This window comes from Coregonus lavaretus (genome assembly GCF_964263955.1).
Source record: "Coregonus lavaretus genome assembly, contig: HAP1_SCAFFOLD_1609, whole genome shotgun sequence".
Lineage (NCBI taxonomy): Eukaryota > Metazoa > Chordata > Actinopteri > Salmoniformes > Salmonidae > Coregonus > Coregonus lavaretus.
This window is the reverse complement of record NW_028163371.1, coordinates 16,565-88,653: the sequence shown is the minus strand read 5'-3', so window position 1 is coordinate 88,653 and position 72,089 is coordinate 16,565. Positions and strand designations below refer to the sequence as shown.

The window sequence follows — 72,089 nt, the reverse complement described above, 5'->3', positions numbered from 1 at the left end:
CTCCCATCTCCACAGAGGAACTCTGGAGCACTGTCAGAGTGACCATTGGGTTCTTGGTCACCTCCCTGACCAAGGCCCTCCTCCCCCGACTGCTCATATTGGCCAGGCGGCCAGCTCTAGGAAGAGTCTTGGTGGTTCCAAACTTCTTCCGTTTAAGAATGATGGAGTCCATCATTCCTTCGACCTCATGGCCTGTCAATTGTGGGACCTTATATAGACAGGTGTGTGCCATTCCAAATCATGTCCAATCAATCAGAAATCACATTGTAGGATTTTTAATGAATTTATTTGCAAATTATGGTGGAAAATAAGTATTTGGTCAATAGCAAAAGTTTCTCAATACTTTGTTATATACCCTTTGTTGGCAATGACACAGGTCAAACGTTTTCTGTAAGTCTTCACAAGGTTTTCACACACTGTTGCTGGTATTTTGGCCCATTCCTCCATGCAGATCTCCTCTAGAGCGGTGATGTTTTGGGGCTGTTGCTGGGCAACACAGACTTTCAACTCCCTCCAAAGATTTTCTATGGGGTTGAGATCTGGAGACTGGCTAGGCCACTCCAGGACCTTGAAATGCTTCTTACGAAGCCACTCCTTCGTTGCCCGGGCGGTGTGTTTGGGATCATTGTCATGCTGAAAGACCCAGCCACGTTTCATCTTCAATGCCCTTGCTGATGGAAGGAGGTTTTCACTCAAAATCTCACGATACATGGCCCCATTCATTCTTTCCTTTACACGGATCAGTCGTCCTGGTCCCTTTGCAGAAAAACAGCCCCAGAGCATGATGTTTCCACCCCCATGCTTCACAGTAGGTATGGTGTTCTTTGGATGCAACTCAGCATTCTTTGTCCTCCAAACACGACGAGTTGAGTTTTTACCAAAAAGTTCTATTTTGGTTTCATCTGACCATATGACATTCTCCCAATCCTCTTCTGGATCATCCAAATGGAGCCAAGTGGAGCCCCAGATCGAGGGAGATTATCAGTGGTCTTGTATGTCTTCCATTTCCTAATAATTGCTCCCACAGTTGATTTCTTCAAACCAAGCTGCTTACCTATTGCAGATTCAGTCTTCCCAGCCTGGTGCAGGTCTACAATTTTGTTTCTGGTGTCCTTTGACAGCTCTTTGGTCTTGGCCATAGTGGAGTTTGGAGTGTGGCTGTTTGAGGTTGTGGACAGGTGTCTTTTATACTGATAACAAGTTCAAACAGGTGCCATTAATACAGGTAACGAGTGGAGGACAGAGGAGCCTCTTAAATAAGAAGTTACAGGTCTGTGAGAGCCAGAAATCTTGCTTGTTTGTAGGTGACCAAATACTTATTTTCCACCATAATTTGAAAATAAATTCATTAAAAATCCTACAATGTGATTTTCTGGAGAAAAAAAAATCTCTATTTGTCTGTCATAGTTGACGTGTACTGTAGTGTCGAGTCAATGTTGCTAATTATGCTGTTAAACAAAGGAGTCCGCTTATACTGAACTTTGATCATAAGTTTTATTCATATCACAAGATTTCAGCATAAGTTTACAGATGTCTAGAGCATCCGGAGAGCAGTGTCCGAAAAGAATATGTCTGCTGCTCTAATGTTCTTTGTTCAAACCCAGTACTTATAATCTTTCCCAAAATATGGGGGGTTCCCCATATTGTCCAATCCCCTGTCTACAACACACAGACTCTGTCTGTTCTATGGGGTGTCACCCTAAAACGGCTCCCTCTGAAACTGAATAAACATCCTCTCAGGTTCCACTTAAAAACATTAGCAAAGTCATAATTCTTAATACACTACAGTACCTATGATGAAAATTACAGGCCTCTCTCATCTTTTTAAGTGGGAGAACTTGCACAATTGGTGGCTGACTAAATACTTTTTTCCCCCCACTGTACATGATGTTTTCACCTCAGTGATATCCAGGTCTCCTGCACCACCATCCGCACCACCAACCTCACCCACCTCTTCATCCACCCCAGGGACCTCCAATTACCCTGGACCGTCATCTGTCTCCCCGTCATCATCCACATCACCATCAATCCCAATGGAGTTTGTAGTGATCATGGTGTCTGTGTGTCTAACTGTGTTGGTGTTAACTGTCATCCTGTTCACAGTCTACAGATGGAAATGTAACAAGGTGCAAGGTATGTTTCAGACACACACGCACACACGCCCACACACACACAAAACATTACAAGTGTGTACTCTATTTAAGATGTTGTGTGTTCCACAGGGCTGGTCTCCTCCAGCAGACAGACCTCTAGCAGAACAAACACCCACCCAGGAAACAGTGAGGAGGTGAGGGGTTAAAGGTTAGGACGGGGTGGTTGGTCATCGGGGTGTCTGCTGAGCTAACAGATTAACAGATTTAACCTAACCATTCAGATCATCACCTGTAACAATTCATCAAATGTATTTATACAACATGAATACAGAATAAAGCACGTTCATATTTCCCCAAATAAGGACTATGGACATAACACCACTGTCTGATGGTACCGATTATGGCCTAATGTTGTTGCAACTTTTCAGGGGAACCAGGACTATGAGAATGACCCTGCTACAGACACCATGGTTCATATCAAAAACGATGATGCTGTCTACCAAACCCTGAACCCCAACACTGCAAACAAGATTCAATTTACCAAAGCCTGAACCCCAACACTGCAACAACCCAAGATTCAACTTACCAAACCATGAACCAGAAGACTGCAAACCAAGATTCAATTTACCAAAACCTAGAACTGCAAACAAAGATTGGATTTAGGGACTAATTTGCGGCTTTTGAAGTGGAAGTGTTTCTATTGCCTCCCATAGGCATACTTTGTTTTCCCCTGCGCCCGTGAACACCCCAGCCAAACAAGACAAAGTCTGCCTATGTTGCCACCTGCTGTAATATAGGCTTCAATGTTGGTACTTTTTACCATCCAATATCACCGGTGAACATGTATATGAAAACTCAGAAAAATGACATTGCCACGAGCAGCACCACAGATATTGCGATGGGCAACATGCAAGACTTCGCTCTCACACAGGTACATGCGCATGTGCACAGGTTCGCTTCATCCTGTCACAGTGTGGTAGGTCTGTGACCAAAACATCAGAGAAGTCTACCCTCGCATTTCAACGTTCTTAGTTGTTGCGGAAAATGACCCACTATGCTGTTTACTTTATGCATCTACTTCATATCGCTGAGTCTACTTAAGATACTCACTTACTAGATGCTAGCAAGTACACTGTAAAAAGAATCCTGTTGTTTTTACGGAAACGTACTGCAACCAAACACATTACTTTAAAAAAGTACAGTATGTTATTGTAAATTCCAAAGAAACTCAGGTTTAACAGTACATTACAAACCAAAGTTTCTGTTGCATTTACAATAATATACTGTACTTTTTTTTTACAGTAACTTAAAGGTAACTGGCCTATTTTTTTTACAGTGTAGTTTGAAGTCTTTTCTCCCAACTGTGATATCAGACAATCTAATGAATTCATTAATAATCGACTTATGGACCAGAATGGGAGACTTCTGGACCAGACTGGGAGACTTCTGGACTAGACTGGGAGATTTCTGGACCAGACTGGGAGACTTCTGGACCAGACTGGGAGACTTCTGGACTAGACTGGGAGACTTCTGGACCAGACTGGGAGACTTCTGGACTAGACTGGGAGACTTCTGGATTAGACTGGGAGACTTCTTTTGGTTATTCACTTCTCTATCATGTAACTTTATTTTACATTAGTATAACATATATAAGAAATAAATATGTATATAAATATTCTGTATATAATGTGGTGTGCCCAACATGTAAGTGACATTGACATTATGAAATACTGTATTTCTGGCCTATGTTGAAAGTTTGACTTTTTTGTAAAATATAAAAAATCTTCATGTTGACATAAATGTTGTTCTGATATCAAGTTGAAAATAAATGTGGAACAACCGGCTATTTCTTAGGATGTTTGTATTTCTTGATACAACATAGACAGTACTTTAGTGCTGAAATAGAAGTGGACATTTTACTTGACCCGCCCATTCTTCCCTCTCAGAATCTTCTATGGTGTTCTCTTGTGGTTTTAAACTGAACAGACAGTTTGAAAATGTTTCATAACGCGACCACAGACTTGCAGCATGAGATCCGTTCAGAAAACACGCAGGACACGTGGGCTATTTCAAGGAAATGGTTAGTGTGTCTCAACCTATATAATTGAACACCCAGTTACTGAATTGGTCATCATCACCATCTGCATCATCTTCATCACTTTCAAAGAAGACAAACAGAAGACAAATAAAAACAACTATTTACATTTTAATATTTTATACTGAAGTTATACTGTCTCTGACTGAGACTTCCACTGGTATTACTGGGATAAGAGTTATACTGTCTCTGGCTGACACCTCTACTAGTATTACTGGGAGAAGATATATACTGTCTCTTTCTGACTGAGACTTATACTAGTATTACTGGGAGAAGAGTTATACTGTCTCTGGTATTACTGGGAGAAGAGTTATACTGTCTCTGACTGAGACTTCTAGTGATAATCACCCAGTTGATTATTATTATTATTATTATTATTATTATTATTATTATTATTATTGTTACCCTGTACTATTATATTGTGTTTTTTGGTGTAATATAAATCTGTTTATGTTGACCAAATTCAACACTCTCTCATGGTCGTCACTAGTTAATAAACATTGTATAAAATATATTGACTTTTTCTAAATTTTGTTACGTTAGCCTTCTTCTAAAATGAAAAAAAATAAAATAATAATATTCCTCATCAATCTACACATAATACCCCATAATGACAAAGCAAGAACAGGTTTTTAGATATTTTTGCTAATGTATTAAAATAAAATAAAAACAGAAATACCTTATTTACATAAGAATTCAGACCCTTTGCTATGAGACTCGAAATTAAGCTCAGGTTCATCCTGTTTCCATTGACCATCCTTGAGAAGTTTCTACAACTTGATTAGAGTCCACCTGTTGTAAAATCAATTGATTGGTCCCACAGTTGACCGTGCATGTCAGAGCAAAAACCAAGCTTGTCCGTAGAGATCCGAGACAGGATTGTGTCGGGGCACAGCTCAGGGGAAGGGTACCAAAACATTTCGGCAGCATTGAAGGTCCCCAAGAACACAGTGGCCTCCATCATTCTTAAATGGAAGAAGTTTGGAACCACCAAGACTCTTCCCAGAGCTGGCCGCCCGGCCAAACTGAGCAATCGGGGGAGAAGGGCCTTGGTCAGGGATGTGACCAAGAACCCAATGGTCACTCTGACAGCGCTCCAGAGTTCCTCTGTGGAGACGGGAGACCCTTCGGGAAGAACAACCATTCCTCCACCAATCAGGCCTTTATGGTAGAGTGGCCAGACGGAAGCCACTCCCCAGTACTTTCAGTGTTCTCCACAGAGAGAGAGAGAGAGAGAGAGAGAGAGAGAGAGAGAGAGAGAGAGAGAGAGAGAGAGAGAGAGAGAGAGAGAGAGAGAGAGAGAGAAGAAGGGGGAGAAAGTGGGAGAAAGAGAGAGAGAGAGAGTTGGGGTAGAGCAGCATGGAGAAAGTCTTCATCACCATGGTTACCCTTCTGTTAGGTGAGTTCACTCAGTTGTATTACAGTTTTATGACATACTGTAGGTACTTTAGTGTGTGTTTTATGTATTCATACAAATAGTGTGTAACAGTACATTTAGAAAGATGAAGTGTTGGGGTGACAGGTTTTAATATGAACTGGACTATTTCTCATGTTTTCATGTGACAGCTCTGTGTCCAGTTGAGTCAGAGGGTTTGGCAATGACTGGACTTGAAGGAGGACAGGTGGAAATCAAATGCTCACATAGATTCACACAGAAAAACATAAAAGACTTCTGCAAGGACACCTGCACTGGTTCAGATATTCTGGTTCAAACTGAGGACAGCAATAACTATATTGAGAGAGAGAGATACAGTATAGATGACAGAGGAGATGGAGACTTCACCGTTATCATCAAGATCCTGAAGACTCTGGGACCTATGGTGTGGTGGTAAGTTAACACTCAATCACATGTTCTCAAATCTCTCACTCATAGTTTAATTCATGTTTTAACGTATTTAAAACCTCATCTCTGACAACCAGACCCCATGTCCTCTTCACACCACCAGCATTCACATCTAGAGAGACTGAGGGAAACTACCACTCTACAGGTTAATACTCAACCATCCACCTACCTCTGAACTTATCACACACTCTCTCTCTCTCTCTCTCTCTCTCTCTCTCTCTCTCTCTCTCTCTCTCTCTCTCTCTCTCTCTCTCTCTCTCTCTCTCTCTCTCTCTCTCTCTCTCTCTCTCTCTCTCTCTCTCTACCAATGCTGATTGGTTAAAACCTCATTCCAGCCGGTGTCTATTCCACAAGTTACCACCGGCTAAAGCTATGATGTTGAAATGCCTATTTACTCTGTTCCATCTGACTGCACAGTCCACTGTCTCATCAACCCAGCCAGGCAATTTATAAACTTGATCTCCACTATAAAAGCATCTAGAGATTATCTCACATTTCTTTTAAACTAACATTTTGTTTTCAACAGCAGAGATTTGTATAAACATTGCTGTCTGTCTCTCCGACATTTGCAACATTGTTTCAACATTCAAATTCGATCTCCAGCTGTCCTATAGTAATTAACGTTTAGGGACAAGACAGACAGGCACTGAGCATTTCTCAGCCAGTCGAAATCATGAATCAGCTGGCATAATTTTTATGGATATATACAAAGAAATGTAAATTGAAAAAAGAGCAGCTAGTTTGCAGTGTTTCCAGCTTCGGTACGAAGTGAATGTGTTAGCTATTTTGTTGGCTACCATTCTATGCCATGCGAAATAGTGCCTCATTAGCACATTGTTATGGATGTATCCAAATAAATGTCACCCCCTTTGCTATGAAGCCCCTAAATAAGATCTGATGCAACCAATTACCTTCAGAAGTCACATAATTAGTTAAATAAAGTACATCTCTGTGCAATCTAAGTGTCACATGATCTGTCACATGATCTCAGTATATATAGATCTGTTCTGAAAGGTCCAGAGTCTGCAACACCACTAAGCAAGTGGCACCACCAAGCAAGCGGCACCATGAAGACTAAGGAGTTCTCCAAACAAGTCAGGGACAAACTTGTGGAGAAGTACAGATCAGGGTTGGGTTATAAAAAAATATCAGAAACTTTGAACATCCCACGAAGCACCATTAAATACATGATTAAAAAATGAATGAATATGGCACCACAACAAACCTACCAAGAGAGGGCCACCCACCAAAACTCACGGACCAGGCAAGGAAGGCATTAATCAGATAGGCAACAAAGAGACCAAAGATAACCCTGAAGGAGCTGCAAAGCTCCACAGCGGAGATTGGAGTATCTGTCCATAGGACCACTTTAAGCCGTACACTCCACAGAGCTGGGTTTTACAGAAGGGTGGCCAGAAAAAAGCCATTGCTTAATGAAAAAAATAAGTAAACACGTTTGGTGTTCGCCAAAAGCCATGTGGGAGACTCCCCAAACATATGAAAGAAGGTACTCTGGTCAGATGAGACTAAAATTGAGCTTTTTGGTCATCAAGGTAAACGCAATTGTCTGGCGCAAACCCAACACCTCTCATCACCCTGAGAACACCATCCCCACAGTGAAGCATGGTGGTGGCAGCATCATGCTGTGGGGATGTTTCCCATCAGCAGCGACTGGGAAACTGGTCAGGCGCCTGGATGGCTCTAAATACAGGGAAATTCTTGAGGGAAACCTGTTTCAGTCTTCCAGAGATTTGAGACTGGGACGCAGGTTCACCTTCCAGCAGGACAATGACCCTAAGCATACTGCTAAAGCAACACTTGAGTGATTTAAGGGGAAACATTTAAATGTCTTGGAATGGCCTAGTCAAAGCCCAGGCCTCAATCCAATTGAGAATCTGTGGTATGACTTAAAGATTGCTGTACACCAGCGGAACCCATCCAATTTGAAGGAGCTGGAGCAGTTTTGCCTTGAAGAATGGGCAAAAATCCCAGTGGCTAGATGTGCCAAGCTTATAAAGACATACCCCAAGAAACTTGCAGCTGTAATTGCTGCAACTACAAAGTATTGACTTGGGGGAGGGGGAGGGGGAGGGGGGGGGGGGGGGTAGCGTGGGGTGAATAGTTATGCATGTGAAGTTTTGTGTTTTTTTGTCTTATTTCTTGTTTGTTTCACCCAAAAACATATTTTGCATCTTCAAAGTGGTAGGCATGTTGTGTAAATCAAATGATACAAACCCCCCAAAAATCAGTTTTAATTCAAGGTTGTAAGGCATAGGAAAAATGCCAAGGGGAGTGAATACTTTTGCATGCCACTGTACACGCACGCAGGCAACAGACACACACACTGCCACCATTGTTTATGATACACTGCATGACCTAAAGTATGTGGACACTGCAAGTATGTGGACACCTGCTCGTTGAACATCTCATTCCAAAATCATGGGCATTAATATGGAGTTGTTCCCCCATTTGCTGCTATAACAGCATCCACTCTTTTTGGAAGGCTTGCCACTAGATTTTGGAACATTTCTGCAGAGACTTGCTTCCATTCAGCCACAAGAGCACTGATGCTAGGTAATTAGGCTTGGCTCTCAGTCGGCGTTCCAATTAATCCCAAAGGTGTTCAATGGGGTTGAGGTCAGGGCTCTGTAAAGGCCAGTCAAGTTCTTCCACACCGATCTCGACAAACCATTTCTGTATGGACCTCACTTTGTACTCGGGGGCATTGTCATGCTGAAACAGGAAAGGGCCTTCCCCAAAATGTTGCCACAAAGTTGGAAGCACAGAATCGTCTAGAATGTCATTGTATGATGTTGGGGTAGCGTTTCCACTTCACAATAACAGCACTTACAGTTGACCGGGGCAGCTCTAGCAGGACAGGAATTTGACAAACTGACTTGTTGGAAAGGTGGCATCCTATGACGGTGCCACGTTGAAAGTCACGGAGTTCTTCAGTAGGGTCATTCGAATGGCAATGTTTGTCTATGGAGATTGCATGGAGTAAGAGAGGGTAACATCAATACAACAACCCAAGACTCCACCTACCAGAACCTCAACATAACAACCCAAGACCCCACCTACCAAACCCTCAACACAACAACCCAAGACTCCACCTACCAAACCCTCAACACAACAACCCAAGACTCCACCTACCAAAACCTCATCCACAAAACAACAGTCCCAAACTAATGCTGCATTCATAACACGTGGGAAACTCTCAAAATACTTATAGTCAACTGGGAGCAACGAATTGTAAGCATTCACATGCTGTGAACTAATTTAGAACGCTGATTGGCTAATACCAAACTAAATGCCTCAACCATGAAATAAAAGTACAGCTATCATGCTTGTAAACAAATTATAGTGTTCAACAACCCTATTAATATATTGTTTTAATATACATATTGTTTTGTTGTTGTATTTAACTGCTGAAAATGCTGTTGTCAAGGTAATTTCCTTAGTGTGTGACGTCGGTGGTCAGTATGTGGGTGAAGTCAGAGCTCAGGGACGATAGACAAGTTTCCCACTAGTAATTACCAGTTGGAGGGACGTTCAAGTGGAATGTTCTCAGTCGTATGCTAGTATTTACACATTTATGAGATGTTATGAACACAGCATCTGCTTATGACAAAATGTGAGTCAGTAAAGTCTCTGTAATATTTGAATCATTTTTGTACCTATGAAAATACATTTTGGGATGTCAGCCACCAGGGGGAGACTCGTTGAGGCCTGGTAACAGATGGAGTATACATCATGAGGAGGTGGCTCCATCTGCTGGACATGCCAGGTATTGGGGCTGATTGGGAGCTGGTGAGTAATTAAGGGCGGATTGCTCACCAGCTGTGCCCACAAAGCTGCCAGAAGGGCAGCACATGGGGGAGGACTGGGGGAAGTAAGGTAACTTCCGTGTAGTTGGAGACGGTATCCTGGAGAGGGTCTCATCAATCAATTCAATCAATTTTATTTTATATAGCCCTTCTTACATCAGCTAATATCTCGAAGTGCTGTACAGAAACCCAGCCTAAAACCCCAAACAGCTAGTAATGCAGGTGTAGAAGCACGGTGGCTAGGAAAAACTCCCTAGAAAGGCAAAACCTAGGAAGAAACCTAGAGAGGAACCAGGCTATGAGGGGTGGCCAGTCCTCTTCTGGCTGTGCCGGGTGGAGATTATAACAGAACCATGCCAAGATGTTCAAAAATGTTCATAAGTGACAAGCATGGTCAAATAATAATCAGGAATAAATCTCAGTTGGCTTTTCATAGCCGATCATTAAGAGTTGAAAACAGCAGGTCTGGGACAGGTAGGGGTTCCATAACCGCAGGCAGAACAGTTGAAACTGGAATAGCAGCAAGGCCAGGCGGACTGGGGACAGCAAGGAGTCACCACGGCCGGTAGTCCCGACGTATGGTCCTAGGGCTCAGGTCTCTCAGTTGGCTTTTCATAGCCGATCATTAAGAGTTGAAAACAGCAGGTCTGGGACAGGTAGGGGTTTCGTAGCCGCAGGCAGAACAGTTGAAACTGGAATAGCAGCAAGGCCAGGCGGACTGGGGACAGCAATGTGTCATCATGCCCGGTAGTCCTGACGTATGGTCCTAGGGCTCAGGTTCTCAGAGAGAAAGAGAGAACGAGAGAATTAGAGAGAGCATACTTAAATTCACACAGGACACTGGATAAGACAGGAGAAGTACTCCAGGTATAACCAACTAACCCCAGCCCCCCGACACATAAACTACTGCAGCATAAATACTGGAGGCTGAGACAGGAGCGGTCCGGAGACACTGTGGCCCCATCCGAAGAAACCCCCGGACAGGGCCAAACAGGAAGGATATAACCCCACCCACTCCGCCAAAGCACAGCCCCCGCACCACTAGAGGGATATCCCCAACCACCAACTTACAATCCTGAGACAAGGCCGAGTATAGCCCACAGAGGTCTCCACCACAGCACAAACCAGGGGGGGGGCGCCAACCCAGACAGGAAGATCACGTCAGTAACTCAACCCACTCAAGTGACGCACCCCTCCCAGGGACGGCATGAAAGAGCACCAGCAAGCCAGTGACTCAGCCCCTGCAACAGGGTTAGAGGCAGAGAACCCCAGTGGAGAGGGGAACCGGCCTGGCAGAGACAGCAAGGGCTGTTCGTTGCTCCAGCCTTTCCGTTCACCTTCACACTCCTGGGCCAGACTACACTCAATCATATGACCTACTGAAGAGATAAGTCTTCAGTAAAGACTTAAAGGTTGAGACCGAGTCTGCGTCTCTCACATGGGTAGGCAGACTGTTCCATAAAAATGGAGATCTATAGGAGAAAGCCCTGCCTCCCGCTGTTTGCTTAGAAATTCTAGGGACAATTAGGAGGCCTGCGTCTTGTGACCGTAGCGTACGTATTGGTATGTACGGCAGGACCAACTCGGAAAGATAGGTAGGAGCAAGCCCATGTAACGCTTTATAGGTTAACAGTAAAACCTTGAAATCAGCCCTTGCCTTAACAGGAAGCCAGTGTAGGGAAGCTAGCACTGGAGTAATATGATCTAATTTCTTGGTTCTAGTCAGGATTCTAGCAGCCGTATTTAGCACTAACTGAAGTTTATTTAGTGCTTTATCCGGGTAGCCGGAAAATAGAGCATTGCAGTAGTCTAACCTAGAAGTAACAAATGCATGGATTAATTTTTCTGCATCATTTTTGGACAGAAAATTTCTGATTTTTGCAATGTTACGTAGATGGAAAAAAGCTGTCCTTGAAACAGTCTTGATATGTTCGTCAAAAGAGAGATCAGGGTCAAGAGTAACGCCTAGGTCCTTCACAGTTTTATTTGAGACGACTTTACAACCATCAAGATTAATTGTCAGATTTAACAGAAGATCTCTTTGTTTCTTGGGACCTAGAACAAGCATCTCTGTTTTGTCCGAGTTTAAAAGTAAAAAGTTTTCAGCCATCCACTTCCTTATGTCTGAAACACAGGCTTCTAGCGAGGGCAATTTTGGGGCTTCACCATGCTTCATTGAAATGTACAGCTGTGTGTCATCCGCATAGCAGTGAAAGTTAACATTATGTTTTCGAATAACATCCCCAAGAGGTAAAATATATAGTGAAAACAATAGTGGTCCTAAAACGGAACCTTGAGGAACACCGAAATGTACAGTTGATTTGTCGGAGGACAGACCATTCACAGAGACAAACTGATATCTTTCCGACAGGTAGGATCTAAACCAGGCCAGAACTTGTCCGTGTAGACCAATTTGGGTTTCCAGTCTCTCCAAAAGAATGTGGTGATCGATGGTGTCAAAGGCAGCACTAAGGTCTAGTAGCACGAGGACAGATGCAGAGCCTCGGTCTGACGCCATTAAAAGGTCATTTACCACCTTCACAAGTGCAGTCTCAGTGCTATGATGGGGTCTAAAACCAGACTGAAGCATTTCGTATACATTGTTTGTCTTCAGAAAGGCAGTGAGTTGCTGCGCAACAGCTTTTTCTAAAATTTTTGAGAGGAATGGAAGATTCGATATAGGCCGATAGTTTTTTATATTTTCCGGGTCAAGGTTTGGCTTTTTCAAGAGAGGCTTTATCACTGCCACTTTTAGTGAGTTTGGTACACATCCGGTGGATAGAGAGCTGTTTATTATGTTCAACATAGGAGGGCCAAGCACAGGAAGCAGCTCCTTCAGCAGTTTAGTAGGAATAGGATCCAGTATGCAGCTTGAAGGTTTAGAGGCCATGATTATTTTCATCATTGTGTCAAGAGATATAGTACTAAAACACTTAAGTGTCTCTCCCGATCCCAGGCCCTCGCAGAGCTGTGCAGATCCAGGACAGCTAAGCCCTGGAGGAATACGCAGATTCAAAGAGGAGTCCGTAATTTGCTTTCTAATGGTCATGATCTTTTCCTCAAAGAAGTTCATGAATGTATCACTGCTGAAGTGAAAGCCATCCTCTCTTGGGGAATGCTGCTTTTTAGTTAGCTTTGCAACAGTATCAAAAAGAAATTTTGGATTGTTCTTATTTTCCTCGATTAAGTTGGAAAAGTAGGATGATCGAGCAGCAGTGAGGGCTCTTCGGTACTGCACGGTACTGTCTTTCCAAGCTAGTCGGAAGACTTCCAGTTTGGTGTGGCGCCATTTCCGTTCCAATTTCCTGGAAGCTTGCTTCAAAGCTCGGGTATTTTCTGTATACCAGGGAGCTAGTTTCTTATGACAAATGTTTTTCGTTTTTAGGGGTGCAACTGCATCTAGGGTATTGTGCAAGGTTAAATTGAGTTCCTCAGTTAAGTGGTTAACTGATTTTTGTCCTCTGACGTCCTTGGGTAGGCAGAAGGAGTCTGGAAGGGCATCAATGAATTTTTGTGTTGTCTGAGAATTTATAGCACGACTTTTGATGCTCCTTGGTTGGGGTCTGAGCAGATTATTTGTTGCGATTGCAAACGTAATAAAATGGTGGTCCGATAGTCCAGGATTTTGTGGAAAAACATTAAGATCTACAACATTTATTCCATGGGACAAAACTAGGTCCAGAGTATGACTGTGGCAGTGAGTAGGTCCTAGATCTGAATGAATGAAATAATCTTTTTAAATACTTTTTTCTTTACATAGTTGAATACGCTGACAACAAAATCACACAAAAATGATCAATGGAAATCAAATGTATCAACCCATGGAGGTCTGGATTTGGAGTCACCCTCAAAATTAAAGTGGAAAACCACACTTCAGGCTGATCCAACTTTGATGTAATGTCCATAAAACAAGTCAAAATGAGGCTCAGTAGTGTGTGTGGCCTCCACGTGCCTGTATGACCTCCCTACAACGCCTGGGCATGCTCCTGATGAGGTGGCGGATGGTCTCCTGAGTGATCTCCTCCCAGACCTGGACTGAAGCATCTGCCGACTCCTGGACAGTCTGTGGTGCAACGTGGCGTTGGTGGATGGAGCGAGACATGATGTCCCAGATGTGCTCAATTAGATTCAGGTCTGGGGAACGGGCGGGCAAGTCCATAGCATCAATGCCTTCCTCTTGCAGGAACTGCTGACACACTCCAGCCACATGAGGTCTAGCATTGTATTGCATTAGGAGGAACCCAGGGCCAACCGCACCAGCATATGGTCTCACAAGGGGTCTGAGGATCTCATCTCGGTACCTAATGGCAGTCAGGCTACCTCTGGCGAGCACATGGAGGGCTGTGCGGCCCCCCAAAGACTCTGGCAGTGCTCCTCCTGCTCCTCCTTGCACAAAGGCGGAGGTAGTGGTCCTGCTGCTGGGTTGTTGCCCTCCTACGGCCTCCTCCACGTCTCCTGATGTACTGGCCTGTCTCCTGGTAGCACCTCCATGCTCTGGACACTACACTGACAGACAAAGCAAACCTTCTTGCCACAGCTCGCATTGATGTGCCATCCTGGATGAGCTGCACTACCTGAGCCACTTGTGTGGGTTGTAGACTCCGTCTCATGCTATCACTAGAGTGAAAGCACCGCTAGCATTCAAAAGTGACCAAAACATCAGCCAGGAAGCATAGGAACTGAGAAGTGGTCTGTGGTCACCACCTGCAAAACCAGTCCTTTATTGGGGGTGTCTTGCTAATTGCCTATAATTTCCACCTGTTGTCTATTCCATTTACACAACAGCATGTGAAATTTATTGTCAATCAGTGTTGCTTCCTAAGTGGACAGTTTGATTTCACAGAAGTGTGATTGACTTGGAGTTACATTGTGTTGTTTAAGTGTTCCCTTTATTTTTTTGAGAAGTGATGCAGACAATTACATTGATGGAAGTTACAATCTATCTGCAATATTAAAGTTGATAATAATAACTCTATCGGAGAATTTGACTTATACATTGTTAACGTGTGTGTGAGTGTGTGTACGTCTGTATACGTGTGTGAGTGTACGTATGTGTTTACGTTTGTTTACGTGCCCGTGTTGTGTCTGTACGTATGTGTGTACGTGTGTTTGTGTAAGTGTGTGTGTGTGTGCATGCGTGTGTGTGTCTGTGCGTGAATGTACGTGTGTGTGTACGTGTGTGTGTGTAAGTGTGTGTGTGCATGCGTGTGTGTGTCTGTGGGTGAGTGTACGAATATGTGTACGTGTGTGTGTGTGTAAGTGTGTGTGTGTGCATGCGTGTGTTTGTGTGCTTGTGTGCACATCTGTGTCTTTCTTCACCTAATGATTCTCCTCACTGTCTAACATGTTGATGATGAGGAGGATGGTGAGGATGAAGAAAATACAACTTCTACCCAGAATGCAGTGGACCCTCAGCCCGTGTCCAACGCTGACCCAGAATGCATTGCTCATGACCCCTCCCTCTACCAATCAGCCTATCAGGCGCTGGACCACAAAGCATTGGATGTCTACCAGAGCCTTAACAATGTCACAGACTCTGAATAGACTCTGTAACACTAATTGAAGTCTAATATGTAATTAAGTTCTAATATGTAATTATATGCTCTGTAGTCTGAAGAGAAGAGGTCGTCTGATTGTCTGGTTGTGACACAGTGTTCTTGTTACCAGAGCTGGGGACCGATTACATTTTATTTAATTCCATTTCAATACAATCAATGAATCACAATTCAATTTATCATTGATGACCATCATTTTCCATGTTGACTTTTCAATCCATGAATGGAATTTCACTTCACTTCCTGAATTGACTGAGTTGAAACATATAGTTTATTAGAATAACTGTAAGCTCGTCCCCAGGATCAATAGAGAGAGAAAGAACCGGCTGGTGGTCAAGATTAGAGTATGTATTAATCAGTACTGATAACATTCTGTAGGGGGCGATGTGGAGGTCATTCTATTGGTTTACTGAGATCTCAGTTGCTTGTCTGTTATGTGATGACATCTGTCATTTAGGGGGAGTTGGGTTGTAGAGGAGGGATGTTTCTTCTGTTCAGAAACTCACCTGTTGAGTTGATCATTTAGAAAAGTAATACAAGAGATTTATGTATATTTTAACTAATTTATATTGTCATCATCTCAACAATGTGTTCCTCCTCTGCTGAAACAAACATGGTAACTTTAGAACAGAGAAGTTGACAGTTTTAACACTTAGTCACCACAGCTAGCTGAGTTGTCTTGTGGTTTAGAAGTCTAACCTTCAGCCGGTTTGAACCAGTTTCACTCTGCAGCACATATAGACCTGCAGACACTGAGGTCACTACAGAGAAATCATCAGGATATGTAGACTAATGCCCTCCCCCTCCCAACACCACCATCACTACCTCAATCTCTCTGACATGCTTTGGCAATGTAAACATATGTTTCCCATGCCAATAAAGCCCTTTGAATGTAATTTAATTGAGAGAGGGAGAGAGAGAGAGAGCGAGAGAGAGAGAGAAAGAGAGAGAGAGAGAGCGAGCGAGCACGAGAGAGAGAGCGAGAGAGAGAGAGAGAGAGAGCGAGAGAGAGAGAGAGAGAGAGAGAGAGAGCGAGAGAGGAGGAGAGGAGTGGGGTGTCAGAGGAGGTGTCAGAGGAGGGAGGAGCTTCAATTAAGGAAGACAGATCATTTCAGAAACACCCTGCTGTCAAACGAATAGCTGACAGACAAGCTGTTGTGGACCTGTGCTAGCTGGTAGTATAGTAAAGTTACTTGAACAGTGTAGTGACTGAGGAGTAACTGTCCAGAATGAAGATACTCCATGTTGTCTCCTGCTGTCTTCTCTCAGGTGAGTCTGTTACCTGGGTTTGTGCAGGGTTAAAGTCAGATTTATGTAGTGTTAAAGTTAGATTTGTGGAGGGTTAAAGTAAGATTTGTGCAGTGTTAGAGTAAGATTTGTGCAGGGTTAAAGTACAATTTTAGCAGGGTTAAAGTAAGATTTGAGCAGGGTTTAAGTAAAATGTGAGCAGGGTTAAAGTAAGATTTGAGCAGAGTTCAAGTAAGATTTGAGCAGGGTTAAAGTACACTGCTCAAAAAAATAAAGGGAACACTTAAACAACACAATGTAACTCCAAGTCAATCACACTTCTGTGAAATCAAACTGTCCACTTAGGAAGCAACACTGATTGACAATACATTTCACATGCTGTTGTGCAAATGGAATAGACAACAGGTGGAAATTATAGGCAATTAGCAAGACACCCCCAATAAAGGACTGGTTTTGCAGGTGGTGACCACAGACCACTTCTCAGTTCCTATGCTTCCTGGCTGATGTTTTGGTCACTTTTGAATGCTGGCGGTGCTTTCACTCTAGTGGTAGCATGAGACGGAGTCTACAACCCACACAAGTGGCTCAGGTAGTGCAGCTCATCCAGGATGGCACATCAATGCGAGCTGTGGCAAGAAGGTTTGCTGTGTCTGTCAGCATAGTGTCTAGAGCATGGAGGCGCTACCAGGACACAGGCCAGTACATCAGGAGACGTGAAGGAGGCCGAAGGAGGGCAACAACCCAGCAGCAGGACCACTACCTCCGCCTTTGTGCAAGGAGGAGCAGGAGGAGCACTGCCAGAGCCCTGCAAAATGACCTCCAGCAGGCCACAAATGTGCATGTGTCTGCTCAAACGGTCAGAAACAGACTCCATGAGGGTGGTATGAGGGCCCGACGTCCACAGGTGGGGGTTGTGCTTACAGCCCAACACCGTGCAGGATGTTTGGCATTTGCCAGAGAACACCAAGATTGGCAAATTCGCCACTGGCGCCCTGTGCTCTTCACAGATGAAAGCAGGTTCACACTGAGCACATGTGACAGAGTCTGGAGACGCTGTGGAGAACGTTCTGCTGCCTGCAACATCCTCCAGCATGACCGGTTTGGCGGTGGGTCAGTCATGGTGTGGGGTGGCATTTCTTTGGGGGGCCGCACAGCCCTCCATGTGCTCGCCAGAGGTAGCCTGACTGCCATTAGGTACTGAGATGAGATCCTCAGACCCCTTGTGAGTTCGGTTGGCCCTGGGTTCCTCCTAATGCAAGACAATGCTAGACCTCATGTGGCTGGAGTGTGTCAGCAGTTCCTGCAAGAGGAAGGCATTGATGCTATGGACTGGCCCGCCCGTTCCCCAGACCTGAATCCAATTGAGCACATCTGGGACATCATGTCTCGCTCCATCCACCAACGCCACGTTGCACCACAGACTGTCCAGGAGTTGGCGGATGCTTTAGTCCAGGTCTGGGAGGAGATCCCTCAGGAGACCATCCGCCACCTCATCAGGAGCATGCCCAGGCGTTGTAGGGAGGTCATACAGGCACGTGGAGGCCACACACACTACTGAGCCTCATTTTGACTTGTTTTAAGGACATTACATCAATGTTGGATCAGCCTGTAGTGTGGTTTTCCACTTTAATTTTGAGGGTGACTCCAAATCCAGACCTCCATGGGTTGATACATTTGATTTCCATTGATCATTTTTGTGTGATTTTGTTGTCAGCACATTCGACTATGTAAAGAAAATTTATATTTATATATATTTAATAAGATTATTTCATTCATTCAGATCTAGGATGTGTTGTTTAAGTGTTCCCTTTATTTTTTTGAGCAGTGTATATTCCCAGGTCATCAGTTGTGACTGTACTGTGTGTTTCTGTTTGACAGCTCTGTGTGTTGTGGAGTCAGCTGTCAAAAATGTGAAGGAGGTGGTGGGAGGACATGTCAAAATCAAATGCTCTCACACATGGGCAGGTGACAATGACAAATATTTCTGCAAAAGAAAATGTAACCAGGGAGATTTACTTGTTCAAACTAAGGGCAGCAAACATTATAATGAGAAAGAGAGATACACCATAGAAGACTTAAGAAATGGAGTCTTCTATGTGACCATCAAGAACCTGATGAAGACAGACTCTCGGACCTACTGGTGTGGAGTGGTGAGATTTGGCCGAGACTCATTCCAAGAGGTGCATCTCATAGTTACAGATGGTAAGTTTACACAATCACATTAGCCTTTTCAAATTCCCAGTTTATTGCTTGTTTATAGGCTTCATGTCATATTTCCAGTGAGAGAAAAGCAAAATGGTGACTGTATTTGCGGATACCTGTTCTTTGTCTTTCAACACAGCTACTACAGCTGTCACCCCCAGACCCCATGTCTCCACAACCCTCCCAAACCTCTCTGCAAAATCCTCTAACATCTCCACAACCGTCCCAAACCTCTCCACAACCCTCCCAAACCTCTCCACAACCCTCCCAAACCTCTCTGCAACATCCTTTCTGCCATCTGAAGACATCGGTGGTCACTCTTCATCAAGAACAGGTATGATGAATCTCTCATCTCAGACATTAAAACTAATATGTTGTGATATAAAATGATGTAACGCTGGAGGAAATCACTCCTCTCTCTCTCCTCTCTCTCACCCCCCCCCCCCTCTCTCTCTCTCCCCCTCGCTCTAGATTCTCCTCCATTGGACTCTCCCGGTGCAGGACAGAGTCAGAGTGCTGGTATGTTTCATGTCTACTGACTTCAGTGGTGGCAGAAGTCTCAGAAGTGAGAACTGATGCGTATAATCAGATTTAGCTAACAGCTAATTTACATCTGTCCCAGGGAAGATTTGAGGCCATGTAGATGTGAATCTCTGAGGCCCACAGGAAGTGATGCAACATTTGAGGTTTTGTGGAGAGCTGCTGCTGACACCATGGCCTCTGTTGCTATGGTTACTATGATCACTGTCTTACTCAGACTTTTCCTTTATCACACCTTTATAATCTATCTACTCTGTATGTCTGTCTGTGTTGTTGTCTGTCTGTCGATCTGTCTGTATGTCTGGCTGTCTGTCTCTTTCTCTCTCTCTCTCTCTCTCCCCCTCTCTCTCTCTCTCTCTTTGTCTGTGTTTTTGTCTGTCTGACTGTGTTTTGTCTGTCTGCCTGTCTGCCTGTCTGTCTGCCTGTCTGCCTGTCTACCTGTCTGTCTGTCACCTGACAGACTCTGCCAACCAACTGACCGACCAAACAACTGACCAATCTTCCAACCTACCTTACTTTACTTTACTGACTGACCTATCCACCAGTCTACCGACCAACCCACCAGATGACCCTGGTAACGATCCATCAGTATGATATCTATATCCTGTAAAGCATAGGGTTGAGTTATTCTGGTCATTTCTGGAAAACCTGAAAGATTGGGGAAATTTACTGAAACGTTTAACCCTGATAAAGTATCTCCTCCTGTCTGTGGTCAGGTCTGATGGTATCTATGATATATACAGTACTCTGTAAAGTCTCTCCTCCTGTCTGTGGTCAGGTCTGATGGTATCTATGATATATAGAGTACTCTGTAAAGTCTCTCCTCCTGTCTGTGGTCAGGTCTGATGGTGTGGACCAGTGTTGGTCTGGTAGTCATTGTGACAGTGTTAGGACTGGTCCTGCTCCTGTTCTCCAGACAGAGGAGAGGAACCAGGAGAACACCACCACCACCAGTCTCCTCCAACACACAACCTGACCCTACTGGAGAGGTGAGAGATACAAGGGTGTGTGTGTGTGTGTGTGTGTGTGTGTGTGTGTGTGTGTGTGTGTGTGTGTGTGTTTGTCCATAACAACTTGTAATGCAGAGGTGATAGACAGGGAGGTTGACTGTGTGTGATGGTAAACTAAACATCTTATGGTTGACTGTGTGAGTCTATAGCGTCCTCTAGTGGGATTGTGGTGTAACCTGCTAACATTCCATGAAGAAAAACAGTGGCAAGCAACACTGGTTGATGGTTGAGGGCCCTCCACTTCTTTTCATATCTGACCATGTAGTTGTTGTCATTGGTTCTCTATGCAGGTTGACTGTGTGTATGAGGAGATCAGAGAGGCAGACAGACAGACAGACACAATCCCTGTGGTCATCTCTTCAGTCTACTCTGCTGTCAACTCACCTACCAACTCTACAACCTACCCTGCTGGAAAAGACTCTACAACCTACCCTGCTGGCCAAGTCTCTACAAACCCATACTTGATTCCACACTGTGACATCTATGCTAACGCTAGCTTCCCCAAAGATTATATAAATCCAAGCTATTCTACTGCAGATCGCCCAGCTTCTCTCATCTACTCCAATGTGGATCTACCCAAAGATTCTAGAGTCTCTTCAAGCCCTCCAACAGCCAGTGGAACCCAGGATGATTCCATCTATTCTACAGCCCAGCTACCCAAAGATACTGTAGAATCTACAAGATACCCTGCTGTACACCTCTCTAAAGACACTCCAGAAGACGCCATCTACTCTACAGCCCAGCTACCCAAAATAATGTAGGACTATATAATCTATACAAGGGATGCGTCTATAATGACACTCTATTACCTATCCCCCATATGGCCCTGGTCAAAGGCAGTGCTCTATAGAGAACAAGGTGCCATTTGGGATGAAGGGAAGCTCCCTGTAGAGAGATGAAGGGTTGTCACCACATCTTGGAATGACATGGAAAAAGCCAATCCCTTTCATGTTTCATATTTTCCTTGACATATTGTATTCAAACAGCTCATGTGGTTTTACTGTATATAATGTATGTAAAATATGAACATCTGAGTTTAAAATCAATTTTATCTCCAGATTTTGTGAAAGTCAACCAACATTTTTGTAAATATTTGTGTAAATATGAACTATGTGTTTAGTCATATCATTTTGGCTTCATTTTGGCTGTTATAATAATGAAGACAGTAATACCATAATAGTCAGTTGTACCTTTGAGATTTACATACAGTGAGGGAAAAAAGTATTTGATCTCCTGCTGATTTTGTACGTTTGCCCACTGACAAAGACATGATCAGTCTATAAGTTTAATGGTAGGTTTATTTGAACAGTGAGAGACAGAATAACAACAAAAAAATCCAGAAAAACGGATGTAAAAAATGTTATAAATTGATTTGCATTTTAATGAGGGAAATAAGTATTTGACCCCTCTGCAAAACATGACTTAGTACTTGGTGGCAAAACCCTTGTTGGCAATCACAGAGGTCAGACGTTTCTTGTAGTTGGCCACCAGGTTTGCACACATCTCAGGAGGGATTTTGTTCCACTCCTCTTTGCAGATCTTCTCCAAGTCATTAAGGATTCGAGGCTGACGTTTGGCAACTCGAACTTTCAGCTCCCTCCACAGATTTTCTATGGGATTAAGGTCAGGAGACTGGCTAGGCCACTCCAGGACCTTAATGTGCTTCTTCTTGAGCCACTCCTTTGTTGCCTTGGCCGTGTGTTTTGGGTCATTGTCATGCTGGAATACCCATCCACGACCCATTTTCAATGCCCTGGCTGAGGGAAGGAGGTTCTCACCCAAGATTTGACGGTACATGGCCCCGTCCATCGTCCCTTTGATGCGGTGAAGTTGTCCTGTCCCCTTAGCAGAAAAACACCCCCAAAGCATAATGTTTCCACCTCCATGTTTGACGGTGGGGATGGTGTTCTTGGGGTCATAGGCAGCATTCCTCCTCCTCCAAACACGGTGAGTTGAGTTGATGCCAAAGACCTTGATTTTGGTCTCATCTGACCACAACACTTTCACCCAGTTCTCCTCTGAATCATTCAGATGTTCATTGGCAAACTTCAGACGGGCCTGTATATGTGCTTTCTTGAGCAGGGGGACCTTGCGGGCGCTGCAGGATTTCAGTCCTTCACGGCGTAGTGTGTTACCAATTGTTTTCTTGGTGACTATGGTCCCAGCTGCCTTGAGATCATTGACAAGCTCCTCCCGTGTAGTTCTGGGCTGATTCCTCACCGTTCTCATGATCATTGCAACTCCACGAGGTGAGATCTTGCATGGAGCCCCAGGCCGAGGGAGATTGACAGTTCTTTTGTGTTTCTTCCATTTGCGAATAATCGTACCAACTGTTGTCACCTTCTCACCAAGCTGCTTGGCGATGGTCTTGTAGCCCATTCCAGCCTTGTGTAGGTCTACAATCTTGTCCCTGACATCCTTGGAGAGCTCTTTGGTCTTGGCCATGGTGGAGAGTTTGGAATCTGATTGATTGATTGCTTCTGTGGACAGGTGTCTTTTATACAGGTAACAAACTGAGATTAGGAGCACTCCCTTTAAGAGTGTGCTCCTAATCTCAGCTCGTAACCTGTATAAAAGACACCTGGGAGCCAGAAATCTTTCTGATTGACAGGGGGTCAAATACTTATTTCCCTCATTAAAATGCAAATCAATTGATAACATTTTTGACATGCGTTTTTCTGGATTTTTTTGTTGTTATTCTGTCTCTCACTGTTCAAATATACCTAACATTAAAATTATAGACTGATCATTACTTTGTCAGTGGGCAAACTTACAAAATCAGCAGGGGATCAAATACTTTTTTCCCTCACTGTAGTACTGAACCGTTTTTCATGTTTTAGTATGCAAAAAGTACCGAAGTTTCGGTATACCGTGCAACACTAGTACAGTGATCAATGATCTGTCAGTGGTGCAGAGAAAACCAACACACTCTCACCCCACACTCTCACCCTCTGGGACTTTCTACAGGGAATTTGACCCACACAAACCACTATACTGCTCTGCCATTGGTCAAGACAGGTGTCCGTCATCCTCTACACTCTGAATACTGCTCTGCTATTGGTCAGAACAGGTGTCTGTCATCCCTATCACTCCCCAGTCAGCCTCTCACCGTCAGGTTCGGAGTCAGAGTCGACGAGGGGCGGGATACGGATGAGGATCTGTCTGCGGTCTCTCTGGACGACCAGCTGGAGTTTCCCTCTAGACTTCTCAATGAGCTTCCCTGCATCGTTCAGAGACATGTTCTCTGTTACTGTCCCGTTGATCTGAAGAGAGGGAGGAGATCGGGAGCAGAGGAGAGAGAAGAGTGAGGAGAGGAGAGAGAGGAGAGAAGAGAGAGAGGAGAGGGGAGAGAGAAGAGAGAGAAGAGAAAGGAGAGAAGAGAGAGAGAGGAGAGGAGAGGAGAGGAGAGGAGAGGAGAGGAGAGGAGAGGAGAGGAGAGGAGAGGAGAGGAGAGGAGAGGAGAGGAGAGGAGAGGAGAGGAGAGGAGAGGGAGGAGAGAGAGAAGAGAGAGTGAGGAGAGAAGAGAGAGAGAGGAGAGAGAAGAGAAGAGAGAGAAGAGAAGAGAGAGAGAGAGGAGAGGAGATAAGAGAGAGGAGAGGAGAGTGAGAGAGGAGAGAGGAGAGAGAGAGAGGAGAGAGGAGAGAGAGAGAGGAGAGTGAGGAGAGAGAGAGAGAGAGAGGAGAGAGAGGAGAGATGGGAGAGAGAAGAGAGAGGAGATAGGAGAGAGAGAGGAGAGGATAGGAGAGAGAGGAGATAGGAGAGAGAGAGGATAGGAGAGAGAGGAGAGAGGAGAGAGGAGAGGAGAGGAGAGAGAGAGAGAAGAGAGAGGAGAGAGAGAGGAGAGAGAGGAGAAAGGGGAGAGAGAAGAGAGAATAGAGTGGAGAGAGGAGAGAAGAGAGAGAGAGGAGAGGATAGGAGAGAGAGGAGAGAGAAGAGAGAGAGAGGAGAGGGGAGGGTAGGAGAGAGAGGAGAGAGAGGAGAGAGAAGAGAGAGAAGAGAGAGGAGAGAAGAGAGCGAGAGGAGAGAGAGAGAAGAGAGAGGAGAGAGAGGAGAGAGGAGAGGAGAGGAGAGTGAGGAGAGAGGAGAGAAGAGGAGAGAGAGGAGAGTGAGGAGAGAGGAGAGAGAGAGAGAGGAGAGAGAGGAGAGAGAAGAGACAGGAGAGAGAGAGAGCGAGAGAGAGAGGAGAGAGAGGAGAGAAAGGAGAGGAGAGAAACAGAGAGAGAGAGAAAGTACAGTGTAAATTAGTGTAGTAGTGACTTGACAGTTTGGGTGTGAGATGGAGAGAGAAATGAGGAAAGCCATTAACATGTTCCTATTTGGCAGCGTTCTATACAGTCATGCCTATGATGACCAATTACATTGAAATTGAGAGTGACAGTGTGTGTGTGTGTGTGTTTGTGTGATGTGTGACAAGATATGTGAGTGTGAGAAAGAGATTCATTGTGTGTGTGTGTGTCTGTAAACCTTTAGAATGATGTCTCCCTCCTGTAAGTTTCCGTCCTTGGTAGCCAGTCCTGTACTGGTCATCTCCTTGATGAAGATCTGACTGCCCAGACGCAGACCGTACTCTACACACACACACGCACACGGCACACGCACACAGTTAGTGACTAGCTGCAGCAACCAGAGAACTATCCTGACCTTAAAACCACCTTAACCTCTGACCTTTACAAAATGACCCTTACAAAATGTAAGCAGTAAACGTGCTCCCCCTTCCTTTATACATCATCCCTTCTTAAGGGCGAACAATTATCGTAAAGTAACTGACCTTATTAGGGTTAGTTACTGTAGTAGACTATGTCTGGTACCTTCGTTGGGTCTGTTCTTGACCAGCAGGACATTAACAGGTTTCTCCAGGGGCTCCAGGTCTCTTAGTCCCCCTCCTCCTCCTCCTCCTCCTCCTCCTCCTCCTCCTCCTCCTCCTCGTGGCAGGTCCGGGGAGGTCGAGGAGGGCGGCTCCTGGAGTTGGTCTCTACTCGTACTCTTCACCATCCTCCCTCCGGTACCTCCTACATCCCCGTACCTCCCCCCTCCCCGCTCGTAGCTGTCACCTCGGCCGTAGCTCCTCCCACCTGGACTCCCTCCTCCCCCTCCTCCTCTCTCCCGGTCCGTGCTCCTCCCCCGGCTGCCTTCCTGTGGAATCCGCAGCCTCTCGGGACTGGGCGGCTCCCGGTCCAAGGCCCGCCCCTTGCTGTTGTCGCGGCGATGCTCAGGGCTCGGCGATGCCCTCTCCTGGCTCCTCCCCCGGCTCCTCCCCCGATTACCACGGCCACCGTAGTCGGGGTCCAGGTAGTTCTTGTTGTCGGGGGTGAGGTCACGAGGCTCGTGGGTGTAACCGGGCCCACCGTTGCCGCGCTGCCAGCCCCCGTCGCTCTGGTTGTCATCGGCGTCGTAGTAACGGGTGGTGCCGAAGTCTCGACTCTCACCGCCGGGGGAGGGGGGGTGCTTCAGGGAGTGGAGAGCCACCTTCCGAGGTCTCTTCACCGTCTGAGGGGAAACACACACAGAGAGACATACAGGGTCAACCATTACACACTGTATTGCTATGCAGAGAGCTCAGGCCTAAAACCTACACTGCAGCTTTATATATATATTTTTTATATATTTTTGTTTTACCCCTTTTTCTCCCCAATTTCATGATATCCAATTAGTATTTACAGTCTTGTCCCATCGCTGCAACGCCCGTACGGACTCGAGAGAGTCGAAGGTCGAGAGCCATGCGTCCTCCGAAACACAACCCTGCAAAGCCGCACTGCTCCTTGACACACTGCTCGCTTAACCCGGAAGCCAGCCGCACCAATGTGTCAGCCTGCATGCGCCTGGCCCACCACAAGGAGTTGCTAGAGCGCGATGGGACAAGGACATCCCGGCCGGCCAAACCCTCCCCTAACCCGGACGACGCTGGGCCAACTGTGTGCCGCCTCATGGGTCTCCCGGTCGCGGCCGGCTGCGACACAGCCCGGGATCGAACCTGGATCTGTAGTGACGCCTCAAGCAGTGCAGTGCCTTAGACCGCTGCGCCACTCGGGAGGCCACACTGCAGCATTTTGATGGAAAGGATCGCATTAGATAACACGTGCAACAAAACACCCAAGAGACCACACACACACACACACACACAGAGCCGGGAGCAAGAGTGGAGCAGTAGGGTTATTTTTGGCTGTGCAGTATTAAAGGTGGGACAGTGTGAAACAGCTCAGTGGACTGACAGTGTGAAACAGCTCAGCGGACTGACAGTGTAAAACAGCTCAGTGGACTGACAGTGTGAAAGAGCTCAGCTGACTGACACTGTGAAACAGCTCAGTGGACTGACAGTGTGAAACAGCTCAGCGGACTGACACTGTGAAACAGCTCAGTGGACTGACACTGTGAAACAGCTCAGTGGACTGACACTGTGAAACAGCTCAGTGGACTGACACTGTGAAACAGCTCTGCGGACTGACACTGTGAAACAGCTCAGCGGACTGACAGTGTGAAACAGCTCAGTGGACTGACAGTGTGAAACAGCTCAGTGGACCGACACTGTGAAACAGCTCAGAAGGCAGTACAGTGGCTGCAAGTGATTCACTGTCACAATGTTACAATGTCCCCCGTCTGTCAGTCTGTCAGTGGCTAAGCTAGCAGCTACACCAGGATGAATGTCAAGGCTATGTCATCCCTGTGTTCATATTTTGAATATACTGTCAATGTCCTTATGGCCTAACATATTATATAATATATTGTACTCTCCATCTTGGCTACCTTCCTACATTTCAACTAGCTACTAACTACAGCAACACTGTGCACAGTGATACTCACCACCTTGGCGGTCTTCCCACATTTGCGTAGCTGCTGCACAGCGAAGGAATGAGGCACGTTGTCCATGAGGATGGAGTTGACCTGGATCACACGATCTTTCTCACTGGAGGAGAACACAACATACCGTTAACATAGAACAACAAGACACACATGAAAGAGTACATTAGAACATGATCAACCCTGGCTGCATTTCTATAAGCAAAAGTAGCTTCCTCTCCTCGTCTCTTTTTATTCGTCTGCGTAGATGAAAGCCCTTTCCCAGACGATGTCAAACATATTGCTTTGTTTTCACCTAGCCTGTGTATTTTTTTTTGATCAGTGCAGGTGAAAGACAAGAGACCAGCATGCAACTTCAGACTACTGAGATGCGATCCGATGGCTTCCGGTACCGGCAACCACCATGACGGTATCCCCTTAACTGACTTCCTGACATATTGGGCAAAAAACCCATTAATTAACAACAGCATTCAAGTTTTCAAAAACTCAGTGAGGTCTGGTTAGTCGATGACGTAAGAGGAAGTGGTTTTAGCGTACAACAGGAGTCCGTCAGCTGGTCCTCCCTGTAGGACGTCTGACACGATGATTGACATCTCTCCGTTCTCCACGTTGGGGTTGTCCCGACCCCCCGACACGGCAATACCAAACCCCATCTTGGAGTCCTACAGGAGGGAGGGAGGAGAGAGATGGAGACAGAGAGAGAGAGAGAGACAGAGAGAGAGAGATAGAGATGGAGACAGAGAGAGAGAGAGAGAGAGAGAGAGAGAGAGAGAGAGAGAGAGAGAGAACCAGTGAAGAACAAACACCATTGTAAATACAACCCATATTTATGTTTATTTATTTTCCCATTTGTACTTTAACTATTTGCACATTGTTACAACACTGTATATATACATAATATGACATTTGAAATGTCTTTATTCTTTTGTAACTTCTGAGTGTAATGTTTACTGTTAATATTTATTGTTTATTTCACTTTTGTTTACTATCTACTTCACTTGCTTTGGCAATGTTAACATACGTTTCCCATGCCAATAAATAGAGAGAGAGAGAGAGAGAGAGAGAGAGAGAGAGAGAGAGAGAGAGAGAGAGAGAGAGAGAGAGTTTAGTTGGGGGTTGGGCAAGTAAAAAGATAAAGCATTGAAATGGGGTAGGGGTGTATGGGATTGGAAGGTCAGACAAACAAATAGACTAAAATAGGTTGAAACAGATAGACAGACAGGTAGCCAGGTAGAGAGAGGTAGCACTGGATGGGTTCATGGGTTGACTACAACCACATAGATGGGATGAGAATGATTGGTGGGAGGGGGGAGCAGATGGCTTGAGTTTCCAATGTGCCTCTAATACTCTCTCCCAACTCACACATATAGGAGAAGAGAGGAGGGAAAGAGGGGGAGTGAGGAGGTAGAGAGAGGCAGGGAGAGCTGTGCAAGAGGGGTAAAAATCCATCACAAACACTCTCTCCCTCTCACTCTCTCTCTCGCTCTGTCCCACTTACACTCTTGCCAGATTACAGTCACGTCCAAGTAGTTGACATGACAAATCGCCCAGAAGACTGAGAGGGATAGAGAGACAGAGACAGAGAGAGAGAGAGGGACAGAGAAAGAGAGAGAGAGATGGGACAGAAAAAGAGTGAGAAAGAAAGATAGAGAGAGAAAGAGAAAGCGATGAAAGATAAAAGACCTTGGAGCTCCTGGCTATCCAAAGGGAAACAAGACATCTCCTGTCTATCTGAATGAAGATTCATAGTAGGAGGAATAACACACAACTTAACACCACTTACCTCCTGTGTGAAACAGACTGATGGATGCATGTCTGGGAGAGAGAGACTAATAATTCAATTGTCTCTGTGTGTTTCTTTCTATCCCTCTTGCACTTTGTCTCTTGCATGTTCGTGTGTGTGTGTGTGTGTGCATGTTCATGTGTGTGTGTGTGTGTGTGTGTGTGTGTGTGTGTGTGTGTGTGTGTGTGCATGTTCATGTGTGTTTGTGTGTATGTGTGTACATGCATGTGTGTATGTGTGTGAGTTCCTCCTCTCCTCCCGGTGTGAATACTGAGAGCCAGGGCTAGCCTAGTGAATAGTGATGCATCAGTGTGATAAGCAGGTAACAGAGTCAAAAATCACTAACAGAACCTCTCTCAGTCCTAACCTCTTCCTGTTGTTAGCCCTGTTTCACAGCTCTGTGTGACATCACAACCTCCCATCACTGTGTTTATAGTTGATCTGATGACATAGATTTTTGAATCCCAAATGGCACCCCATTACCTGCATACAGTGCATTCAGAAAGTATTCAGACCCCTTGACTTTTTCCACATTTTGTTTCGTTAGAGCCTTATTCTAAAATTGATTAAATCATCAATCTACACACAATACCCCATAATGACAAAGCAAAAACAGGTTTTTAGAAATGTTTGCAAATGTATAAAAAATAAAAAACGGAAATTTCACATTTACATAAGTATTCAGACCCTTTGCTATGAGACTCGAAATTGTTTCATCCTTGAGATGTTTCTACAACTTGATTGGAGTCCACCTGCGGAAAATAAAATTGATTGGACATGATTTGGAAAGGCACACACCTCTCTATATAAGGTCCCACAGTTGACAGTGCATGTCAGAGCAAAAACCAAGCCATGAGGTCGAAGGAATTGTCCGTAGAGCTCCGAGACAGGATTATGTCAAGGCACAGATCTGGGGAAGGGTACCAAAAAATGTCTGAGCATGGAAGGTCCCCAAGAACACAGTGGCCTCCATCATTCTTAAATGGAAGAAGTTTGTAACCACCACGACCCTTCCTAGAGTTGGCTGCCTGGCCAAACTGAGCAATCGGGGACAAGGGCCTTGGTCAGGGAGGTGACCAAGAACCCGATGGTCACTCTGAAAGAGCTCCAGAGGTCCTCTGTGGAGATGGGAGAACCTTCCAGAACGACAACCATCTCTGCAGCACTCCACCAATCAGGCCTTTATGGTAGTGGCCACTCCTAACTAAAAAGGCACATGACAGCCCACTTGGTGTTTGCCAAAAGGCACCAAAAGGACTCTCAGACCATGAGAAACAAGATTCTTTGGTCTGATGAAACCAAGATTGAACTCTTTTGCCTGAATGCCAAGTGTCACGTCTGGAGAAAACCTGGCACCATCCCTACGGTGAAGCATGGTGGTGGTAGCATCATGCTGTGGGGATGTTTTTCAGCGGCAAGGACTGGGAGACTAGTCAGGATCGAGGGAAAGATGAACAGAGCAAAGTACAGAGAGATCCTTGATGAAAACCTGCTCCAGAGTGCTCAGGACCTCAGACTGGGGTGAATGTTCACCTTCCAACAGGACAATGACCCTAAGAACAAAGCCAAAACAACGCAGGAGTGGCTTTGGGACAAGTCTCTGAATGTCCTTGAGTGGCCCAGCCAGAGCCCGGACTTGAACCCGATCGAACATCTCTGGAGAGACCTGAAAATAGCTGTGCATCGACCCTCCCCATCCAACCTGACAGAGCTTGAGAGGATCTGCAGAGAAGAATGGGAGAAACTCCCCAAATACAGGTGTGCCAAGCTTGTAGCGTCATACCCAAGAAGACTTGAGGCTGTAATTGCTGCCAAAGGTGCTTCAACAAAGTACTGAGTAAAGGGTCTGAATACTTACGTAAATGTGATATTTCCGTTTTTTATTTGTAACACATTAGCAAACATTTCTAAAAACCTGTTTTTGCTTTGTCACTATGGGGTATTGTGTGAGATTGATGAGGGGAAAAAACGATTTAATCAATTTTAGAATAAGGCTGTAACGTAACAAAATGTGGAAAAAGTCAAGGGGTCTGAATACTTTCTGAATGCACTGTATGGCTCCCTATTACCAGTATATACTGTAGGAAATAGGGAGTCATTTGGGCTGCAGCCTGTGTTTATAGCTGACCTTATAAGGTTGATATAACGTTCATGCTATCTGATACTGTCAGTGACCACAGAGACATCCTCTACCCCATGCCTGTCTGCCTATATTTTTCATAGCTGTCTATTTACCATCACAAACCAATGCTGGCATTAAGATTGCACTGAATGAGCTGTATAAGGCCATAAGTCAACAGGAAAACACTCATCCAGATGCAGCGCTCCTAGTGGCCGGGGACTTTAATGCAGGGAAACTTAAATCCGTTCTACCTAATTTCTACCAGCATGTTAAATGTGCAACCAGAGGAAAAAAAACTCTAGACCACCTTTACTCCACACACAGAGATGCATACAAAGCTCTCCCTCGCCCTCCATTTGGCAAATCTGACCATATCTCTATCCTCCTGATTCCTGCTTATAAGCAAAAACTAAAGCAGAAAGCACCAGTGACTCGGTTAATAAAAAAGTGGTCAGATGACGCAGATGCTAAGCTACAGGACTGTTTTGCTAGCACAGACTGGAACATGTTCCGGGATTCTTCAGATAGCATTGAGGAGTACACCACATCAGTCACTGGCTTCATCAATAAGTGCATCGATGATGTCGTCCCCACAGTGACCGTACGTACATACCCCAACCAGAAGCCATGGATTACAGGAAACATCCGCACTGAGCTAAAGGGTAGAGCTGCCGCTTTCATGGAGCGGGACTCTAACCCGGACGCTTATAAGAAATCCTGCTATGCCCTCCGACGAACCATCAAACAGGCAAAGAGTCAATACAGGACTAAGATTGAATCGTACTACACTGGCTCTGACGAGATCCACAGATGATGCAATCTCTATTGCACTCCACACTGCCCTTTCCCACCTGGACAAGAGGAACACCTACGTGAGAATGCTATTCATTGACTACAGCTCAGCATTCAACGCCATAGTGCCCTCAAAGCTCATCACTAAGCTAAGGATCCTGGGACTAAACACCTCCCTCTGCAACTGGATCCTGGACTTCCTGACGGGCCGCCCCCAGGTGGTAAGGGTACTCCCTGTACTCCCTGTTCACCCATGACTGCATGGCCAGGCACGACTCCAACACCATCATTAAGTTTGCCGACGACACAACAGTGGTAGGCCTGATCACCGACAACGATGAGACAGCCTATAGGGAGGAGGTCAGAGACCTGGCCGTGTGGTGCCAGGATAACAACCTCTCCCTCAACGTGACCAAGTCAAAGGAGATGATTGTGGACTACAGGAAAAAAAAAGAGGACTGAGCACGCCCCCATTCTCATCGACGGAGCTGTAGTGGAACAGGTTGAGAGCTTCAAGTTCCTTGGTGTCCACATCACCAACGAACTATCATGGTCCAAACACACCAAGACAGTCGTGAAGAGGGCACGACAAAGCCTATTCCCCCTCAGGAGACTGAAAAGATTTGGCATGGGTCCTCAGATCCTCAAAAAATTCTACAGCTGCACCATCGAGAGCATCCTGACTGGTTGCATCACCGCCTGGTATGGCAACTGCTTGGCCTCCGACCGCAAGGCACTACAGAGGGTAGTGCGTACGGCCCAGTACATCACTGGGGCCAAGCTTCCTGCCATCCAGGACCTCTATACCAGACGGTGTCAGAGGAAGGCCCTCAAAATTGTCTCAGACTCCAGCCACCCTAGTCATAGACTGTTCTCTCTGCTACCGCACCGCAAGCGGTACCGGAGTGCCAAGTCTAGGTCCAAAATACTTCTCAACAGCTTCTACCCCCAAGCCATAAGACTCCTGAAGAGCTAATCATGGCTACCCGGACTATTTGCACTGCCCCCCCCACCCCATCCTTTTACGCTGCTGCTACTCTGTTAATTATTTATGCATAGTCACTTTAACTCTACCCACATGTACATATTACTTCAACTACCTCAACTAGCCGGTGCCCCCGCACATTGACTCTGCACCGGTACCCCCCTGTATATATACCCTCCCTACTGTTATTTTATTTTACTTCTGCTCTTTTTTTCTCAACCCGTACTTTTTTTGTTAAAAAATAAATGCACTGTTGGTTAAGGGCTGTAATTTCACTGTAATGTCTGAACCTGTTGTATTCGGCGCATGTGGCCAATAAAATTTGATTTGATTTGATTTGATTTGTCTGCCTGTCTGTCTGTCTGCCTGTCTGCCTGTCTGTCTGCCTGTCTGCCTGTCTGTCTGTCTGTCTGTCTGGAGGCATGAGAGATAAACTGGGTTTGGTCACAGGGCTTCAGTAAACTACTGTTGTGTAGCTCAGTGAGTTCACAGACAAACACACGTAAGGACGGACGGATACACCTTATCTGGTGAGAGCTAACACACACCGGCTGATGGCAAGGGACCCACTACACACACACTCTGACCCTTCACTGGGAAGAGACCATAGGAGAGACTCCAGGGCAAATACACATAAAGGGTAAAGGTCAAAGGTCAACTCACCCTCTGTAGGTTCACAGTGTACTGCTCCCAAACAGTCTCCTCCATTCCTGAGCTCTGTGGACAGAAACAGAGAATACACAGGGTTAGTGAACACTACTTTAACACACAGGGTTAGTGAACGCTACTTTAACACACAGGGTTAGTGAACGCTACTTTAACACACAGGGTTAGTGAACGCTACTTTAACACACAGGGTTAGTGAACGCTACTTTAACACACAGGGTTAGTGAACGCTACTTTAACACACAGGGTTAGTGAACGCTACTTTAACACACAGGGTTAGTGAACGCTACTTTAACACACAGGATACATGACATGAGTTACTGAACATCATCTTAACACAGGGCACATGAAGGAAGGGCTAAAGCAACACTGAACTGCTGTAACACATCATCACACTACTGCCACATTCAGATACAAAATGTCCATCACATGTATCTGCATGGCAACGTATGTTTTGAAAAAATCCTCCATACAAAGTGTATTTCTTTCTGCAAACTGGAAAAAACATCCACAGACATTTCTGTCCCATTTTCACACGGAATGCAATGACCTATTTATACAAACTACCGTAGACATCAGCCATAGAGATGCACTCATGGAAAAGTGGTAGAAAAGTCATTGAAAAGTCATGGAAAAGCCACTTATTTTCTTGGTTGTATGATAAAGACGTGGTTCTATGATAAAGACATGGATGTGGAGAGGAATACACTCCATAGTTAAACTGCTACAAAACAAAATGTCCCCCTGGTCCAAAACACTGCCCCACAAATAGACCAATGGAGTGGGAGTATCTAGTCACCCTTACAGCGCTCCATGACACAGTGGAAAAAGACACACATCCGGATCAATAGTTTGGTAATTAACACAGCACAGGAGACTGATCTGCCACTGCCCACACAAACACACACACACACACACACTGCTAATACACACACACACACTGCTAATACACACACACACACTGCTAATACACACACATTAGGGAGGGGACATTAGAGAGGAGACATTAGAGAGGAGACATTAGAGAGGAAACATTAGAGAGGAGTCAGAGAGGAGACATTAGGGAGGAGACATTAGAGAGGAGACATTAGAGAGGAGACATTAGAGAGGAGACATTAGAGAGGAGACATTAGAGAGGAGACATTAGGGAGGAGACAGAGAGGAGACATTAGAGAGGAGACATTAGAGAGGAGACATTAGAGAGGAGACATTAGAGAGGAGACATTAGAGAGGAGACATTAGGGAGGAGACAGAGAGGAGACATTAGAGAGGAGACATTAGAGAGGAGACATTAGAGAGGAGACATTAGAGAGGAGACATTAGAGAGGAGACAGAGAGGAGACATTAGAGAGGAGACAGAGAGGAGACATTAGAGAGGAGACATTAGAGAGGAGACATTAGAGAGGAGACATTAGAGAGGAGACATTAGAGAGGAGTCAGAGAGGAGCCATTAGAGAGGAGACATTAGAGAGGAGACATTAGAGAGGAGACATTAGAGAGGAGACATTAGAGAGGAGACATTAGAGAGGAAACATTAGAGAGGAGACATTAGAGAGGAGACATTAGAGAGGAGACATTAGAGAGGAGACATTAGGGAGGAGACAGAGAGGAGACATTAGAGAGGAGACATTAGAGAGGAGACATTAGAGAGGAGACATTAGAGAGGAGACAGAGAGGAGACATTAGAGAGGAGACAGAGAGGAGACATTAGAGAGGAGACATTAGAGAGGAGACATTAGAGAGGAGACATTAGAGAGGAGTCAGAGAGGAGACATTAGAGAGGAGACATTAGAGAGGAGACATTAGAGAGGAGACATTAGAGAGGAGACATTAGAGAGGAGACATTAGGGAGTAGACAGAGAGGAGACATTAGAGAGGAGACATTAGAGAGGAGACATTAGAGAGGAGACAGAGAGGAGACATTAGAGAGGAGACATTAGAGAGGAGACATTAGAGAGGAGACATTAGAGAGGAGACATTAGAGGAGACATTAGAGGAGACATTAGAGAGGAGACATTAGAGAGGAGACAGAGAGGAGACATTAGAGAGGAGACATTAGAGAGGAGACATTAGAGAGGAGACAGAGAGGAGACAGAGAGGAGACATTAGAAAGGAGGCATTAGAGAGGAGACATTAGAGAGGAGACATTAGAGAGGAGACATTAGAGAGGAGACATTAGAGAGGAGACATTAGAGAGGAGACAGAGAGGAGACATTAGAGAGGAGACAGAGAGGAGACATTAGAGAGGAGACATTAGAGAGGAGACATTAGAGAGGAGACATTAGAGAGGAGACATTAGAGAGGAGACAGAGAGGAGACATTAGAGAGGAGACATTAGAGAGGAGACATTAGAGAGGAGACATTAGAGAGGAGACATTAGGGAGGAGACATTAGAGAGGAGACAGAGAGGAGACATTAGAGAGGAGACATTAGAGAGGAGACATTAGAGAGGAGACATTAGAGAGGAGACATTAGAGAGGAGACATTAGGGAGGAGACATTAGAGAGGAGACATTAGAGAGGAGACATTAGGGAGGAGACATTAGAGAGGAGACATTAGAGAGGAGACATTAGAGAGGAGTCAGAGAGGAGACATTAGAGAGGAGACATTAGAGAGGAGACATTAGAGAGGAGACATTAGAGAGGAGTCAGAGAGGAGACATTAGAGAGGAGACATTAGAGAGGAGACATTAGAGAGGAGTCTTTAGAGAGGAGACATTAGGGAGGAGACAGAGAGGAGACATTAGAGAGGAGACATTAGAGAGGAGACATTAGAGAGGAGACATTAGAGAGGAGACAGAGAGGAGACATTAGAGAGGAGACATTAGAGAGGAGACATTAGAGAGGAGACATTAGAGGAGACATTAGAGAGGAGACATTAGAGAGGAGACATTAGAGAGGAGACAGAGAGGAGACATTAGAGAGGAGACAGAGAGGAGACATTAGAGAGGAGACAGAGAGGAGACATTAGGGAGGAGACATTAGAGAGGAGACATTAGAGAGGAGACATTAGAGAGGAGACATTAGAGAGGAAACATTAGAGAGGAGACATTAGAGAGGAGACATTAGAGAGGAGACATTAGAGAGGAGACATTAGAGAGGAGACATTAGAGAGGAGACATTAGAGAGGAGACAGAGAGGAGACAGAGAGGAGACATTAGAAAGGAGGCATTAGAGAGGAGACATTAGAGAGGAGACATTAGAGAGGAGACATTAGAGAGGAGACATTAGAGAGGAGACATTAGAGAGGAGACATTAGAGAGGAGACAGAGAGGAGACATTAGAGAGGAGACAGAGAGGAGACATTAGAGAGGAGACATTAGAGAGGAGACATTAGAGAGGAGACATTAGAGAGGAGACATTAGAGAGGAGACAGAGAGGAGACATTAGAGAGGAGACATTAGAGAGGAGACATTAGAGAGGAGACATTAGGGAGGAGACATTAGAGAGGAGACATTAGAGAGGAGACATTAGAGAGGAGACATTAGAGAGGAGACATTAGAGAGGAGACAGAGAGGAGACATTAGAGAGGAAACATTAGAGAGGAGACATTAGAGAGGAGACATTAGAGAGGAAACATTAGAGAGGAGACATTAGAGAGGAGACATTAGAGAGGAGACATTAGAGAGGAGACAGAGAGGAGACATTAGAGAGGAGACATTAGAGAGGAGACATTAGAGAGGAGACATTAGAGAGGAGACATTAGAGAGGAGACATTAGAGAGGAGACATTAGGGAGGAGACATTAGAGAGGAGACATTAGAGAGGAGACATTAGGGAGGAGACATTAGAGAGGAGACATTAGGGAGGAGAATTAGAGAGGAGACATTAGAGAGGAGACATTAGGGAGGAGACATTAGGGAGGAGACATTAGAGAGGAAACATTAGAGAGGAGACATTAGAGAGGAGACATTAGAGAGGAGTCAGAGAGGAGACATTAGAGAGGAGACATTAGAGAGGAGACATTAGAGAGGAGACATTAGAGAGGAGACATTAGAGAGGAGTCAGAGAGGAGACATTAGAGAGGAGACATTAGAGAGGAGACATTAGAGAGGAGTCTTTAGAGAGGAGACATTAGGGAGGAGACAGAGAGGAGACATTAGAGAGGAGACATTAGAGAGGAGACATTAGAGAGGAGACATTAGAGAGGAGACATTAGAGAGGAGACATTAGAGAGGAGACAGAGAGGAGACATTAGAGAGGAGACATTAGAGAGGAGACATTAGAGAGGAGACATTAGAGGAGACATTAGAGAGGAGACATTAGAGAGGAGACATTAGAGAGGAGACAGAGAGGAGACATTAGAGAGGAGACAGAGAGGAGACATTAGAGAGGAGACAGAGAGGAGACATTAGGGAGGAGACATTAGAGAGGAGACATTAGAGAGGAGACATTAGAGAGGAGACATTAGAGAGGAAACATTAGAGAGGAGACATTAGAGAGGAGACATTAGAGAGGAGACATTAGAGAGGAGACATTAGAGAGGAGACATTAGAGAGGAGACATTAGAGAGGAGACATTAGAGAGGAGACATTAGAGAGGAGACAGAGAGGAGACATTAGAGAGGAGACATTAGAGAGGAGACATTAGAGAGGAGACATTAGAGAGGAGACATTAGGGAGGAGACATTAGAGAGGAGACATTAGAGAGGAGACATTAGGGAGGAGACATTAGGGAGGAGACATTAGAGAGGAAACATTAGAGAGGAAACATTAGAGAGGAGACATTAGAGAGGAGACATTAGAGAGGAGACATTAGGGAGGAGACATTAGAGAGGAGACATTAGAGAGGAGACATTAGGGAGGAGACATTAGGGAGGAGACATTAGAGAGGAAACATTAGAGAGGAGACATTAGAGAGGAGACATTAGAGAGGAGTCAGAGAGGAGTCAGAGAGGAGCCATTAGAGAGGAGCCATTAGAGAGGAGACATTAGAGAGGAGACATTAGAGAGGAGACATTAGAGAGGAGACATTAGAGAGGAGACATTAGAGAGGAGACATTAGAGAGGAGTCAGAGAGGAGACATTAGAGAGGAGACATTAGAGAGGAGACATTAGGGAGGAGACATTAGGGAGGAAACATTAGAGAGGAGACATTAGAGAGGAGACATTAGAGAGGAGTCAGAGAGGAGACATTAGAGAGGAGACATTAGAGAGGAGACATTAGAGAGGAGACAGAGAGGAGACATTAGAGAGGAGACATTAGAGAGGAGACATTAGGGAGGAGACATTAGAGAGGAGACATTAGAGAGGAGACATTAGAGAGGAGACATTAGGGAGGAGACATTAGAGAGGAGACATTAGGGAGGAGACATTAGAGAGGAGACATTAGGGAGGAGACATTAGAGAGGAGACATTAGAGAGGAGACATTAGAGAGGAGACATTAGGGAGGAGACATTGAGTAGCTTAAGAGTCACTGCTCAGTGTTCTGCTTGTGTTTGGAATGAGAGAGATTTGGAGTGAGAGAGATTTGGAGTGAGAGAAAATTGGAGTGAGAGAAATTTGGAGTGAGAGTGGACGCTGATTTCCACTAATATGGCCCCTGTGACAAAGACCTCTCAAACTTTCCTCTATGATGCAGTCAGCATGGAAACATCTCGTGGCGAATGGCGAGGGTCTGGGTCCGAGCGGAGCAGAGCGACCAAACGCTGTGGACTGTGTCTTGATAGCCAAGCTGCTTACGGTCTCGTCAGCACAAAGACACTTAAACTATGAGCTAATCGCCCTGCAGCAGGCTAACTAAACAGGATCAGAACCCCATATGGACAACCATGCTGCTTCACTAAATCCTGTACACAATCAGTACGCATGCACATGGTGACCCACTAGTAAACAAAGTAGTTACTCTAAATGACGTCATGTTGAAGAGGTTTGTTATTGGATACAGCCTAGACAGTCAGCCAGACAGTCAGCCAGACAGTCAGTAAAACAGACAGACAGTCAGCCAGTCAGCCAGTCAGTCAGCCAGTAAGTCAGCCAGACAGTCAGTAAGACAGACAGTCAGCCAGTAAATCAGCCAGACAGTCAGTAAGACAGACAGTCAGCCAGCCAGCCAGTAAATCAGCCAGTCAGTCAGACAGACAGTCAGTAAAACAGACAGACAGTCAGCCAGCCAGTCAGCCAGCCAGTCAGAGCGATAGACAGTCAGACAGACAGTCAGCTAGACAGTCAGCCAGACAGACAAACAGACAAACAGTCAGTCAGCCAGCCAGACAGACAGTCAGCCAGACAGACAGATAGTCAGACAGCCAGTCAGACAGACAGACAGACAGTCAGCTAGACAGTCAGACAGTCAGTCAGACAGTCAGTCAGTCAGTCAAACAGACAGACAGTCAGCTAGACAGTCAGCTAGACAGTCAGTCAGACAGACAGTCAGTCAGTTGGTCCAGGTGTTAGTTTAGGTCCTAGTACTACTGGGAGTAGACTATACTGTCTCCTTCTTAGAACTGAGCTGAGTGTCCTCTATATGAGCCCTGGCACTGTGTGTGTGTGTGTGTGTGTGTGTGTGTGTGTGTGTGTGTGTGTGTGTGTGTGTGTGTGTGTGTGTGTGTGTGTGTGTGTGTGTGTGTGTGTGTGTGTGTATGCCACACGGGTGTCTACTGCTGCACTTAAGACATCTCAGCAAGAGGAGATAGCTCTCCCATGAGGACTGACACGCTGGTCTTATTTAAGACAAGAAACACACACACACATATAGACACACACACACTTCTGATCTGACACACTCATAACGAATATCTACCACACCGTACAGACACACGGACGCAAATGCACGTACACACACAAACCACCAACAGCCACAGACACATACCTGTCCAAGCTATCCTGCAGCCCTGAGTACTATCCTCTCTGCCATCTCCTGTCTCCCCCTGAGTACTATCCTCTCTGCTAACTCCTCTCTCCCCCTCCTCTCTCTCTCCTTCTCTAGTACCAGTCGGAGGAAGCAGGTGTTTCCAGCGGGGGTGTAGAGCACCACCACGCTGCTCATCAATTCCTCCGGGTTGAGCCAAGGTCCTCCCAGGAGAGGCACCTCCGGCCTGGGTCCAGCTCTACCCGGCCCCACTGCTAACCTCCCCTGGCCCTGGTCCCGGACCCCTCCATACTGGCCCTCCTCCGTGTGTCGCAGCCATGGACCCCCCTGTGCTGTCGAACACCAGTCCCCCAACTGCAGGCAGTCCAGATTCATCGCTCATCTCATCTCCCGCGATCTCATCTTATCGACACCCGCTGACGTTTGTTATCCGTTTGATTAGTCGGCCCAGGGGGAACTAAAAATAAACACAACTCACGCTTCCTCCTCCTCCTCCTCGCAGAGTCCTGAGTGTGCACGCACACAACACCAGCCGTGCGGGCTGCGGTCGGAACGGGAATCAGGGAGCCAGGGTCTCCCATCCGTCCTACACGTCGTTTCTCCCTCCCTCCCTCACTCCCTCCCAAAACGCTCTCCTTTCCCTCCTCCAGTGTTTGTTCTCTCTCTCTATCTAAGGGCTTTATTGGCATGGGAAACATATGTGAAATAAACAATAAACAAAAGGGAAATTAACAAGTAAACATTACACTCTCAAAAGTTTTTAAAGAATATAGACATTTCAAATGTTATATTATTGGCTATGTACAGTGTTGTAACACAATGTGCAAATACAGTAGTTGAAGTATGAAAGGGAAAATACAGTAAATAAACAGATACAGTGAGGGAAAAAAGTATTTGATCCCCTGCTGATTTTGTACGTTTGTCCTCTGTAGCTCAATTGGTAGAGCAAGGCGCTTATAACGTCAGAGTAGTGGGTTCGATCCCCGGGACCACCCATATGTAAAAATGCATGCACACATGACTGTAAGTCGCTTTGGATAAAAGCGTCTCCTAAATGGCATATTATTATTATTACAAAGACATGATCAGTCTATAATTTTAATGGTAGGTTTATTTGAACAGTGAGAGTCAGAATAACAACAAAAACATCCAGAAAAACGCATGTCAAAAATGTTATAAATTGATTTGCATTTTAATGAGGGAAATAAGTATTTGACCCCCTCTCAATCAGAAAGATTTCTGGCTCCCAGGTGTCTTTTATACAGGTAACGAACTGAGATTAGGAGCACGCTCTTAAAGGGAGTGCTCCTAATCTCAGCTTGTTACCTGTATAAAAGACACCTGTCCACAGAAGCAATCAATCAATCAGATTCCAAACTCTCCACCATGGCCAAGACCAAAGAGCTCTCCAAGGATGTCAGGGACAAGATTGTAGACCTACACAAGGCTGGAATGGGCTACAAGACCATCGCCAAGCAGCTTGGTGAGAAGGTGACAACAGTTGGTGCGATTATTCGCAAATGGAAGAAACACAAAAGAACTGTCAATCTCCCTCGGCCTGGGGCTCCATGCAAGTTCTCACCTCGTGGAGTTGCAATGATCATGAGAACGGTGAGGAATCAGCCCAGAACTACACGGGAGGATCTTGTCAATGATCTCAAGGCAGCTGGGATCATAGTCACCAAGAAAACAATTGGTCACACACTACGCCGTGAAGGACTGAAATCCTGCAGCGCCCGCAAGGTCCCCCTGCTCAAGAAAGCACATATACAGGCCCGTCTGAAGTTTGCCAATGAACATCTGAATGATTCAGAGGAGAACTGGGTGAAAGTGTTGTGGTCAGATGAGACCAAAATCGAGCTCTTTGGCATCAACTCAACTCGCCGTGTTTGGAGGAGGAGGAATGCTGCCTATGACCCCAAGAACACCATCGCCACCATTAAACATGGAGGTGGAAACATTATGGTTTGGGGGTGTTTTTCTGCTAAGGGGACAGGACAACTTCATCGCATCAAAGGGACGATGGACGGGGCCATGTACCGTCAAATCATGGGTGAGAACCTCCTTCCCTCAGCCAGGGCATTGAAAATGGGTCGTGGATGGGTATTCCAGCATGACAATGACCCAAAACACACGGCCAAGGCAACAAAGGAGTGGCTCAAGAAGAAGCACATTAAGGTCCTGGAGAGGCCTAGCCAGTCTCCAGACCTTAATCCCATAGAAATCTGTGGAAGGAGCTGAAGGTTCGAGTTGCCAAACGTCAGCCTCGAAACCTTAATGACTTGGAGAAGATCTGCAGAGGAGTGGGACAAAAACCCTCCTGGTGGCCAACTACAAGAAACGTCTGACCTCTGTGATTGCCAGTAAGGGTTTTGCCACCAAGTACTAGGACATGTTTTGCAGAGGGGTCAAATACTTATTTCCCTCATTAAAATGCAATTTAATTTATAACATTTTTGACATGCGTTTTTTTGTTGTTTATTCTGTCTCTCACTGTTCAAATAAACCTACCATTAAAATGATAGACTGACCTTTTCTCAGTACTTTGTTGAAGCACCTTTGGCAGCGATTACAGCGTAGAGTCTTCTTGGGTATGACGCTACAAGCTTGGCACACCTGTATTTAGGGAGTTTCTCCCATTCTTCTCTGCAGATCCTCTTAAATTCTGTCAGGTTGGATGGGGAGGGTTGCTGCACAGCTATTTTCAGGTCTCTCCAGAGATGTTCGATCAGGTTCAAGTCCGGGCTCTGGCTGGGCCACTCAAGGACATTAAGAGACTTGTCCCGAAGCCACTCATGCGTTGTCTTGGCTGTGTGCTTAGTGTCGTTGTCCTGTTGGAAGGTGAACCTTCAACCCAGTCTGAGGTCCTGAGCGCTCTGGAGCAGGTTTTCATCAAGGATCTCTCTGTACTTTGCTCCATTCATCTTTGCCTCGATCCTGACTAGTCTCTCAGTCCCTGCCGCTGAAAAACATCCCCACAGCATGATGCTGCCACCACCATGCTTCACCGTAGGGATGGTGCCAGGTTTCCTCCAGATGTGACGCTTGGTATTCAGGCCAAAGAGTTCAATCTTGGTTCAAACCAGAGAATCTTGTTTCTCATGGTCTGAGAGTCTTTAGGTGCCTTTTGGCAAACTCCAAGTGGGCTGTCATATGCCTTTTATTGAGGAGTGGCTTCCGTCTGGCCACTCTACCATAAAGGCCTGATTGGTGGAGTGCTGCAGAGATGGTTGTCCTTCTGAAGGTTCTCCCATCTCCACAGAGGAACTCTAGAGCTCTGTCAGAGTGACCATCGGGTTCTTGGTCACCTCCCTGACCAAGGCCGTTCTCCCCAAATTGCTCAGTTTGGCCGGGTGGCCAGCTCTAGAAAGAGTATTGGTGGTTCCAAACTTCTTCAATTTAAGAATAATGGAGGCCACAGTGTTCTTGGGGACCTTCAATGCTGCAGACATTTTTTGGTACCCTTCCCCAGATCTGTGCCTCGACACAATCCTGTCTCTGAGCTCTACGGACAATTCCTTCGACCTCATGGCTTGGTTTTTGCTCTGACATGCACTGTCAACTGTGGGACCTTATATAGACAGGCGTGTGCCTTTCCAAATCATGTCCAATTAATTGAATTTATAATAGGTGGACTGCAATCAAGTTGTAGAAACATCTCAAGGATGATCAATGGAAACAGGATGCACCTGAGCTCAATTTTGAGTCTCATAGCAAAGGGTCTGAATACTTATGTAAATAAGGTATTTAAAAAAAAAAAAAATTATACATTTGCTAAAATTTCAAAAAATCTGTTTTTGCTTTGTCATTATGTGGCATTGTGTTTAGATTGCTGAGATATTTGTTATTTATTTAATCAATTTTAAAATAAGGCTGTAAAGTAACAAAATGTGGAAAAAGTCAAGGGGTCTGAATACTTTCCGAAGACACTGTGGGTTGTATTTACAATGTTGTTTGTGCTCCACTGGTTGCCCTTTCCTTGTGGCAACAGATCTGCTATGGTATTTCACCTAATAGATATGGGAGTTTATCAAGATTATATATTTTTTCAAATTTCTTTGTGGGTCTGTGTAATCTGAAGGAAATATGTGTTTCTAATATTGTCATACATTTGGCAGGAGGTTAGGAAGTGCAGCTCAGTTTCCACCTCATTTTGTGGGCAGTGGGAACATAGCCTGTCTTCTCTTGAGAGCCAGGTCTGCCTACGGCGGCCTCTTTCAATAGCAAGGCTATGCTCATTGAGTCTGTACATAGTCAAAGCGTTCCTTCATTTTGGGTCAGTCACAGTGGTCAGGTATTCTGCTACTGTGTACTCTCTGTTTAGGGCCAAATAACATTCCAGATTGCTCAGAGACTGGGTTAGAGTTCTCCTTCTCCGCCCAAACCCGATGGGGCCCGGTGTTCAGAAAGAAAAACGGAGTGTCTGCGCACTTTTTACTAGTGCTCTCTCTCTCTCAGCAGAAGCAGCAGCTGCAGCCACTAGCAGTGTCAGGATTCCAATATTGGTTGGGCCAAAGAAATGTGTCGCCATATAACTTATTTTTCTGATCATTGAAATGTTTCAAATTGCGATACGAATAGGCTGAAGTGCACTCGGGAGAATGATGATCATGACAGGCAGCGCATCTCAGAATCAGCAGAAGCCCATATTTATGCACCCTATATGACTGCCCTGCTAAAGTGCCTTGTTGGACCTTGTAAACTATCGAAAGAAGACCCATAACTGATCCAAATCTCATTTCAGAATAAAACATGCATTCAAAACACAGGGCTTTTGAGCGATTATTCAAATGGTTGTTTAGCAGAAAATCAAGTTATTTATTTAGGCCTATTTTCAAAATAAAATGCTTGGTTGTATTTAAAGGCATGAATTAATTATTAATTATTTATTATATTGAAGTAAGTTACATTAGATAAAACAGGACGTGCTCGAACGGCTCGATGGTGGATCGATTATTTAAGGCTACTATATATAGCCTATAGGTGAATCAAGAGCAAAATAACACACTTGATTTAGGCTACATTATAGCATGCTAAATGTTTCTGATCAGTGATAGATGAGCTATCCCACATCCACGTATTTGGCCAGCCAGAGATCAATTAGCCTAATCAAATATACAGATGGAGATTCTGTGAAACAAAATCACATTGATTGATTAAGACAAGTCACAGGCTTTTGGTCGAGAGTAGGACAGGCTATAGGTCGTTATCAATAAAACGTCACAATAAGGTGCAGAGCGTTCGATTTGCCTGCTGGGGGGCAATGAAACCCCCAATTCCACTAAAACCATTGACAACTATGTGCCCTTTTCAAGGGATTGTTAAATAAATATTATAACTATTTGGTTTTAATATCAACACCTCTTGAAGAGCATGGTCAGAACTACACATTTCCAGTTATTACACATTTAGCGCTGTCATCAGAGTTATACAGCAAAACTGCATGCTTTTCATGATCAGTAAACATCAATTGATCATGTAATTTCAAATATGTGAGGGTAGCTTATCCATTTGGCATGTAGCTAGCTAGCTAGCTAGCTAAGCAAACAATGTGACATTCAGCTTTCTTCATCAGAGATTAGGCTTTCTGAAAGAGCTTGACATTGGTAAGTCCTCGTCCTGGTAAAGTTGTCAGTCAGACTACTGTCATCACCACTATAGATGACAAGCAAATCAAACACTATTTGGATATAGCCATCTAGTTTATCCCCTGAAAGTTAGCTTGTTAACTAGCCATATTGACCTGATCTGTAGTTAGCTTGTTAACCAGCCATATTGACGTGATCTGTAGTTAGCTTGTTAACTAGCCATATTGACGTGATCTGTTATTAGCTAGTTAGCCAATTTGACGTGGTCCATCAATCAATGTAGCCTATCATGTCTGTCAGCAGCAATCGTGATTAAACACTCTTAAAAACAATGATGAAAAGGGGATAATGTTAGCTAGCTTCGCTAGGTAGGCCTACGTTGGTTGGAGAAAAAAGTACATTAGGTCTACTTACCACAATGTTTAGCCAACTGTACAAAGTTTCTACCGGTAGCTTCCAACGTAAACATTATCATCTAACAGTACATCAACAAATGTACCCTTCTGCTGCTTGACAAGCAGAGCCCATTAAGGATGGAAAATGAACGTAAACCACTCATACTTGTCAGGTGTAGTTCACTTTTATATCACTCATATCCAAAGAATGGTGGCCAATATTGAGGGATATTGTCAGGCTACCCTTACGTAGCTGATATATAATCATCAACTGATGTTTACTGATCATGAAAAGCATGCAGTTACTTGCTGTATAACTCTGATGATAGCGCTAAATGTGGAATAACTGGAAATGTGTAGTTCTGACTATGCTCTTCAAGAGGTGTTGATATTAAAACCAAATAGTTAACATTTATTTAACAATGCCTTGAAAACGACACGCAGTTGTCAATGGTTTTAGCGTAGCTGGGGGTCTCCTTGCCCCCCAGCAGGAAAACCGAACACTCTGCACCTTATTGTGACGTTTTATTGATAACGACATATTACGCAAGTGAAGAGCAAAATCCACTTAAGTTACATAACATGCTAGCCACATTTTCTGATCATTAATATATGAGCAAACTAGAATAAAGATGATCCTGAGCACTCACCTCAACTTAGCTAACATTTCCCCAGCCTAATTGTTACCAAATAGAGATTCAGTGAAAACCTAAATCTGACACTGATTGATCTATCAAGACGAGTCCCCCCACACTTGTCTCAAAGCAGCGTGATGGCCCTGTCCCAATCAAAACGGTGCTGAAATGATCATTGACCACACACGGCTATTGATTTAAATTTAGGATAATGGTTGGATATTACTTTGGGAGTTTGAGTATAAGCAACAATTTGATTCACGCCTTCAATTGCATTAGCCCACTTTAGCCTATTTTCGTCATTCAATTGATTATAACTGTGCTCGATTTGCCCCTACCCTGACTGACAGTCCCCTCACCCTATCACAAACCACCACTAATCTCCTGTCCATTCCCCCTCCAGCAGTGGAGGGACTCCAGTTCCTTTACCACATTTAAAAACTCACACCTGTCACTAATCATTTTTACATTTACGTCATTTAGCAGACGGTCTTATCCAGAGCGACTTACAAATTGGTGCATTCACCTTATATAGAGTGGGATAACCACTTTACAATGTTTTTTTTTTTTTTTTTTTTTTTTTTTTGGGGGTGGGGTGGGGTAATGGGGGGGTAGAAGGATTACTTTATCCTATCCCAGTTATTCCTTAAAGAGGTGGGGTTTCAAGTGTCTCCGGAAGGTGGTGAGTGACTCCGCTGTCCTGGCGTCGTGAGGGAGCTTGTTCCACCATTGGGGTGCCAGAGCAGCAAACAGTTTTGACTGGGCTGAGCGGGAACTGTGCTTCCGCAGAGGTAGGGGGGCCAGTAGGCCAGAGGTGGATGAACGCAATGCCCTCGTTTGGGTGTAGGGACAGATCAGAGCCTGAAGGTACGGAGGTGCCGTTCCCCTCACAGCTCCGTAGGCAAGCACCATGGTCTTGTAGCAGATGCGAGCTTCAACTGGAAGCCAGTGGAGTGTGCGGAGGAGCGGGGTGATGTGAGAGAACTTGGGAAGGTTGAACACCAGACGGGCTGCGGCATTCTGGATGAGTTGGTTTAATGGCACAGGCAGGGAGCCCAGCCAACAGCGAGTTGCAGTAATCCAGACGGGAGATGACAAGTGCCTGGATTAGGACCTGTGCCGCTTCCTGTGTAAGGCAGTGTTGTACTCTCCGAATGTTGTAGAGCATGAACCTACAGGATCGGGTCACCGCCTTGATGTTAGCGGAGAACGACAGAGTGTTGTTCAGGGTCACGCCAAGGCTCTTCGCACTCTGGGAGGAGGACACAACGGAGTTGTCAACCGTGATGGCGAGATCATGGAACGGGCAGTCCTTCCCCGGGAGGAAGAGCAGCTCCGTCTTGCCAAGGTTCAGCTTGAGGTGGTGATCCGTCATCCACACTGATATGTCTGCCAGACATGCAGAGATGTGATTCGCCACCTGGTTATCAGAAGGGGGGCAGACCTTACCGTTTCAGTTTGCAAGTGTGTTTCAGTTTCAGTTTGCACACCTTTTTTCTTGTAACCCTTTCCTTTGATTATTTTGGATGTGTTTATGACCGAGCAAAGCAAATGGTCTGAATAGTTATGTAAATAAGACATTTCTATTTTTTATTCTGACCTCACAACAGTAGTCAAGCACCCAAGCTAACTGGCTAACGTTGGTTAGCTATTTCCAGACACAAATGAGAGAACACCTCACTGACCATTTTACTCGCCCTAGCAGAGCTGGTTAGGCTGTTTTCATGTTATCCAGAGCGTTGGTGACTGTAACTGTGCTGCTGGCAACAATTTAATTGTGCTTTTGTTTGCCGACGTTTACTGACACTAGCCATATATTCAACGGGTGTTGAGCGTTCATAAATTAATCAGTTATCCCGCGCTCTGGCACACACAGACAAGAGTGCTCTGAAATCGGAGTAGATAGCCAGAATTAACAATGTCCATTGAGAACGCACAACGACTATACCACTTAGCTAAGAATGATGTGAATAATCATGTCAATAAACGTTGGGTAGTTAGTTAGATAGCAGATAGTTAATATACTGCCTGGCAAGTTCGATGTATTAGTAGCCAACTAACGTTAGGTAACTTGTATTCTTGTATTACATTGCTCAACATTTTCTTAACATTTGTCATAATTAGTTAAAGCAATTTGTATCCGCTCTCGTCGGATTTCGGCTGCATATTTTCTGCCATTTTCTTCAAATCTGAAAACGTTGTGAAGCCACACCCATTTTATGAAGAATTGCATTATGGGCCCTAAAAGCACGGAAATAGTGTTCACTGCTTGTATACTTTGTAATTTGGGGAATTTAGTACGACAATCCGGGAACTTTTGGCATACAAACTATATCCATACTATGACCAATAAGCATACTATATACTCAATTTACGTCACAAATAGTACGGTTAGTGTGGTTAGTATGAGTATTCGAACACAGCTTTTGTGAAGATGGTCTGGATTTCTAGACAGAATGTTAGGGGTGACCTAGTGAAGATGGTCTGGATTTCTAGACAGAATGTTAGGGGTGACCTAGTAAAGATGGTCTGGATTTCTAGACAGAATGTTAGGGGTGACCTGGTGAAGATGGTCTGGATCTCTAGACAGAATGTTAGGGGTGACCTGGTGAAGATGGTCTGGATCTCTAGACAGAATGTTAGGGGTGACCTGGTGAAGATGGTCTGGATCTCTAGACAGAATGTTAGGGGTGACCTCGTGAAGATGGTCTGGATCTCTAGACAGAATGTTAGGGGTGACCTGGTGAAGATGGTCTGGATCTCTAGACAGAATGTTATGGGTGACCTAGTGAAGATGGTCTGGATCTCTAGACAGACTGTTAGGGGTGACCTGGTGAAGATGGTCTGGATCTCTAGACAGAATGTTAGGGGTAACCTGGTGAAGATGGTCTGGATTTCTAGACAGAATGTTAGGGGTGACCTCGTGAAGATGGTCTGGATCTCTAGACAGAATGTTAGGGGTGACCTCGTGAAGATAGTCTGGATCTCTAGACAGAATGTTAGGGGTGACCTAGTGAGGATGGTCTGGACCTCTAGACAGAATGTTAGGGGTGACCTAGTGAAGATGGTCTGGATCTCTAGACAGAATGTTAGGGGTGACCTAGTGAAGATGGTCTGGATCTCTAGACAGAATGTTAGGGGTGACCTAGTGAAGATAGTCTGGATCTCTAGACAGAATGTTAGGGGTGACCTAGGGAAGATTACACTGGGATTAAAGGGAAACTAAGACTGTCTGTCTATGTGTGTGTGTGTTTGTGTGCGTATGTCTGAATTCTTCGTAGTTAAACCTCGATACTCAGAAGCTGTCACTGTGCATGCCTGAGAAACAGTCTAGCCATGCTTATTTTAACCACTATATATATATACACTACCAGTCAAAAGTTTGGACACACCTACTCATTCAAGGGTTTTTCTTTGTTTACACTATTTTTTACATTGTATAATTGTAGTGAAGACATCAACACTATGAAATAACACATATGGAATCATGTAGTAACCAGAAAAGTGTTAAACAAATCAAAATATGTTTTATATTTGAGATTCTTCAAATAGCCACCCTTTGCCTTGATGACAGCTTTGCACACTCTTGGCATTCTCTCAACCAGCTTCATGAGGTAGTCACCTGGAATGCATTTCAATTAACAGGTGTGCCTTCTTAAAAGTTAATTTGTGGAATTTATTTCCTTCTTAATGCGTTTGAGCCAATCAGTTGTGTTGTGACAAGGTAGGGGGGGTATACAGAAGATAGCCCTATTTGGTAAAAGACCAAGTCCATATTATGGCAAGAACAGCACACATCAGCAAAGAGAAACGACAATCCATCATTACTTTAAGACATGGTCAGTCAATACGGAAAATGTCAAGAACTTTGAAAGTTTCTTCAAGTGCAGTCGCAAAAACCATCAAGCACTATGATGAAACTGGCTCTCATGAGGACCGCCACAGGAATGGAAGACCCAGAGTTACCTCTGCTGCAGAGGATAAGTTCATTAGAGTTACCAGCCTCAGAAATTGCAGCCCAAAAAAATGCTTCACAGAGTTCAAGTAACAGACACATCTCAACATCAACTGTTCAGAGGAGACTGTGTGAATCAGGCCTTCATGGTCTAATTGCTGCCAAGAAACTAAAAAAGTGCATCATAAGACATTGGCATGCTGAATCTGAAGAGTTAGAGCACTAACTCTTGTCTGCTGTCTGCTGAAAAGTTAGTGTGTCTGGAAATCGGTCTTTAAAGTAACATCTAACAGTTTATTTATTAAATGTATTTATTAAATGTATTTATGGAATGTACTTAACAGGGACAGTGCAAATGAATCAACAATCTGTTGTTGGAAATAGAACAGCTGTTGTTGATGTGAAACTGAAACTATAATATCTACAGTGTGGCTCCTGTAGCACAGATACTGTATGTCTCTCGGTATCCCCCTTTCTTTTCCCTCCCTACCTCTCTATCTTGACTCACAGGTCACACAGGGGCTTTGCTTACAACACCCTTCACCCCACCTAGCCTCGAGTGACACAGTGTGTGTGAGCCCGTGTGTGTGTGTATGCGCATGTGTGTACCCTGTGTGTGTGTGTGTGTGTGTGTGTGTGTGTGTGTGTGTGTGTGTGTGTGTGTGTGTGTGTGTGTGTGTGTGTGTGTGTGTGTGTGTGCGGGGTCAGGACTACTGTAGATCAGGTGGCCCTCACAGCTTCAGACAGGCTGCTCTCCACTGTGCCGGAACACATCTCCATCATGCACGCGAACACACACACACACACACACACACACACACACACAAACACACACCACACACCACACACCACACACCACACACACACACACACACAAAGGTCAAATGCATAGAGACAGACACACACAGACACATACATGGACAGACAGAAGTGTGCACACAGCAGACACACACACACACACACACACACACACACACACACACACACACACACACACACACACACACACTAAAGGTCAAGTGCACACAGCAGACACAAACACACACAAAATAAATACATGATAATTAACTGAGTAAACCAGGATGATAGTGAACTCTTAAATCATAGGACGATAATGAACTCTTAAATCATAGGATGATAGTGAAAATCAGCACAAAAGCAGTAATTGCATTATATAATTCATATAAGTGTTGATATGACAGCAGTCAAAAATAGTATTTTATTGTCAGATCGGGCTTACATGGTGTGTGCACTCAATGGCATCAGTTGGATCATGTCCATGTCACATAAACAACGAAAGCTGGTGAGTGCATTGCTGATGTTTTTAGCTTGAGATGTAGGGACTGTGCTCTCAGTGATGACATTTTGTGCTGATAATCGGCTCCAGATACTCAACTAGTCTCAAGAAGGCCAGTTTTATTGCTTCTTTAAATCAGCACAACATTTTTCAGCTGTGCTAACATAATTGCAAAAGGGTTTTCTAATGATCAATTAGCCTTTTAAAAATGATAAACTTGGATTAGCAAACACAACGTGCCATTGGAACACAGGACTGATGGTTGCTGATAATGGGCCTCTGTACGCCTATGTAGATATTCCAGTAAAAATCAGCCGTTTCCAGCTACAATAGACATTTACAACATTAACAATGTCTACACTGTATTTCTGATCAATTTGATGTTATTTTAAATGGACAAAAAAATTGCTTTTCTTTCGAAAACAAGGACATTTCTAAGTGACCCCAAACTTTGGAACGGTAGTGTATGTGACATTCATTGAATAAAAGTAGAGAATCAGAGCTAGAAAATGGTATATTATACACTGCAGTTGAGAAACAATGGGAATTTAATTCTGCTTTGAAAGTTGAAAAACTTGTAACCCCACTTTTTAGAAAATGGCCCTTGAATGTACACCCATTCAGCTTCATTCACACCCTCTAAAGCCCTACCCATCTCTTTAAGGATTCACATGAGGCCATGTGCTAAACAGAGTGAGTAAAATAGTGTAGTAAACAACCAAAGATTTCAAGACTAAAAGTGGTGAAAGTAGTAGCAAAAATACACATGATCTAGTCCTTGGCCTATATCCTAATCTGACTTTGGTGCAGGTCATGTTGTTCTTAACATTACCGTCTCTGGTAAACACACACTATATCAAATAAAATCAACGTTTATTTGTCACATGCACAGGATACAGAAGGTGTAAACGGTAGAGTGAAATGGTTACTTGCATATTTGCATAGTAGCAATATAAAAAAATTGAACGTGTCCAGATAAATATTGTATAATTATTAGATGATTCTTACCCAGACACACTTGTCTAAATTGATGGGTCATGTGAAAGAAATGCTATAACCCAAAAATACAAGGTCAAATCATGACGAAAGTGATCTTCAGGTCGGAAAGACGGGGCTCTAGAAAGAGGCCCGAGTTCCCAAGTAGGAATTCCGAGTTGGATGACCGTTCACTATACATAACACAGCCACTATACATAACACAGTCACTATACATAACACAGTCACTATACATAACACAGCCACTATACATAACACAGTCACTATACATAACACAGCCACTATACATAACACAGTCACTATACATAACACAGCCACTATACATAACACAGCCACTATCAATGGACTGGGAATAAGTTGTGAATTGTGTAATTACCTTACAGTACATAGTTAAAAAAAAAAAACGATTTTGAGCAGTGTTCTTGAGTTGAAATGACCATTGAACAGCTTCCCAAACCCCAAACTGTAGCTTAAACCTTTATGAATATAAATGTTTTTATTTCCTGGCATCATTTAAGTTCAACACCTAATTGAACTCTACTGTGATGGGCTTGGATGGGTTTGGAGTGACCAGGAGAACATCAGGCACTTTAACCAGCCAGCCCCCTCAGGTCCCAATGACCCCTATCCTTAGAAGCTGGGAGGAAGTAGAAACTTCTTGATTGTTGCATCTCATGTCTTATTGAAAGTTATTTTTTCCTGCTCCTCTGTTGTAAATATTTCAGACATCGTCTTCCCCTCATAAATAAAGAATGTGTCCAGCAACATTTGCGAGCAGGAAGCAGGGCAGAGCACTGCTGGGATAGCACTAGACTAGCAGAACAGTTACCAGAACAGAGATACACAGGGGATAGGAGTTAGAACAGTATTTTCACAGGCCAACTAACAATACTGACGGAACACAGAAGAGAACACAACTATAAGTTCCAGCTGCACTAAGAGACTCTTCTAGAGTTTACAATCACAGTGTTCTAGAGTACACAATCACAGTGTTCTAGAGTACACAATCACAGTGTTCTAAAGTATACAATCACAATGTTCTAGAGTATATAATTGTATTTATTGTTAATACTTTTTTTAACCCTTATTTTAGAGTACAAAATCAGTGTTCTAGTGTCTACAATCACCGTGTTCTAGAGTACACAATCGCAGTGTTCTAGAGTACACAATTACAGTGTTCTAGAATATTCCATATTAGCCAGTTGCTCCATTGAGGAAGAAAGAAACAGCCACCCAGAACCAAACTACACTGATGTCCTGCTACCACTCATCATGAAGAAACATACCATAACTCTGACAACAGGTTAAAAATGAAAAATGTACGTGTGTAACACAGTATGCGTGTGTACCTCTGATAAAAATGAAACAGTACTGTCACGGATCCCCCCGGTACTGCTGCTCATTCCGTTCACCAGTTCCGGCTATCTAGGCGTTACTGACATGGATCATGACCACCAACCCCAGACTGTCTTGTCCCATGTCCGTTGGTCTCGTGAGTACCGTGTATTGTGCTCTTGTTGTTTACGGGTCTTGTCCCGTGTATTGTGTAGAGGTTACACCTCGCTCTTTGTTTGGTTTACATCCCTTGTGTGTATATATATATATACGTGTTTGTGTTGGGTGGAGTAATAATACCCCTAATACGTATTCCTGCGCCTGTCTTCCTATCATTATACAACGTGACACGTTCCTCCACATGACCCCCTTGATCAGCTCTAAATGATCAAACTAGTACACGCCACTCCAACCAGCCCCCATTTAAATCTGTAATTTTCCAATCCCCTCCAAAATAGCTCTGGTAATAACACAATAAGTACCCTTTTGACATTGCTGAATGGAGGCAATTAAAATAAGACAAGATCACAAGAACGGTTCCAAAAGCTACTTAGCCTAGATCTGAGTGCGGTTGAGTCCGTTTCTGCGATAACATGGACTATTAACAACATTATGAAACTTTATTGCCCCTTGCTGAAAAAAGCAAGGTGTTGTAGCAAACGGTGAATAGAATGGGCTTGGAACCTCTAACCCTGGCAATTTGACTGGTAAACTCATGGCTACACTCACAATGTCTGCCTGGTATTGTGATGCAATAATGTTTATTCACATTATGCTAACTGATGTGGCTCATGCAATGGAATAAATGTTTTGTAATGTCAGTTGTTCACTAGTTTACTCCAAGTGGGGAAAGGGTGGCGGGGTTGGAATGTAATAAAGGGGAATATATATATTTTTTAAAAAGGATATGTATGTATGTATGTATGTATGTACAGTGGGGGAAAAAAGTATTTAGTCAGCCACCAATTGTGCAAGTTCTCCCACTTAAAAAGATGAGAGAGGCCTGTAATTTTCATCATAGGTACACGTCAACTATGACAGACAAATTGAGGAAAAAAAATCCAGAAAATCACATTGTAGGATTTTTTATGAATTTATTTGCAAATTATGGTGGGAAATAAGTATTTGGTCACCTACAAACAAGCAAGATTTCTGGCTCTCACAGACCTGTAACTTCTTCTTTAAGAGGCTCCTCTGTCCTCCACTCATTACCTGTATTAATGGCACCTGTTTGAACTTGTTATCAGTATAAAAGACACCTGTCCACAACCTCAAACAGTCACACTCCAAACTCCACTATGGCCAAGACCAAAGAGCTGCCAAAGGACACCAGAAACAAAATTGTAGACCTGCACCAGGCTGGGAAGACTGAATCTGCAATAGGTAAGCAGCTTGGTTTGAAGAAATCAACTGTGGGAGCAATTATTAGGAAATGGAAGACATACAAGACCACTGATAATCTCCCTCGATCTGGGGCTCCACGCAAGATCTCACCCCGTGGGGTCAAAATGATCACAAGAACGGTGAGCAAAAATCCCAGAACCACACGGGGGGACCTAGTGAATGACCTGCAGAGAGCTGGGACCAAAGTAACAAAGCCTACCATCAGTAACACACTATGCCGCCAGGGACTCAAATCCTGCAGTGCCAGACGTGTCCCCCTGCTTAAGCCAGTACATGTCCAGGCCCGTCTGAAGTTTGCTAGAGTGCATTTGGATGATCCAGAAGAGGATTGGGAGAATGTCATATGGTCAGATGAAACCAAAATATAACTTTTTGGTAAAAACTCAACTCGTCGTGTTTGGAAGACAAAGAATGCTGAGTTGCATCCAAAGAACACCATACCTACTGTGAAGCATGGGGGTGGAAACATCATGCTTTGGGGCTGTTTTTCTGCAAAGGGACCAGGACGACTGATCCGTGTAAAGGAAAGAATGAATGGGGCCATGTATCGTGAGATTTTGAGTGAAAACCTCCTTCCATCAGCAAGGGCATTGAAGATGAAACGTGGCTGGGTCTTTCAGCATGACAATGATCCCAAACACACTGCCCGGGCAACGAAGGAGTGGCTTCGTAAGAAGCATTTCAAGGTCCTGGAGTGGCCTAGCCAGTCTCCAGATCTCAACCCCATAGAAAATCTTTGGAGGGAGTTGAAAGTCTGTGTTGCCCAGCGACAGCCCCAAAACATCACTGCTCTAGAGGAGATCTGCATGGAGGAATGGGCCAAAATACCAGCAACAGTGTGTGAAAACCTTGTGAAGACTTACAGAAAACGTTTGACCTGTGTCATTGCCAACAAAGGGTATATAACAAAGTATTAAGAAACTTTTGTTATTGACCAAATACTTATTTTCCACCATAATTTGCAAATAAATTCATAAAAATTCCTACAATGTGATTTTCTGGAGAAAAAAATTCTCATTTTGTCTGTCATAGTTGACGTGTACCTATGATGAAAATTACAGGCCTCTCTCATCTTTTTAAGTGGGAGAACTTGCACAATTGGTGGCTGACTAAATACTTTTTTCCCCCACTGTATGTATGTGGGTGTGTGTGTGTGTATGTATATGTGTATGTATGTGTGTGTATGTATATGTGTATGTATGTGTGTATATATATATATATATATATATATAAACATGGGGGATTGGAAGTGATGCAGACAATTACACATTGATGGAAGTTACAATCTATCTGCAATGTTAAGCTGTAAAAAAAAAAAAGTAAGTTGAGTTGAATGAACAAATCACAGCACATATTGATGGGTACACTTCCTGCTTTTACTTCCTGCTTTGCTCCTATGGGTACACTCACAATGGCCGCCAGTCCATCCATTATGCCCTCATTGACTTGAATGGGGATGCCTGTTCTATTCATTCTATTTATATGGCAGCACATGCAGTCAGGAGTGAAGGAAATTAGAAAATGTGGGTCTACATTTTGTTTTTACTGTTCGAACGGTTATTACGGAGACCGCGTCATCCCAAATTCCATGACCGTCGCAGCCCCAGTTGTATCCCACATGGCACCCTATGGCTGCGTTTACACAGGCAGCCCAATTCTGATGTATATTTTTTTCTGAAAAAAGATCTGATATGATTTGTCAAAAGACCAATTAGTGGAAAAAATATCCGAATTGGGCTGCCTGTGTAAACGCATCCTAGGAACAGGATGGCATTTGGGATAAAACCTGTCCCTGTGCTTTCCTAACAGCCCAGCCCTGTCAGCCCAGCCCCAGTGTGAAGCCAGCGGCGCGTTCAACGAGGGAACTAGTTCGCGAACGTTAGCTAACATATTCCATTTGTCTTGTGTTAGCCATGACTGTTCGCTAACGTTTAGCGAACGGTCTGAGAAGGTAGTGTGCGGCGAACGAAAGTGTATGTTTCGGGTCTAAACTTCCACTGCAATTAATCAAGTGGCCATGTGGGCATTCTATTACCTGTGGTAGGAATAGCAAAATAATTAGCAGTTTGATTATTGCCGCTAAAATGTCACAGTAATCATTACAAAAAATAGATGTTTGATGTTTCACATTTTGGAATGAAATTGTTACTAAGTAACATGTTCGCCGCGAAACAGAAGTCTGGTTGAACTCACCTCAGGGTGAAGGAGTGAAGGGAAGTAGAGTGATCAGGCCACAATGGACCTGACAGCAGTCTCACACCCCCTGATTACAGCAGAGAGCAGATCTATAGGGCTGGATAGATAGATGTTCATGGGTGGACTGATCTGTAGAGAGTAGATCTATACTGGGGCGGGAGGGGGCAGAGGGGAGGAGATGGAGAGGGGGAGAAGAGAGAGAGGGGGGTGGAGATGGAGAGGGGGGAGGAGATGGAGAGGAGAGGGAGAGGGGGGAGGTGAGGGAGAGGGGGGAGGACAGGGAGTGGGGGAGGAGAGGGAGAGGGGGGAGGAGATGGAGAGGAGAGGGAGAGGGGGAGGAGAGGTAGTGGGGGGAGGAGAGGGAGAGGGGGAGGAGATGGAGAGGGGAGGGAGAGGGGGAGGAGAGGGAGAGGGGGGAGGAGACGGAGAGGGGGAGGAGATGGAGAGGGGGTTAGAGGGAGTGGGGGGAGGAGAGGGAGAGGGGGGAGGTGAGGGAGAGGGGGAGGAGGGGGAGTGGGGGGAGGAGAGGGAGAGGGGGAGGAGAAGGAGAGGGGGTTAGAGGGAGTGGGGGGAGGAGAGGGAGAGGGGGGAGGTGAGGGAGAGGGGGAGGAGAGGAGAGGGAGAAGGGGGAGGAGAGGGAGTGGGGGAGGAGGGGGAGTGGGGGGAGGAGAGGGAGACAGGGTTAGAGGGAGAGGAGGGGAGAGGGGGATGGGGGGAAAGTGAGAGAAAAGGATGGAGAGGAAAAAGAGGGGGAGTAGGTTGAGAAGGGAGGAGTGGACAGATGGAGGAGACGGAGGCAGAAAAAAAGGTAGATAGGATCTGTGTCAGCTATAACACCCCTTCTCTCTTCTTCTCTCTCCTTCTCTCTTCTTCTCTCTCCTTCTCCCTCCTTCTCTCTCCTTCTCCCTCCTTCTCCCTCCTTCTCCCTCCTTCTCCTTCCACATTGATTCATGAGATTGAGGTGGCCTGACACCAGCTAGAACTGAACGCTTCCAATATTTTGACAGCGAGAAGTCGCTATCGAGACTCTGATCACTCTAGACGGCTGACTGTGTGTGTGTGTGGCTGTGTGTGTGGCTGTGTGTGTATGTCTACTTTGTGTGCATGTGTCTAATGTCTAATGCCCATCTAACTGCATAGTAAACAGCTAGGTCAGCAGCAGTCCCCCTGTACTACTAGTCTGGTTAAAAATGCACTTACTATGACTGAGATATGTGGTTGTCCCACCTAGCTATCTTAAGATGAATGCACTAACTGTAAGTCGCTCTGGATAAGAGCGTCTGCTAAATGACTAAAATGTCAAATGTAAATGTAAATGTTATTAATACAAGCTAGTTCTCTGATAAATCCTAAGGTTACAAACATAACCTCAAAAAAAGGTTGACATACACAAAACACACACACATACACACGCACACCATACACACACCACACACCTACACTTCAGCCAGCTGGAAAGGCTAGCCCTGAGGAGCCCAGGCTGTGTTACTGTAGCTAAGCTAAGCTAGCCCTGAGGAGAGCAGCACAGGCAGTGTTACAGTAGCTAAGCTAAGCTAGCCCTGAGGAGCCCAGGCAGTGTTACTGTAGCTAAGCTAAGCTAGCCCTGAGGAGAGCAGCACAGGCAGTGTTACTGTAGCTAAGCTAAGCTAGCTCTGAGGAGCCCAGGCTGTATTATAGTAGCTAAGCTAAGCTAGCCTTGAGGAGACGAGCCCAGACTGAGTGTTACAGTAGCTAAGCTAAGCTAGCCCTGAGGAACCCAGGCTGTGTTACAGTAGCTAAACTAAGCTAGCCCAGAGGAACCCAGGCTGTGTTACAGTAGCTAAGCTAAGCTAGCCCTGAGGAACCCAGGCTGTGTTACAGTAGCTAAGCTAAGCTAGCCCTGAGGAACCCAGGCTGTTTTACAGTAGCTAAGCTAAGTTAGCCCTGAGGAACCCAGGCAGTGTTACATGTCAATGGGCGGATTCAATTATGTTGCGTCGCGGGGCACCAGTCTATGAGGGAGGAGCACCCTTCTCAAATCGAACACTAATCTGCGCTGCTCGGTCATGTTGTCAACAAGGCAGCATGGTGCATCGTTCAGAAACATACAACATATATTTTCCACAAAATATATGTTTGAATTTTCAACCTAGTTTTCATTGGGAACGCAAATAAAGCATTTTTGATCAAAAGCAATCAATTTAGCACTCCACTTGCTTAATTACGTCACCTTTTCTTTTATTTTTTTGCCGACTTCGCCGTGGGCTTTCAACGGAGCACCTGGCTCACACCCTGGAGTCAATCAACTTTCCCCCAAAACACGCCTACCCGGATTAATCGAATCCCCTCATTGTAGATACCTCAGTCAGCAGTCTCTTCCCAACAGCCCCTCTACAGGACAACCATCCTCCCAACCTTCTGCACACACGCACGTACGCACAGAGGAGGTCTCTACTGTTTCTACTGTATTTTAGACAATGCTACCCCAACATTGCTCAATCTAATATTTATATATTTCTTAATTCCATTCTTTTACTTTTAGATTTCAAAATCAAATCAAATTACATTTGTCACATGCGCTGAATACAACAGGTGTAGTAGACCTTACAGTGAAATGCTTACTTACAAGCCCTTAACCGACAACACAGTTTTAAGAAAGAATACCTACAACAAAAAAAATCACAAAAAAATACAATACAAAATACTACTAAATAAAAGTAACAAATAATTAAAGAGCAGCAGTAAAATAACAGTAGTGAGGCTATATACAGGGGGTACCGGTACCGAGTCAATGTGAGGGGGCACCGGTTAGTCGAGGTAATGGAGGTAATATGTACATGTAGGTAGAGTTATTAAAGTGACTATGCATAGATAATAAACAGAGAGTAGCAGCAGCGTAAAAGAGGGCTGAGTAGCCATTTGATTAGATATTCAGGAGTCTTATGACTTGGGGGTAGAAGCTGTTTAGAAGCCTCTTGGACCTAGACTTGGTGCTCCGGTACTGCTTGCCATGCGGTAGCAGAGAGAACAGTCTATGACAGTGATGTACTGGGCCGTACGCACTTCCCTCTGTAGTGCCTTGCGGTCGGAGGCCGAGCAGTTGCCATACCAGGCAGTGATGCAACCAGTCAGGATGCTCTCGATGGTGCAGCTGTAACACCTTTGTGTGTATTGTTGTGAATTGTTAGATACTACTGCACTGTTGGAGCTAGGAACACAAGCATTTCGCTACACCCGCAATAACATCTGCTAAATATGTGTATGTGACCAATGATATTTGATTTGATTTGATTCCACAACCCCAGAGGACCAGAGAGAGCAGAGGTCGAAACAGAAACCCTCTACCCACCCACTCCAGGGCAGTTTATATCAGCAGAGGGTTGATGGAGTAAGGACAGTCAGCTGCAGGAACACACAGTCACTAAAGGCTGATATAGATCACTGGCCACCATTAATCTATCATTATCCAGTACACGGCTATAACACCTCTATAATGCTGCTGTAACACCTCCATAATGCATCTATAATGCAGCTGTAACATCCATAATGCATCTATAATGCAGCTGTAACACATCTATAATGCCGCTGTAACACATCTATAATGCAGCTGCAACACATCTATAATGCATCTATAATGCAGCTGTAACACATCTATAATGCAGCTGCAACACATCTATAATGCAGCTGCAACACATCTATAATGCAGCTGCAACACATCTATAATGCAGCTGTAACACATATATAATGCAGCTGCAACACATCTATAATGCAGCTGTAACACATATATAATGCAGCTGCAACACATCTATAATGCAGCTGCAACACATCTATAATGCAGCTGTAACACATATATAATGCCGCTGTAACACATCCATAATGCATCTATAATGCAGCTGTAACACATCCATAATGCATCTATAATGCCGCTGTAACACATCCATAATGCAGCTGTAACACATCTATAATGCAGCTGCAACACATCTATAATGCCGCTGTAACACATCTATAATGCAGCTGCAACACATCTATAATGCATCTATAATGCAGCTGTAACACATCTATAATGCAGCTGCAACACATCTATAATGCAGCTGCAACACATCTATAATGCAGCTGCAACACATCTATAATGCAGCTGTAACACATCTATAATGCAGCTGCAACACATCTATAATGCAGCTGTAACACATATATAATGCAGCTGCAACACATCTATAATGCAGCTGCAACACATCTATAATGCAGCTGTAACACATATATAATGCCGCTGTAACACATCCATAATGCATCTATAATGCAGCTGTAACACATCCATAATGCATCTATAATGCCGCTGTAACACATCCATAATGCAGCTGTAACACATCTATAATGCAGCTGCAACACATCTATAATGCCGCTGCAACACATCTATAATGCAGCTGCAACACATCTATAATGCAGCTGCAACACATCTATAATGCAGCTGTAACACATCTATAATGCATCTATAATGCAGTTGTAACACATCCATAATGCAGCTGTAACATCCATAATGCATCTATAATGCCGCTGTAACACATCTATAATGCATCTATAATGCAGCTGTAACACATCTATAATACAGCTGTAACACATCTATAATGCAGCTGTAACATCCATAATGCATCTATAATGCCGCTGTAACACATCTATAATGCAGCTGCAACACATCTATAATGCAGCTGCAACACATCTATAATGCAGCTGTAACACATCTATAATGCAGCTGTAACACATCTATAATGCATCTATAATGTAGCTGTAACACATCTATAATGCATCTATAATGTAGCTGTAACACATCTATAATGCAGCTGCAACACATCTATAATGCCGCTGTAACACATCTATAATGCCGCTGTAACACATCCATAATGCAGCTGTAACACATCTATAATGCATCTATAATGCAGCTGTAACACATCTATAATGCCGCTGTAACACATCTATAATGCATCTATAATGCAGCTGTAACACATCCATAATGCATCTATAATGCAGCTGTAACACATCTATAATGCCGCTGTAACACATCTATAATGCCGCTGTAACACATCTATAATGCAGCTGCAACACATCTATAATGCAGCTGCAACACATCCATAATGCAGCTGTAACACATCTATAATGCATCTATAATGCAGCTGTAACACATCTATAATGCCGCTGTAACACATCTATAATGCATCTATAATGCAGCTGTAACACATCCATAATGCATCTATAATGCAGCTGTAACACATCTATAATGCCGCTGTAACACATCTATAATGCCGCTGTAACACATCTATATTGCCGCTGTAACACATCTATAATGCAGCTGCAACACATCTATAATGCAGCTGTAACACATCCATAATGCATCTATAATGCAGCTGTAACACATCTATAATCCAGCTGCAACACATCTATAATGCAGCTGTAACACATCTATAATGCAGCTGCAACACATCTATAATGCAGCTGTAACACATCTATAATGCATCTATAATGCAGCTGTAACACATCCATAATGCATCTATAATGCAGCTGTAACACATCTATAATGCCGCTGTAACACATCTATAATGCCACTGTAACACATCTATAATGCAGCTGCAACACATCTATAATGCAGCTGCAACACATCCATAATGCAGCTGTAACACATCTATAATGCATCTATAATGCAGCTGTAACACATCTATAATGCCGCTGTAACACATCTATAATGCATCTATAATGCAGCTGTAACACATCCATAATGCATCTATAATGCCGCTGTAACACATCTATAATGCAGCTGTAACACATCTATAATGCAGCTGCAACACATCTATAATGCATCTATAATGCCACTGTAACACATCTATAACACATCTATAATGCAGCTGTAACACATCCATAATGCATCTATAATGCAGCTGTAACACATCCATAACACATCTATAATGCAGCTGTAACATCCATAATGCATCTATAATGTAGCTGTAACACATCTATAACACATCTATAATGCAGCTGTAACACATCCATAATGCAGCTGTAACACATCCATAACACATCTATAATGCAGCTGTAACATCCATAATGCATCTATAATGTAGCTGTAACACATCTATAACACATCTATAATGCAGCTGTAACACATCCATAATGCATCTATAATGCAGCTGTAACACATCCATAACACATCTATAATGCAGCTGTAACATCCATAATGCATCTATAATGCCGCTGTAACACATCTATAATGCAGCTGTAACACATCTAATGCAGCTGTAACACATCTATAATGCAGCTGCAACACATCTATAATGCAGCTGTAACATCCATAATGCATCTATAATGCAGCTGTAACACATCCATAATGCATCTATAATGCCGCTGTAACACATCCATAATGCAGCTGTAACACATCTATAATGCAGCTGCAACACATCTATAATGCCGCTGCAACACATCTATAATGCAGCTGCAACACATCTATAATGCAGCTGCAACACATCTATAATGCAGCTGTAACACATCTATAATGCAGTTGTAACACATCCATAATGCAGCTGTAACATCCATAATGCATCTATAATGCCGCTGTAACACATCTATAATGCATCTATAATGCAGCTGTAACACATCTATAATACAGCTGTAACACATCTATAATGCAGCTGTAACATCCATAATGCATCTATAATGCCGCTGTAACACATCTATAATGCAGCTGTAACATCCATAATGCATCTAGAATGCCGCTGTAACACATCTATAATGCAGCTGCAACACATCTATAATGCAGCTGCAACACATCTATAATGCAGCTGTAACACATCTATAATGCAGCTGTAACACATCTATAATGCATCTATAATGTAGCTGTAACACATCTATAATGCATCTATAATGCCGCTGTAACACATCTATAATGCCGCTGTAACACATCCATAATGCAGCTGTAACACATCTATAATGCATCTATAATGCAGCTGTAACACATATATAATGCCGCTGTAACACATCTATAATGCATCTATAATGCAGCTGTAACACATCCATAATGCATCTATAATGCAGCTGTAACACATCTATAATGCCGCTGTAACACATCTATAATGCCGCTGTAACACATCTATAATGCAGCTGCAACACATATATAATGCAGCTGTAACACATCCATAATGCATCTATAATGCAGCTGTAACACATCCATAATGCATCTATAATGCAGCTGTAACACATCTATAATGCCGCTGTAACACATCTATAATGCCGCTGTAACACATCTATAATGCAGCTGCAACACATCTATAATGCAGCTGCAACACATCCATAATGCAGCTGTAACACATCTATAATGCATCTATAATGCAGCTGTAACACATCTATAATGCCGCTGTAACACATCTATAATGCATCTATAATGCAGCTGTAACACATCTATAATGCCGCTGTAACACATCTATAATGCCGCTGTAACACATCTATAATGCAGCTGCAACACATCTATAATGCAGCTGTAACACATATATAATGCAGCTGTAACACATCTATAATGCCGCTGTAACACATCTATAATGCAGCTGCAACACATATATAATGCCGCTGTAACACATCTATAATGCATCTATAATGCAGCTGTAACACATCTATAATGCCGCTGTAACACATCTATAATGTAGCTGTAACACATCTATAATGCATCTATAATGTAGCTGTAACACATCTATAATGCAGCTGCAACACATCTATAATGCAGCTGTAACACATCTATAATGCAGCTGCAACACATCCATAATGCAGCTGTAACACATCTATAATGCATCTATAATGCAGCTGTAACACATCTATAATGCCGCTGTAACACATCTATAATGCATCTATAATGCAGCTGTAACACATCCATAATGCATCTATAATGCAGCTGTAACACATCCATAATGCATCTATAATGCAGCTGTAACACATCTATAATGCCGCTGTAACACATCTATAATGCCGCTGCAACACATCTATAATGCAGCTGTAACACATCTATAATGCATCTATAATGCAGCTGTAACACATCCATAATGCATCTATAATGCAGCTGTAACACATCTATAATGCCGCTGTAACACATCTATAATGCAGCTGCAACACATCTATAATGCAGCTGTAACACATCCATAATGCAGCTGTAACACATCTATAATGCATCTATAATGCAGCTGTAACACATCTATAATGCCGCTGTAACACATCTATAATGCATCTATAATGCAGCTGTAACACATCCATAATGCATCTATAATGCAGCTGTAACACATCTATAATGCCGCTGTAACACATCTATAATGCCGCTGTAACACATCTATAATGCCGCTGTAACACATCTATAATGCAGCTGCAACACATCTATAATGCATCTATAATGCCGCTGTAACACATCTATAACACATCTATAATGCAGCTGTAACACATCCATAATGCATCTATAATGCAGCTGTAACACATCCATAACACATCTATAATGCAGCTGTAACATCCATAATGCATCTATAATGTAGCTGTAACACATCTATAACACATCTATAATGCAGCTGTAACACATCCATAATGCATCTATAATGCAGCTGTAACACATCCATAACACATCTATAATGCAGCTGTAACATCCATAATGCATCTATAATGTAGCTGTAACACATCTATAACACATCTATAATGCAGCTGTAACATATCCATAATGCATCTATAATGCAGCTGTAACACATCCATAACACATCTATAATGCAGCTGTAACATCCATAATGCATCTATAATGCCGCTGTAACACATCTATAATGCAGCTGCAACACATCTATAATGCAGCTGCAACACATCTATAATGCAGCTGCAACACATCTATAATTTCGCTGCAACACATCTATAATTTCGCTGCAACACATCTATAATGCAGCTGTAACACATCCATAATGCATCTATAATGCAGCTGTAACACATCTATAATGCATCTATAATGCAGCTGTCACACATCTATAATGCAGCCGTAACACATCAATAATGCATCTATAATGCCGCTGTAACACATCTATAATGCATCTATATTGCAGCTGTAACACATCTATAATGCAGCCGTAACACATCAATAATGCATCTATAATGCCGCTGTAACACATCTATAATGCATCTATAATGCCGCTGTAACACATCTATAATGCATCTATATTGCAGCTGCAACACATCTATAATGCAGCTGCAACACATCTATAATGCAGCTGTAACACATCTATAATGCAGCTGCAACACATCTATAATGCAGCTGCAACACATCTATAATGTAGCTGTAACACGGCTATAACTAATGAAAAATAACTCACCAGGCATACAGGCTTGAGCTTAACATACAGGCAAAGGGACAACAACAACAACAAATGTTTTTCCTGATAAGGTCACTAGTACATTGTCTTTCGATGCGCAGCGCGGCAGTACCGGTATTTGTTTACTATGAGGAGTGGTCACATATTTACATGTCGTATATCCTAAAAAAAGAAAACATTCCAGATGCCAGGGTTTCAGTAGCTGGCCGTCTGAACACACCCGGTCACATATTTATCACTTCACAAGGAGACTGAAACCAGAACTGGTTTAAAGCTATATACAGCAGAGGTGCCTCAGCCACACAGCACAGCAGGGGTCTTAGTTTTTCAGACAGACATGGTTTAACAGACATGGTGGGACTCAGTGTGAGTGGAGCTGGAAGCAGGGCTGGGAGCAGGGGGCTGGGAGCAGGGCTGGGAGCAGGGGGCTGGGAGCAGGGCTGGGAGCAGGGGGCTGGGAGCAGGGGGCTGGGAGCAGGGGGCTGGGAGCAGGGCTGGGAGCAGGGGGCTGGGAGCAGGGGGCTGGGAGCAGGGGGCTGGGTGCAGGGCTGGGAGCAGGGGGCTGGGAGCAGGGGGCTGAGAGCAGGGGGCTGGGAGCAGGGTTGGGAGCAGGGGGCTGGGAGCAGGGGGCTGGGAGCAGGGCTGGGAGCAGGGGGCTGAGAGCAGGGCTGGGAGCAGGGGGCTGGGAGCAGGGGGCTGGGAGCAGGGGGCTGGGAGCAGGGCTGGGAGCAGGGGGCTGGGAGCAGGGGGCTGGGAGCAGGGGGCTGGGAGCAGGGTTGGGAGCAGGGGGCTGGGAGCAGGGGGCTGGGAGCAGGGGGCTGGGAGCAGGGTTGGGAGCAGGGGGCTGGGAGCAGGGCTACGTCCCAAATCGCACCCTATTCTCTACATACTGTAGTGCACTACTTTGACCAGAGCCCTAGCCAAAAGTAGTGCACTACATAGGGAATAGGGTGCCATTTGAGACGTGCACTACATAGGGAATAGGGTGCCATTTGAGACGTAGCCTATTTTTTGTGCATTTCCTAAGATCCCTAGCAGTTTCGGCCTGCTGGCTGGCTGTCAGCTGGTTGGCTGGCTACTGTAGATACCCCGGGGTCTGCACGGCACACACACACACACACACACACACACACACACACACACACACACACACACACACACACACACACACACACACACACACACACACACACACACACACAGCGAGCCTGCATCAGTGAGATGGAGAGGGCAAAAGGAGATGAAGAATTAATGTTTCAAATAGTAAAAAGAATAAGTTATTGTAACAATCAAACAGTAGGCCATTGAAACATGATCACACCAGGCATAATGACCCCCTTAGTGTACCATTATAGGCAATAGGACATTTGCTTCATAGCAATTCCCTTTTATACCGATACAATAAAGGCCTATCATGTAGGGTCCCACCACTAGTACCTTATCAACTACAATAAGGAGGCCTCGAAACAATAGGATACAGAAACATCAATGGAAAGTATTTTTTCCCATGACTCAGTTGTGGTGTGTCTGGGGTCCGTGTGTGGTGACAGTGGCTCCTACTGTATGTAAACCCTGGGAACTGGGACTACGACTGTGTCATGACAATGAGGTTACGGTTGTGGTTCATCACTAACTGTGCTCCACTCCTCCTCTCCTCCTATGGAAAAAAAAACCCTTTACACTTGAGAAATGGGTCAGGACCTAATTTTCTTAACAAAAGCACCAAACAATGCCCTGAGTGAGGCACATAATGGAAAAAAAGAAAGAAAGAAATGTAGACGCCACAAAAGGAGCATGCTTTTCCCCCCACACTGCTCTGTGGGGGGAGACGAGAGGTCCTACTGACAACATAAGTCAGATTTCTCTATTATGCCAATTGCTGTTTTTACAAAAACATGCCAACATTGTCTCTACTAATCAGTCTGTTAGGAGTCTGCTCTTCACAGCATTACCATCACTACCCAGCCAGCAGCCTGTACACACAGCTCAATAACAACATGAGACTTGCCCTGTGTGTGTGTGTGTGTGTGTGTGTGTGTGTGTGTGTGTGTGTGTGTGTGTGTGTTTTTTCATGCTTCTTATCCATCTTACATTCCACAGCGTATCAACACCCTGACCAGGCTGGATTCCGATCATATCCCTGTCTCCTATCCCACAGTACAGTACCTCCGCCCATTCTGAACACACACACACACACACACACCTTACTGCATTACACCCATTAGTGATGACGTGCTGTACAAACAACAGGATTTGTGCAGCATCTCTAAACACACAGACAGCTCCATCCTGTCTGTGTTCTTTCTGACATCACAAACACAACGTTCTGTTTTCTTAACAAGCATTATGATAACAAACACACACAATTCCATGTCCTGCACAAACACATCACACGTACCCAGAATGTTTTCCCCTCTAAGAACATTGTGACAACAAAAACAACATTCCATATTCCAGCTGTCAGAGATATGAGCATCGCATGCAAAGGCCTATAGGCTTAGGTGTCCACTGTATGATATTCATATTTTAATATATATATACGTTAAAAAAATTATATCCGAATATGTTGTATAAAGATAAGCATTATATTGCTAGATTATAGGAGTAACTCTGGTAGGCCTGAAACAGTCTTCCTCACCTCAAGTTCAACTGTTGGAGTCAGTTGGAGCCCCAGGGTGCACTGCCTTCATATCATAGGCCTGCAGTAGCTAAAGCTTAATAATAGCCACTAAACGTTTCTAAACTTTATTAGGGTCAAATCAAAAGTAAGTCAAGCTATTGTTTTATAGGGAAAATATGAGCAGAACAGCAAATGTAAACCAAAGAAAAAACACACTACCCTCCGCTGTGCCCCGCCCAAAAAACACACTACCCTCCCCTGTGCCCCCCCCAAAAAACACACTACCCTCCCTTTTGTCCCGCCCAAAAAACACACTACCCTCCCCTGTGTCCCGCCCAAAAACACACTACCCTCCCTTGTGTCCCGCCCAAAAAACACACTACCCTCCACTGTGTCCCGCCCAAAAAACACACTACCCTCCCCTGTGCCCCCCCCAAAAAACACACTACCCTCCCTTGTGTCCCGCCCAAAAAACACACTACCCTCCCCTGTGTCCCGCCCAAAAACACACTACCCTCCCTTGTGTCCCGCCCAAAAAACACACTACCCCCCACTGTGTCCCGCCCAAAAACACACTACCCTCCCCTCCCTGTGTCCCGCCCAAAAAAAACACACTACCCTCCCCTGTGTCCCGCCCAAAAACACACTACCCTCCCCTGTGTCCCGCCCAAAAACACACTATCCTCCCTTGTGTCCCACCCCAAAAACACACTACCCTCCCCTGTGTCCCGCCCAAAAAAAACACACTACCCTCCCTTGTGTCCCGCCCAAAAAACACACTACCCTCCCCTGTGTCCCGCCCAAATAACACACTACCCTCCCCTGTGTCCCGCCCAAAAAACACACTACCCTCCCCTGTGCCCCGCCCAAAAAACACACAACCAAAGCTAAATTCTATTTTGGACCATCCCTCCCCCAGTAAATTTCAATCTGTCCCTAAAGAACATGGTAACACCACAAAAACAGAATTCCATGTTCTCCACGTACAATACATTGTGACAACATAAACACAGAGTTCTGTGCATTGTCATCAAAGACACAGCGCCTACACTGTGAGAAGACAGAAACATGCCAGTGTGCTGTAGTCCAGGGCAAGGGGTGGTTCTGTTCTGTAACCATCTACAGATCTGATGTTTCAGTGCACAGAGAGCCCTGAACAGTCAGCTTACTGTCTGAAATTACCCTGACCTCCTGTCACAACATTTACATATGGCAGTTTCTAAAATAACTACATTAAATTATAGCCATTTATTTCAGTTGTAATACAGTGAGGGAAAAAAAAGTATTTGATCCCATGCTGATTTTGTACGTTTGCCCACTGACAAAGAAATGATCAGTCTATCATTTTAATGGTAGGTTTATTTGAACAGTGAGAGACAGAATAACAACAAACAAATCCAGAAAAACGCATGTCAAAAATGTTATAAATTGATTTGCATTTTAATGAGGGAAATAAGTATTTGACCCCCTCTCAATCAGAAAGATTTCTGGCTCCCAGGTGTCTTTTATACAGGTAATGAGCTGAGATTAGGAGCACACTCTGCTCCTAATCTCAGCTTGTTACCTGTATAAAAGACACCTGTCCACAGAAGCAATCAATCAATCAGATTCCAAACTCTCCACCATGGCCAAGACCAAAGTGTCACGCCCTGGCTCTGGGGACTCTTATATGTTGAGCCAGGGTGTGGATTGTCTATGTTGTATTTTCTATGTTTTGTTCTAGTTCGTGTTTTCTATGTTGGCCAGGGTGGTTCCCAATCAGAGGCAGCTGATTCTCGTTGTCTCTGATTGGGAACCATAATTAGGCAGCCGGTTGGCACTAGTTTATTGTGGGATCTTGATCTGTATAGGTTTGTGTTGGTGAACCTGTAGACTTCACGTATCGGTTTGTTGTTTTGTTGTTGTTGGTTAAAGTACTCATTAAAAGATGTACGCATATCACGCTGCGCCTTGGTCCGGTTCTTA

The 72,089-nt window shown here is 44.4% G+C and overlaps 1 protein-coding gene across 2 annotated transcripts; it reads right to left on the bottom strand.

The window, feature by feature from the left end:
- Positions 1 to 23,150: 23,150 nt before the first annotated feature.
- Positions 23,151 to 58,317, bottom strand: LOC311118205 (tight junction protein 2-like). 2 transcript variants are annotated; one of them, XM_084193052.1, is made up of 7 exons: positions 58,164 to 58,317; positions 33,554 to 33,607; positions 27,746 to 27,870; positions 27,212 to 27,314; positions 25,222 to 25,900; positions 24,878 to 24,981; positions 23,151 to 23,676 (listed from the first exon to the last, which is right to left on the bottom strand). In XM_084193052.1, exons 2-7 carry the CDS (start codon positions 33,596 to 33,598, stop codon positions 23,500 to 23,502), a joined length of 1,233 nt encoding a protein of 410 aa, XP_084049178.1. In that variant the 5' UTR covers positions 33,599 to 33,607; positions 58,164 to 58,317; the 3' UTR covers positions 23,151 to 23,499. The 2 variants fall into 2 exon arrangements, with proteins under 2 accessions (XP_084049178.1, XP_084049177.1); XM_084193051.1 differs by lacking the exon at positions 58,164 to 58,317 and adding an exon at positions 34,124 to 37,620.
- Positions 58,318 to 72,089: the final 13,772 nt, after the last annotated feature.

Coding starts and splice junctions, on each gene's coding strand:
- LOC311118205 (XM_084193051.1), bottom strand. CDS start 34,153: ATGAGTGCATCTCTATGGCTGATGTCTACG. Junction 27,315..27,745: donor CCAGCTGACGGACTCCTGTT/GTACGCTAAAAC, acceptor GTTCTCCTCCAG/TGAGAAAGATCGTGTGATCC. Junction 23,677..24,877: donor AGGGAGACATCATTCTAAAG/GTTTACAGACAC, acceptor CCCTCTCTTCAG/ATCAACGGGACAGTAACAGA.